General features: G+C 45.4%; 5 protein-coding genes and 2 pseudogenes across 7 annotated transcripts; 5 read left to right on the forward strand and 2 right to left on the reverse strand.

Annotated features, from left to right (window-relative positions):
- Positions 1 to 2,285: 2,285 nt before the first annotated feature.
- Positions 2,286 to 9,358, reverse strand: LOC136462547 (receptor like protein 22-like). Of its 3 annotated transcripts, none has more exons than XM_066461644.1 (3): positions 7,536 to 9,358; positions 3,020 to 4,531; positions 2,286 to 2,884 (listed from the first exon to the last, which is right to left on the reverse strand). In XM_066461644.1, the coding sequence occupies exons 1-3, from the start codon at positions 9,235 to 9,237 to the stop codon at positions 2,679 to 2,681; spliced, it is 3,420 nt and encodes a 1,139-aa protein (XP_066317741.1). In that variant the 5' UTR covers positions 9,238 to 9,358; the 3' UTR covers positions 2,286 to 2,678. The 3 variants fall into 3 exon arrangements, with proteins under 3 accessions (XP_066317741.1, XP_066317742.1, XP_066317740.1); XM_066461645.1 differs by having other exon boundaries at positions 2,286 to 4,531; positions 7,536 to 8,495; positions 8,594 to 8,689; XM_066461643.1 differs by having other exon boundaries at positions 2,286 to 4,531.
- A 2,059-nt stretch (positions 9,359 to 11,417) lies between these two features.
- Positions 11,418 to 12,011, forward strand: LOC136465038 (putative disease resistance protein RGA4). The gene has a single exon (XM_066463937.1). The coding sequence runs from the start codon at positions 11,487 to 11,489 to the stop codon at positions 12,009 to 12,011; it is 525 nt and encodes a 174-aa protein (XP_066320034.1). The 5' UTR covers positions 11,418 to 11,486.
- Positions 12,012 to 28,443: 16,432 nt separating this feature from the next.
- Positions 28,444 to 29,310, forward strand: LOC136462548 (putative disease resistance protein RGA4). Its single transcript, XM_066461646.1, has one exon. It carries the CDS (start codon positions 28,589 to 28,591, stop codon positions 29,105 to 29,107), a length of 519 nt encoding a protein of 172 aa, XP_066317743.1. The 5' UTR covers positions 28,444 to 28,588; the 3' UTR covers positions 29,108 to 29,310.
- A 3,934-nt stretch (positions 29,311 to 33,244) lies between these two features.
- Positions 33,245 to 37,821, forward strand: LOC136466514 (3-isopropylmalate dehydratase large subunit, chloroplastic-like). Its single transcript, XM_066464947.1, has 14 exons — positions 33,245 to 33,397; positions 33,483 to 33,608; positions 33,726 to 34,049; positions 34,189 to 34,257; positions 34,349 to 34,465; positions 34,889 to 34,963; positions 35,052 to 35,129; positions 35,211 to 35,306; positions 35,481 to 35,530; positions 36,203 to 36,257; positions 36,344 to 36,475; positions 36,578 to 36,625; positions 36,717 to 36,875; positions 37,496 to 37,821. Exons 1-14 carry the CDS (start codon positions 33,344 to 33,346, stop codon positions 37,634 to 37,636), a joined length of 1,524 nt encoding a protein of 507 aa, XP_066321044.1. The 5' UTR covers positions 33,245 to 33,343; the 3' UTR covers positions 37,637 to 37,821.
- A 735-nt stretch (positions 37,822 to 38,556) lies between these two features.
- On the reverse strand, positions 38,557 to 45,500 carry LOC136462551 (receptor like protein 22-like; annotated as a pseudogene).
- Positions 45,501 to 47,565: 2,065 nt separating this feature from the next.
- On the forward strand, positions 47,566 to 48,139 carry LOC136465039 (putative disease resistance protein RGA4; annotated as a pseudogene).
- A 16,408-nt stretch (positions 48,140 to 64,547) lies between these two features.
- On the forward strand, positions 64,548 to 65,491 carry LOC136466515 (putative disease resistance protein RGA4). The gene has a single exon (XM_066464948.1). The coding sequence runs from the start codon at positions 64,769 to 64,771 to the stop codon at positions 65,285 to 65,287; it is 519 nt and encodes a 172-aa protein (XP_066321045.1). The 5' UTR covers positions 64,548 to 64,768; the 3' UTR covers positions 65,288 to 65,491.
- The last annotated feature ends 4,776 nt before the right edge of the window (positions 65,492 to 70,267 follow it).

Below are 70,267 nucleotides of genomic sequence, written 5' to 3' on the forward strand. Positions count from 1 at the left end.
GTACATTATGTACTCAGGGTTTATTTACCCCTGTTGCAGGTGTAGCTTAAGGATGGCTTTTGAGTGAAGGATTCTTCTGGTGGGCACAGATGGATCCTTGTATCTTATCGATAGATGTTTATTTTAATTCCACTGTTTAATTTCCGTACTCTGAACTCTGGTATTGTAATAATTTATTTTCAAGAACTCTTGTTGTATGAAATGGACTAAGTATTGTAAGCTCGTTCTCATTATTGGATTCTGGATGAAAAATGTGGATTATTCGGGTTCTCCCTTGGGGTGTGCCCGATGGAACTATCGATGTAGCTCCCTTCCGGGGTGCTTAGTGTCTAGCGGAAGACGAGTGCCTCCGTGAGTGTGTTACTTCAGGCGGTTCTGCCACAGCTGACACTATATGGGAATTAGCATTCTGCACCTACCCCGAGGGGGGGGGGGAACCCACGTCCTGTAGGTAATGGTGGCTCGGCCCACCGATCGAGGACGGGGGGGTGGCCATGGGTTGTTTTCGTGGAGACCGAGCCGATGGTGAAGACGGGAGCGTCTACGGTCCTGAACATAGGGGCGCTTGCCGAAGGCATGGCGAAGGAGGGGATCGGTGATGGAGAATGTGGCATGCGGATTTGGTGGATGGGCAGTGGGGCGATTGTGGGTGAAAGGGTGGTGTGCGGCGGGATGGTAGGGGGAATAGCCGGCATCGACAGGGCCGTTGTGCTATAGCCCTGCAACCCATAGGGGAAAACTAGCGGGAAGGTGGCGGCGGACGATGGTGGCGGCGGTGGGTGGGATTCGATGTGGGAGAGGCGCGCGGAGATGTCGGCGATGGGGCGTTCTAGGTACACGATTGCCATGGCCACGGGATCGGACGCGGGTGCGGAGGACGCAGCCGGTGGCGCAGAGATGGTGGGCGGCGCCTTGGGCTGGATCATGCATGGTCGTGTCATCACCTGACATAGCTGATACCAGATTCATAGGATCCGAGATCCTGCCAGGGTTGTTGCGGAGATTGTAGGGATGGAAGAGGAGAGGGAGAGGCTTAGGCAAGCGGCAGCGAGAAGGCGCCCTGGTGACCACGGCGCAGCGAGTGAGAGAGAGAACACTGGGGCTTCAGGCGAAGCCTAGCAACAAAAAATGTTGCTCTGCTTGATTCATTCAATCACTGTTGCAGGATATTTATCCTTCCTCCTGAATTCAAGGTCTAAACACTCTATTTTAAGGAAATATCAAATGCAAGGCTAATCTGGGCTATGAGCCCCCTAATGACCGGCGCCATCCTAGCCACTCGTGGCTATGTGCCTGGAGTGCCCCTCCTGTCGGGGGATGCATATTCTTTTTTCCTTTCTTTTTTTACATATACATGCTATCAATGGCGAGAAAATTGCATTTTTAGTAGCCCATACAATACCCTTCGCAAAACTAGCATCCGAAACATTGTTTTCGTAAAAATAGCAGCCAACACATTTCTTCTTGTTTTCTTTACCATTTTTGCTTTTTTCTTCTTTCTCTTTATTTCTCCTAAAATCTGGACGAATCTGCCCCTGTACTAATTTTCGTGTTGAACCTTAGTTTAGGCATTTTTCGTGTTGACCCTTAGTTTAGGCGTGTCTTTCGCTGAGGAATAAACTGCATGTCGGGAGGATGGCATGTATGGTTTTGCATTAGTACAGTGTAGTACCAAGAACATACTTGAGTGTTACAAGGAAAATACATTCTTCTGAGTGTCAATGGCAGTTCCTGGACTCCCTACTTCATACAAAGGCCTGTTGAGAGATCTTGTGGTTCATACACTGAATGCTTTTCTTACACTGAATATGAGAAAGAAACTCCGTTGAACTTTCATATTCTGAGTACTCTACTGCACGCCAATGCTCTGTACTAGGAGCAAATGTCATATTGTGAGTATTCACAATCAACCCATATAAATGACAGACTCTATAGCCGTGTCGGAAAGGCTAATATACACTTCATACATCATGTTACATTGTTACTCGAGAAGAAAGGAAAACATGTGCCATCCAGGAGCAGGATCCCCGTGGGAATCCTGCTGGGGTTTTGCAGTATGTACTGTTTCCCACCGAACCCACTTCTATCTTGCAAGCCATTACTGCACGCCAATGCTCTTGTTTTTTTGAAAAGTACTAGTAGCATAATCTTGACTGACATTCACGGATGATATAGCATACTCTCTTCTGGGTGTTGCCACAAGCCTAATGACACACCCGGGATACTTTTTCTCTCACCAATCCTAGTTATATATACATCTTTTACAGTATTTGGTGAGTGGTATGCAGGCCCAATCTGCCGTCATTGTAAAGGAATATGGAAAAGGAAACACATGCACTTAGTTCATAATAGGTATTTGGAGCAAAAGTCACTGACGAAGTAGCAGTTTCTTGTGGACATTGACAAAATGTGTACATGTTATCTGTGCGACACCACTTTTATGAGCAATGATCACTGATAACATATAGTAACAAGACCAGCAAGTACTAGTAAGCCAAGGTGCCAAACAAACCTAGGTTCCACAAGATTACATACACAAAACAACTAACACTTACCTTGATGTGCTAAGGATAGCCTAAACCATACTGTATAATTAGGTACCGTAGAATATGCAGTACCACCAAGTTGTTTGTGCATGACATATTGCACCTCCTTTATAGCAATCAGGCACCTTCAAGTCAACATAGAATCCTGAAAATATGGAACCACCTGCTGATCCAATAATCCAGTTTCAATAGAATAGCTGCTGCAAATCCCACTCCAAAGCCCACACCAACAAAGAGAAACAAAACAACATCGACACCATGAGAGGAGTTTTTCAGATGTGTTTCACTTGGAATATCCGAAGGGCCACATTTTTTGGATAGAGGGGGTCCACAGAGTCCTGCATTGCCATCAAATGAACTCTCTTGGAACGTGTCGAATTGATGTGATTGTGGTATTCTTCCATCCAATTGGTTATTGCTCAAATTCAAGGTGCTAAGGAAAGTGAGATCAGTTAACTCTTGCGGAATCTCACCTGATAGCATGTTGGAAGACAGGTCCAGGGACTCCAGAGCAGTTATGCTACCAAGTTGGGGTGGAATTTGTCCAGTGAAGGCATTATGAGACATGTTTAGTACATGCAGTGAAAGCAGATTTCCAATCAAAGTAGGAATATTTCCTTCCAGTGCATTGTCTGATATGTCTATTGCAGTTAAGGTAGTTAAGATCCTTTCAAAGGTCATGGTGAACCCTTTGTATGATATTGTGATAGAGTCTTGGTAAAGTTCCGATGATATGTTTGGATGATATATGATATCTCCACTATTGTTATCCTGCCTCATTGATTTCAAATTTTCAAACCATTGTGGATGCAATTTTCCAGAGAAATTGTTTGAGGCCAGATCAATGATTTGCAAGCTTGAGAAGTGTTCTCTATATTTTTCATCTTCAAGATGACCTATTGAACCATGGAACTTGTTGGATCTCAAGACAAGTACACGAAGATTCAAAAGCCCCCCTAGCCAGGATGGAAAAGTATCTGCTATTTCATTCCTTCCGAGGTCAAGGACCTCTAAGTCAGTGCAATTATTGAGTGTCCTTGGAAGCTGACCTTCAATCTTATTGCCATTCAAATCTATTGTCTGGACAGGACATCCATTTGGAATATTGGAAGGTAGCATCCCTTTGAATTGATTCTCCCTCAAATTTATTATGCTCAGACTATTTTCCATCAAGCATCGTGGTAATAGTCCGCTAAAGTTGTTATACGACAAGTCGAGGAGTCCCAAAGGTGAATGACAAATTGAATCTGGTAAATAACCATTTATATTATTGTGTGACAACTTAAGATACACAGTGGAGCTAAGGTATAATGTGAAGTTTGGAAGAAGGGAGGAGAAACTATTATTTGAATAATCCAATATTTCAGCTGATGAACTTGGCAAAGGAATCAGTCCTTGAAGTCTGTTGGAGCTAAGATTGAAATAGCCCAAGGTATTACTGAATGGGATAACATATGAATTGAGTTTCATGCCAGTGAACATGTTGTGTGAAAGCTTTATCACCATGAGGTCATAATTCCATATCCAACTTGGTATATCCCCGCTGATTTTATTACTTGAAAGGTCTAGAAGAATCATGTGCTTGGCATGCATTATTAACTTTGGTATTTTTATCATATTGCAACTAGCAAGACCTAGCTTCACAAGCTGATAGGGATAGGTGGATAAAGAATTATTAATACCTTCCCCTTCTATTACAGTCAGCTTATTGTATGATAGAAATAAAGAAGTGAGGTTCTTCCCCCATAGTGACGCAAGATCCACTGAGCCCATTAAGTTGTTGCCATCAATTTCGAGATCCTTCAAATTTGGGAGTACCAACAATGACCGGGGGATTTGCCCTGTCAGATTATTCATTTTCAAGTATACATTCTTCAAGCATGAAGATGCAGCATCGAATTCATTTATGGGACCAGAAAGTTGGTTTGCTGAAAGATCTAAGTAGCCTAGAGCTGGAAGAGTGAAAAGAGATGTTGGGATTTCTCCTGCACAAAGAAAATAAATTTAGTTACACTGTGGATTTCTAAATACTTTTTACAAGTATACACCTAAATAAATCTATAACTAAGTTATACATGATCCAATGAGTATGAAATTTTTACTACAATTCAAACATATAATAATTAGCCCAACATAAAAATTTCACCACAATTGGATTATAGAAACTGCAGCTATGAATTAATTATAGAAAAGCATAGATCCAAAGCTATAACAAAAAAATTTGTACTAAAGCATATCATATTATATGTTCACTGTGTGTAGATCTACTCATGTGGAGTCCAACAAAATTGGAATTTTTTTATTTTATGATTTTTCTGTAATTTACTATGATTTTTTCAAAGATTCGGCCAAAATAAATAAAAAAGATAAAGATAAAACCGTCTTTGAAAACCACTTATAACAGGTCAAGGTAAAACGAACGGTTTTAAAAGTTCAGCGAGGTGGTTTACCCGGTTTTAGAGCATCTCCAAGAGTTGCCTAATCCATTCCTAATCCTTGGTTTTTACCAAGATGAGAAAAAATCTTTCTCCAACAACTCCTAATACATCCTCCTAATCTTTTAGAACTTGAGAAAAGTCACTCTGTTCCGCATAAAGTTACGCGCTTCCGGGTCACGCGTATCTTCTCTCACCCAACGTGTTTGTCGGTCAATCTGAAGGTGGAAGGGCGTGGAAAGAATAAAGAGTAGGAAAGGGTTCCAGATGCAAATGTACAATAGAGAAAGAATATATAAAAGTGGTTATGATAATTTAGAAATAGTATAGGATTCCTGATGTAAAATTGTCTTCTATATTTTAGGAGTGGATTATTAGAAACCCTTGGAGATGGCCTTCTTTATTATTTTTAATACTTTTTTAGGAGTTGTAAAACTTTATGTTTTTAGGAAGAAAATATTAGGTACTCTTGGAGAATGTGGAATTTTTCCCTTCGAAAAAAACATGAGGATAATGAAGGAGACCAACACTGAACTATGGGCCGAGATTTCCCGCCTTTAATTTTCCTTTTTTTCTTCCTCTAATATTTCAATTAATTATTAATCATTTAAATGTTTTATGTATTTTATAGAATAAAGGCTAAGATTTATTTAAAATATTAGCTCCTATGAGGTATTGGGAATATATTCAGTATATTTTTTATTTGATTTTCAAAATGATACTGACCGTTGTTTCTGATTCGGGTTTTTAAAGATCTGAAACCATTCGACGCATATATTAGTAAAAAGAGGAGAATTGATCCTGTTTATAAAAGAAACCGGGCCTGGAAATCGTCCCACAAAGGACCTCAGCCTTATCTCGAAAGCTTAGATCAACCATGAGACAAAAACCTCGTCAAAGCACCAAACAGCTACCACGCACGGTCAAATACGAAGTGTACTAAGATCCTTGTTCTATCCGCTGTCCACGACTAATCACAACTACGAGTCATCGTTGTTGAGGTCGTTGACACCTTAACACAGTAGCTCCAACTTCTCAACAAGATGTAATTAGGTGCCGCCACCAGCCGAGGAACTAAGCACGATGCAAGATGTACAAGACGATGCCTCAGGAAGGTTACGGCGCTAACGACACCACCATCGCCAGCCCACAAATAGGTTAGGTTTTCACCTATTGAAACTCAGCAGGGTTGGGCAGGGTGGATGCCTCCAAGGAGGAAGCGGCGCCCAAAGGCGTCGCCGTCCGAGCTTTCAACCTGACCTCAACCCACCAACCCCCGTAGAACGCAGCTGAGGCACAGTCACGCCAGCAGCGAGGCTGCGCACCATCAGCTGGGAGCACCCTCAACGGAAGACTGAGGGCACAAGACAGAGCAGGGGCACGAAGAACTTAATGGAGACCACGAAATTGACGCGCAGCTGCTCGGAAACAGCACCACCTGCAGGAGTAAGCAGCACCACCTGAAGGTTGCAGCATCACCATGCTTCTCCAGCTTCTTATAAGATTCGGCCACCAACACGCAGATCTGGCCTCCAACGCCACACCATCCAGATCCACGTCACCATGCCAAGCCTCATCGGTTGGCCGAGTCATCGACCACCGCGCACACCATGTGTGACCGTGTGTTGCAGGCCAACTCGCGCACAACCCGCTTGCTGCTGCGCTGCCGCGTCTAGAGCTCGCAAGCAAGGCACGGGCACGCCACCCGCGCGGCCTCCGTGCCAATGAGCCAGGCGCCGCCGGCCGCCACTTGGGGCAACTTCCACGCCACCCATGCGGGTTCTGTGGCTCGAGCTCCAACCCACCGGATATGGCCGCCCCTCGCAGATCCGGCCGGGGGAAAAGTGGATCCACCCGCCGGAGCCAAAAGAGCCGCCACCACTGTCACTGGAGCTTGCTTGGACCTCAACTTTGCGGGAGAAAAAAACTGCCACTGCCATCCTCGCGGGCGCACGAGCCTCTGGCGACCCAACCCGCTTGGGCGGCAGCGAGGCAGGGGAGGGAGGTGATGTGGGCACCAGCGCTGGGGATTGAGGTTTCCGCCCCAAGGAGGAGCGATGCGGGGGCCAGTTTGTCCCAATTCGGTTTCCAGGTTGAAAAATTGAATTGGCCTAATAAATTAACTGCATGGTTATTTGCATCACAGAAGGAATCATTTTGGACCAACCCCCCAAAAATTATGCAATAGCTATACCCCTTGAATCCCTTCCACTTTGCAATCACCGTAGCACATAATGCATTGCCCCTCCAAGGAGATACTATGCTTGCATAAGGAATTAGTACATTCTACGCAAAACAATGAATGATGCACATTGAAATTTAGTCCTAGTTTATCCTTTCACACTCAAACCTATTCAATATAAATTTCATAAGGTTTTAAACAACCAAATTTCTACATCAATGCACTGGCTCTATTACTGTAGTTCATTACAAGATCAGAAGAATCAGTATAAGAAACACAAACAAAAAGAGCAATTTAGGAGTTCCAAATAGTACGGAGTGAGCTTTTATTTACAAAAAACTAGGTGTAAATGAGCGAGTGAGCTAACCGTACCGCTGAGATAATTTCCTCCAAGCTGCAGCTCAGTCAGTTGAGTCAAATTAGCAATTGTACTTGGTATTCTGCCAGAAAGACCCATAGAACGTAGTACAAGTGATTCCAGCTTCTTCAGTGCGCCAACTTCATGTGGTATTGGGCCTATTGGCCGAGAACTCCAACAACTCAGGATGTGCAATCTTTCCAAGTTAGTCATATTCCCAATAGCAGATGGAATAGCAAAGAAGCCATCATAGCACTCGATTTTGAGAAATTTTAGGTTCATAATATTGGTAATTGATGATAATGTTTGTGTTGTGAGGTTGCTCTCAGAAATGACTAAACGTGTTAAGTTTTTGAGATTTCCAATGGATGAAGGTATTGTCATGGAGAAGTCGCAGGAGTTGAACTCCAAGCTTCTCAGGTTCTTGATGCCTCCAAACCAAGAAAAGAGTGATTCAAATTGTCTTGGTGAATCTAGTTGTGTCACGAATAATCTGCGCAAGGATGCAAGCATACCAAATGAATAGAGGAAATCCGTGGAAATAATTTTTCCATCAATAGACAATTCTGTTAATGCTTTGAAACCACTACAATAGCTTGATTTAACATAGGTAATGTTGGTCCAGTCTATCCATAGTGTTTCTAAAGAAGCGGCATTAGAAAAGCTTGGCAGGTGGCCAGACAGATTTGAATTCCCGGACAAGTCGAGCACCCTTAGATTTTCTGATCGAAACATTCCTCGAGGAAACCACCCTTGAAGATTAATACCAGATAGTTGGAGCACTCTTAAGTTGGGAAAATTCATGAGAAACTCAGGAAATGGACCGGGGGTGATATCAGAATTGCCGCTGAGGTTGATCACGGCTAGAGACTTCAACCTTGAGAGAGAGCTGATATCACCTTGGAGGTCACAGTACCCCAAGCTAAGAACCCGCAGATGTGGCACAGATTTAGCTAGAGCTTTGAAGCAACCTTCTGCAGACGAATTTATACTCACATAATCAAGGTAAAGCTCTCTCAAATTGCTTAGATTTGCCACTATGTTGTGGAAATAGGGTACTGAGAGGCCATACCCATCATCTGCGACGGAGATGGCATCGATATCGTAGTCATCATCTTCCGCGTCTTCAATATCAATAGAACGATCGGAAATATCCAAGGAGACAAGGTTTGTGAGTTTGCTAATGCCAATAGGTACCTGACCGCTGATTGCTGAAGTGGAGAGGTTGAGGTGGGTAAGCGAACTGAGTCTCTCGAAACCAACTGATGGGATGTCGTATCCCCTAAAATTGTTCATGCTCAGGTCGAGCATCCTGAGGGAGGTGAGATTAAACAGCACGGGGTGAATTCCATCACTGTTCAATCGAAACCCACTGAGGTCGAGAGCTGTGACGACATGATGGCCTGAGGAGGAGTTGCTGCAGCCAACGCCCTCCCAGAGACAGCAGTCCGTGCCAGGTTTCCACGACGGAAGAGTGGTGGTGGACTCCAAGTCGCGTGGGAACCTTCCGTTTGGGTGGAAGCTGAAAGACTGCTTGAGTGTAAGCAGAGTGTTTGCCTGATCTGGACGGCATAGCCAAGGAGCAGAGTGGTGGCGAGTGAGGTTGGCATGCCCGTGAGGATGGACACCGGAGGCGGAGGCGGCATGTGTGTGGAAGTGGAGGAGCTGTACGAGACAGAGCAGCAATGGCGTCCAACCAATGCAACTGGAAGCCATTTTTGCATGCTAGGCTACTGTCTGGCTGGTAACACAAGGATGGCATATTTGCATTTGTAATTGAAGTTGATAGTCTTGTTCAAGTTTCCAAGTCATCGTCGGTCATCGCACGCGCATTACACCCACAATGGCATGCTGCACATTCATGTGCGTGGTGGATCGTGAGCTGAAAGCACTCCACTAGTGTATTACTTTCTCTTTGTTTAATTTCACTCAGTGGAAACATTAATCATCACTCCATGCATGGCCCCTTTCCTTTTCTTCATAAGGTCCTAATCGGCGGCTGTTCGCTCAATATTTAGGTACACTTAATTTGGTGATAGAAAATAGAATCACTATATCCGAATTTGAATGTGATTTTCAATTGTTGTGTTTTTGGCTGTGAGTATTACAATTTTTAAAAGAAATCACTTCAATCGTCAAGGTTTAGTTTCAGGCACCGAGGCAAAGTCTTGTTTTCTCTTTTCATACACAGAGGAACTATCATATCTGTTGCCTTTTCCCGCTTCTAAATTCACAATAATACTCCGTAGTTGTCTCAACGCCTCTGATGTTTTTTTTTCAAAAAGCTTATGGCGTTTGAGACGGGCTTACACCTAATAATGGTGCTAGACCTAATTTTGACCGACTATTCCCTAACTTGACATACTTAGCTCAGAAGCTGCAAATCTATATCTGTATGTATACATATACACGTATATCTATACTTTCTATGTTTAAGTCTTTATTTAAGAGCAAACTTTTTTTTATTCCCTCTCACTCTCTCCCTCTGTCCGTTGACAACTCTTCGTCACCGCATACTCTTACCTTTCTTGTTTTGAGTTTGGAGCTACAAAACCTACATCGATGCCACACCACTCATGCCATGACCTGGCTACTCGAGCCTGTTCGTGTAACCGTGTTGCGGCACACATGCCAAACTAGACCAGAGCACCTCTCTTCTAATCATCAAGGTCACATAAGCCAACTAGTGACAGATTAACCCTAGTTTCTTAAAACCACACTGTAGAAGCAAAATAAGCAAGGTCTGAAACAAAAGACAAGCACACTGTAGAAGCTAACCACAAGCTGAAAATAAAAACAAAAAAACTTTTGTGTACTAAAAACAAGCTGCAAACAAAGAGGAACCAAATGCGCTACTACTGGCTGACGACGTACTACAGAGCAAAAACTCTGAAAGACATTCAGACAGACATACTGCTACAGCAAAAACAAGAACAAACTGAGGTGAGCTAAGTACGTGGCTTCGTGCTCGAATGGGCTTACAGACAGATATATTATGAGGAGCTGTACAGGATGGTCATAGACACTGACTGTACAGTAGCTGATTGTTGGGAAGAAGGGGAGTGGCAGATAGAATTTAGAAAAGCCCTCTCCCTGAGAGAGTTTGAGTTGTGGAAGGAGCTGTTGGAGGACTTGGATGAGGTTAACTTGAAAGGCATTCTACTGATAGTTGTTATGTAATTTGCTGCTCCCCTGTGTGAACACATGGTAGGAGGCAGGTGTCAAAAAGAGCTCCCTGCTGCTTCACTGTAGCCGCTGCAGAGGCAGACGCCGAAAGACTCCCCTGCCGCACTGTAGCCACAGCAGGGGAAGACGCCAAAGTTAGCCCTGCTGTCACATCTAGTCACTGTAGCAGCATGACAGCCTGATATGTCTGTGTACTAGGATTAGATGAGTAGAGTTGTATATATAGTTTCCCACTGCAACTCAGTAAGTTTTGCCATCTCATCTACAGAGCTCCGGCCAACGCTGGTGCTTATACTGTGTGTGTGCTCTGTTCTCCCTCCCTTCTTCTACCTCTAGCCATAGTGTGTGGTCAGCAACGCTGGTGAGTGGTCGGCTCACCCGTACCGGAGATCCAAGGGGCCAACTAGTGGTATCAGAGCCGTACAAGCGTCGTCGCCGGACTAACCGCTGGTGATGACGGACGGTTTAGAGATGGGCGACAGCAGCGGCGCTGCTGTGGCTGCCCAGCCACGACAGGAGGTCGTTGTGCGCACGGTGCAGGAGATCAGCGGCACCAGTTGGCCAACGCTGACTCGCACCAACTATGGCGAGTGGGCGGTGACAATGAAGGTCAAGCTCAGAGCCCGACGGCTCTGGAATGCTGTTGACAAAGGCACCATTGAAGTTTCTTCTACCTTTAGTGTCCTCCTTTCCCACCATATTATCTCCTCTTCAGCCTCTCTCCGTCCTCACCTTGCCTCCTCGACTCCGGCACTCGTGTGCTGTGTGCTCTGGGTGCAATGGCGGAGGTGGCAGTCAGCATGGTGGTCGGGCCACTGCTGTCCCTAGTGAAGGAGAAGGCGTCCAGCTACCTCCTGGAGCAGTACAAGGTGATGGAGGGCATGGAGGAGCAGCACAAGATCCTCATGCGCAAGCTGCCTACCATCCTCGACGTCATCACCGATGCCGAGGAGAAGGCGAGGCGCCGAGAAGGAGTGAAGGCGTGGCTCAAGGAGGTCAAGACGGTGGCGTATGAGGCGAATGAAGCCTTTGATGCGTTCAACTACGAGGCGCTCCGTCGTGAAGCCAAGGAGAAGGGGCACATCCGCAGGCTTGGTTTCGAGGGAGTGAAGCTCTTTCCTACTCACAACCGCGTTGCATTCAGTAATAAAATGGGCAACAAGCTTCGCAGGATTGTGCAGACCATTGAGGTCCTTGTGACTGAAATGAATACATTTGGATTCAACTATCAAAACCAAGCACCAGCACCCAAGCAGTGGCATGAGACTGATTCCATCCTTATTGACTCCGGTAATTTCGCTTAGGCGAATGGGGCAGTGTCGATGTTTGACCACCGATAGCCTGCCACGGGGGTCCCCAGGGCAGTTTGTTCGGGCTTCAGCGTATGTAGAACTCGACGGTTAATGCAAGAGACAGTCGATTTATCCTAGTTCGGACCCTCGATCTTTGATCGAGTAATAGCCCTACGTCCAGTCAGCGTTAGCCTTTGCGTTGGATTGATTGTAAAGTGTTGTGTTGTACAATTGTTCTCTGAACTCCCGATCCAAGGAGCCCTGCCCTCCTTTATATAGTCAGGAGGCCAGAGTCCTAGTCGGTTTACAATGAGAGTTCCTAGTAGGATTACAGAATAATACTACTACTAAGATTACATGGGAAGAATCCTAGTTAGACTAGTTCTTCTCCCTTCCTTGCGGGGTATCCCATGGGTCCCGCACCAACAAGCCCCCGAGCACTTCATGGTTGAGTTCTGGAAGCCTCGTCTTGTTCCTTCAAGTCTTGTCGAGCAGGAACAAGTGTCGTCCGAGTGCTTTCTTGAGCGAAACCGCATAGCGCTTCGTGAGATCTTCGTGTGGTATGTACCTTTTTGAAGAAAAAAGTACTCCCATTTGGATGTAGCCCCCGAGCCTCTTGCTGTTTGGCACAAGGAGCTTGAGGGTCTTTTCTTGAAATCGCCCTGATTCTTTGTTGAAGGGCTATCGAGCATATACCCGGGTTCTTTGTCGAAAAGAGCTCAGATTTAGCTATGTCCGAGTTCTTTTTGTCGAAAAGAGCTCAGATATAGCTATGTCCAGGTTCTTTTTATCGTGTGGCCTTGAAGTCGTCTGTCCTGAAGAAGTCTTCTGAGTGACGTGCGCTTTTTTGAAGGAAAAAGTGCACTCGCTGAGTGTAGCCCCCGAGCCTCTTGCTATTTGGAACAAAAAGTTGGAGGGTCTTGAATCTGAGTTGTTCGAAAGAACTGTATACCTCTCCTGTTGCAGCCCCCGAACATATATTCGGGTTGTTTTGTTCAGGAAGAACTCGGATGCAGGGTCTTGGCATATTCTCTGGTAGTCTGCTGTTGTCAGATGTAGTTGTATGGTGGTGGTTGAGTGTGAATGCTGTTTGTTCACAAGTTGTACAGTGTTGGTATATCCTTTCGAATATGCTTGTCCTTGGGTACTGTTCCTTCACGCCTGAGTCCTCTTTCATTGAATTCTGTCTTTTCACTGTGTCCTTTGTTAGGCTTATTTCGTTGGTGCTCCTGGTCCATGTGCACCGCTCCTTCGGTCTATAAATACCCTCCTAGAGTGCTGTTTTGATTCATTGAGCGTTTTGTTGCTTGTTCTGAAGTCTCTGTAGTCATGAATATGGTAGTTTGTGAAGTAGAGCATCCCCCGGGCGTATTTTGCAGTTCTTGTGTGTCTTGCTGTAGCTGGAGGGAGTCTTGTGATAGGGATTAGAGGTAGGCTAATCCCACAGCAGCATCGTACTTGGAAGTACATGGCGGTAGTTAGAGGGAGTCTTGTGATGTGGGATGCGATCCTTCATCTGGCAGTTCTGGGTTGATCCTCGTCGCCTGCCCTGAGACTGTCCGGTGCAGATCAGCATCATATCTAGCATCACATCGGACTTGGGTAGACAGATGCCTGTCGGCCTTCTCTGCTCCATGTTGTCCCGCCGTGCTATTGATTTCCGCCTTGGATGCGCTGCACCCGTCCTTTGAAGAAAATAGTGTAGCCGAGGGCGGTTTGTCCTACCGAGTAGCAATTTGGAACACGTAGTCGTTCTAGAGCCTAGCCGTGTCCGGGTTCCTCTTTGCTACTTTGCTTTTCATGGTACCGAGTTCGTTGGGTCTTGTAAGATGTGTAATCTTCTATTTTTGAAACTAGTTATAATGGAAAGAATCTTGTCTTCTGAGTTGCAATTCTTTATTTTCCTGGTGTCTCGGTTGTTGATGAGATTTCTGAGTTCTTTCTGTAAGGACCGGGTTGTTGCGCTCCTTGTGAGATAACCCTTCTTTGCTTTATTGTTGATGAGTTATTTTTGTGGTGATATGATAATTCTGCCGTGGTGCTGGATGGATAAGTCTGAAATCTACCCATTGAACTGTACCATTGTGTGGATTTGAGCCGTCCGTCATTTTCGCTGCGTCGGTAAATGGACCATTGCGTCCTCATGCCGTGTTAAAACGGGCCTTGTGGGCCGCGTTTTTACCGATGTAAAATCTATTTAAAGGCCTTTCTCCTCCTTTTCTTTGGTACCCTGCCTTTGCCTTGAAAACCCTAGCCTTCGCAACTCCGCCGTCGCCATTGCCACCGCCATCTGAGCACCGCCTTCCGAGCCTTCTCTTTCCCTAGTGCCTTTTTGCCTCCATTAGTACATGGGTAGGAAGAAAGCCATGAGCAAGTTTTAGGCAGCCTTTGTGGACAAGGAATCATCACTTTCCGTGATCGAGAACCAAGAGTTCATGGCCATGAGGGCTGCCCAGAAGGTTTGGCTAGCTCCGACAATGACTGAAGACCAGCTTCGTGAGCTTGTTGGCGATGGCCTGATCCAGAGCAAGGACATTGTTGAATGGAGGGCTCCGGGCGAGCATCGGGTCCCTGCTCCAGGTCCTGGTGAGATCATTCTCTTCGTTTCCTTTGTCCGTGCTGGACTTTGCCTCCTGGCTTCTGCTTTTCTTCATCGGTTTCTCGGCTATTTTGGGATTAGCCTGAATCATCTTGCTCCCAATGCTGTTCTCCATCTTTCTGTCTTTGTTCATCTCTGTGAAACCTTCCTTGGAATTCCTCCTGCTCTTTCCCTCTTTCATTACTTCTTTCATCTAAAGCCCCAACCTCGCCGCGATGACACCAGCGTTCTTGGTGGCTACGGGATTCAGTTTCGCTAGGGTTTTAGAAGTAAATTCTTTGACTATGACCTAGTTGATTCTGTAAGAGATTAGCATGCTGACTGGTTTTATGCTGCCAACTTGATTCCTCCTCTTTCTGTTCACTCCGGGTCTGGTCCTTTGGTTAATGACCGATGGGAAAAGAACCCGGTGATAACTGCTGAGCTCTAGACGATCAAGCCCTTTCTCGAGAAGATTTGCACTCTGAAGCAGCAAGGTTTGACCGGCTTTGGTATTATTTCAAGTTTTCTTCGCCACCGAGTTCAACCTTTGAAGGAGCATGAACATTATGGTTTCGAGTACTCTGGGGCAGAGGACCCTTCTCGTATGGTCCCTGCCCTTGAGTTGACCGACGAGGAAGTGCTCGAGCGTCTCCAGAAGATGCTGAAAGGAGTAAGCGTTGTTCCACTTGCTGTCCTTGAGTACAGTGCAAAGAACCTACCCCCTGCTGTGAGTTGTTCTTTTCTTTATTTGGGTACTTTTGATTTCCTTTTGTTGTATCCACTTTTGCTTAATCTTCCTTGTCTCGTTGTTTTATAGGAATTGGGGCGTAATTTCGCTGATCCAATTCCCCTTGAAGATCTCCCTGCAAATGTGGATGCTGGGGGTAGTCTTGCTGGGGTGTCCTTGACCAGTAAGTTTCAAACTGCTATTATGCTTCCTGGTATTTCTTCCGCATTTTCTGACGTATATGAAGAGTATGTTCCTCGTCTAGTTCCTCGAGGCCCTCGCAGTGTCGGAAAGAGGGGTCGAGCTAAAAGTTCTTCTGGTTTGTCTTCTGCCAAGAAGTCTCGCTAGTCAAGTACTCTTCCAGGTACTCCAGTTGTAGCTAGCATGCTCTTAGGTGAGCATATTAATATGCTCTGTCCCTTTGTTTTTTTTGTTTTTGTCTTGAATCGAGTACTTTTGTCCTTTTTCAGCTGGTGCTTTGGCAACCTTGGTTGAGAGTGAGGAGGAAGAGGATGATGATGCTGCCCTTGTTACTTGTTGGTGAGTTGTTTTCTTGCTTTCCTGTAGTTGAAACCTTCTTTTTGTTCTGACTTTGGTCTTGATCTCTTTGTAGTAAGCGGTCGTCGGGTACAAGTTCTTCTGGGGCACCGGCTCCGAGTTCCTCTGGGATTCCGGTACCGAGTTCCTTTGGGGCTCTGGTGTTGAGTTCTCCTGGGGTTCCGGTACCGGCTACGCCACTCCTGCCGTAGAGTGGCGGTGACGTCTTTGCTGCCATAGTCCCACCTTTAAAGTCTTCTTTTGGTTTTATGAAGAAGAAGATAGCTGAGTAAGTGATTTCTTGTTATGCTTCTTTGTTTCTCTCTCTGTTTTTCCCTGACTCATATTCTTATCATCGATTTTTCTTATGATTTTGCAGACCCTCGCCTTCTCTTAACCCTCTGCCGACTTCTTCTCAGTCCTCTGACCCGCCTCTGTGCGCTGAGTCTCGGGGCTTGGAATGTTCAGTCGGCGAGGTAGCTATGGGGGAAGCCGAGTCCCCTACCGCTACTGATCCTGTTGCTTCGGAGGTGACCGTGGCCATGGCGGTGAGTACTTCTGGGGAGGTAGCCAGGGCTTCCTAGGATACAGCCCTGGTTTTGCCTTCTTTGCCTGCGTCGGCTTCTCCCTCTGCTCCCCTTGGAGCCAGCAGTCGGCGTTTGGATGACGATGTGTTGCTGCAGTTCGACGCCACCCATCGTCTATCAGAGTTGACTGCTGCCTGGGGGCCCTTTCGACTTCCTTTGGTGAAAAGCTTCAGGTGAGTTTTTCTGGAGTTCTTTCTTTGGATGTTCGATCTTTGTTTTCTTCTTATGCCTTTTCTCTCTCTCTTTTTGTTCAGTCTTTCTCTTGAGATCATACTGACTTCTTTTTCTTGTCCAAAAACAAGAAGAAGTTGTCTTCTGAGGTAAGCGCCCTGAAGGCCAAGCTTGACCTCCTCCGGGCCAAGTTGGAGACCGAGCGTCAGACGCACCAAAAGGAGGAGAAAACTCTTCGTGCCCGGGTGGTAGAGGTAGAGAAGCAGAAGGATGCTGCGAAGAATGAGTGCAAAGGTATTGCGGGTTCTTTTTGTTTCCTTTTGTATTCTAGCTTCCCTTTCTGCTGACTTTTTGTTTTTTTCTTTTGTACTCTGATTTTCCTTTCTGCTGACTTGTTTCTGTTGCCTGGTCTAGCTCTCCGAGTTGAAAAGTAGAAGCTCTCAGAGGGTCTTGAGGAAATGAAGACCACTGCCCGCAATAGTCACAACAGGGCTGAGGAGGTAATTACTCGTGCTGAGGAAGAACTCACGCTTGCCAAACTGATTAGGCGTGGGGCTGACAAAGATCTTGTGCAGGCTCAAAAGACTATTCAAGACTTGTCTGGTAAGTTGCCGACGGCTACTGAAAACTAGAATGCTTTGTGGAAATCATTTCGGTCAGTAGCCGGTCTCCTCCGAACTTCAGCGGATGATGGTCATTCTTGGGCTCAATTCATTCCCCAAGTGCCAACCCGTTTCTAGGAGTTTGTGAAGAGGTGTGCCCATCTTTGCACCAGGAATGTTCTTGCCCAGGTCTGGGTTCTTTCTCTGGATTTTCCTTTGTCCAAGGTTGCCGATGAAGCCGAGAGCCAAGAGTGCCTCGATGCTGTTGAGAGGTTAGAGCCTGAGGTCGATGACTTGGCCAGGAAGATTGTAGATAATCTTAATACTGATGTTTCTACTACTGATGACAATGCTTGAATGTAATCGACCTTTGCACTCTAGCTTTTGTAACAGAATACTTATACTCTTTCTTGAATGAAGATCCTTTATCTTTGTTGACGTCTTCTTTGTCTAGATGTCTAATCCTTGCTTACTCTTTAAATGTGTTGTCCAAGTGATCAGAATTTTCTCTGAGTAGCTATCTGTTCTGACTTTCATCTACGTTGTATAAACCACTCGGTGTATGTAGATCGTTGTATTTGACAAATTTTCTTGATTTGCCGAGTACCTGTCTAGCTTTCGTCTGTGCCGTGTGAAACAACTCGGTGTAGATCATTGTCTTGACAAACTTTGTGTTCTTGTTAGTACTGAAAAGACTTAGGACCGGCGATCTTAGCTTTTTTGCTTAACTCGAGATGTGATCAGCATCTGGTGTAGCCCCCGAGCACTTCATGGTTGAGCTCTGGAAGCCTCGCCTTGTTCCTTCAGGTCTTGCCGAGCAGGTACAGGCATTGTTCGAGTGCTTTTCTGAGCAAAACCGTATAGCGCTTCTTGGGGTCTTCTGAGTGTAGCCCCCGAGCCTCTTGCTATTTGGCACAAGGAGCTGGAGGGTCTTGTCTTGAAGTCGCTTTGATTTATGTTCAGGCTTAGTTTCTATCATTTTGCTTTTTTGGTTCGGGTGTTAGCTTATTAGCTACCCTCATCGGTGGGCTCAAGCATCTTTCCAGCTCTTTTGCTCTTGGCCAGTATGCTCAGGCGTCTTTTCAGCCATTTTGCTTTTTGGTTCGGGTGTCAGCTTATTAGCTACCCTCATCGGCGGGCTCAAGCATGTTTTCAGCTCTTTTGCTCTCGGTCGGTATACTCAGGCGTCTTTTCAGCCATTTTGCTTTTTGGTTTGGGTGTTAGCTTATTAGCTACCCTCATCGACGGGCTCAAGCAAGTTTTCAGCTCTTTTGCTCTCGGTCGGAATGCTCAGGCGTCTTTTCAGCCATTTTGCTTTTTGGTTCGGGTGTTAGCTTATTAGCTACCCTCATCGGCGGGCTCAAGCATGTTTTCAGCTCTTTTGCTCTCGGTCGGTATGCTCAGGCGTCTTTTCAACCATTTTGCTTTTTGGTTTGGGTGTTAGCTTATTAGCTACCCTCATCGGCGGGCTCAAGCATGTTTTTAGCTCTTTTGCTCTCGGCCGGTATGCTCAGGCGTCTTTTCAGCCATTTTGCTTTTTGGATCGGGTGTTAGCTTATTAGCTACCCTCATCGGCGGGCTCAAGCATGTTTTTAGCTCTTTTGCTCTCGGCCGGTAAGCTCAGGCGTCTTTTTAGCCATTTTGCTTTTTTGTTCTTATTGGAAACGACTCGGGGAAGGCCATAATGAGACATATGTTTGTCAAGAAAGAACCATCTTTATTGATCATGAATATTGATAGGTCACAATAGTACATATGTTGTTGATGAGCGCTATCTTTGTTGATCATGAACGTTGATCTCTTGTGTCTTGTATACATATTTTCCCTTGAGTTGTTTTCATGCGTAGAATCTTTGTAGCTGACTGATGTGCCATGTATTGTTGACTTCTTTTCCGTCTTCGGTTATCAACTTGTATGTGCCCGGTCCGATGACTTTTGTGATGATAAAAGGACATTCCCATGGACTGAGTAGTTTATGGCGTCCGTCGATTTTTTGTATTCTTCTTAGTACTAAGTCTCCGACTTGTAATGATCGAGACTGGGTATTCTTGTTGTAGTGGCGTCTTAGTCCTTGTAGATATCTTGCTGATTGAAGGGTAGCGTTTACTCTGACTTCTTCTATACTGTTGAGTTCTAATCTTCGGGTGTGTTCTGCTTCTCCTTTGTCGTATTGTTCTATCCTTGGTGATGTCCAGATCAAGTCTACAGGTAGTACGACTTCTGATCCGTAAACCAGGAAGAAAGGTGAGTATCCGGTGGCTCTGCTTATTTGAGTTCGTAGCCCCCACACGACCTTGGGTAATTCTTCAATCCATTTTGATCCATAGTCTACTAGTTCTTCATACAATCTTAGTTTTAATCTAGCTAGTATGAGTCCGTTTGCCCTTTTGACCTATCCGTTGGCCTCTGGATGTGTGACTGATGCGTAATCTATTCTAAAGCCGCAGTCCTGTGCCCAACTTTGGAATTCTGTGGCTGTGAAGGGAGAACCCAAATCCATGATGATTCGATTGGGCATGCCGAAGCGGTGCATAATGTCTTGGATGAACTTGACTGCTTTGGCTGCGCTGTATTTTGTGAGTGGTTTGAATTCAATCCACTTGGTGAACTTGTCAATTGCTATGAAGATGTACTCAAAGCCGCCTTTTGCTTTCTTGAGAGGTCCTACTTGATCCAGCCCCCAGCAGGAGAAAGGCCAAGCAGGTGGGATGCAGATGAGGTTGTGAGCTGGCACATGAGTTTGTCTTGCGAACATTTGGCAACCTTTGCATCTTTTGACGAGTTCTTCTGCGTCTTTCAAAGCGGTTGGCCAGTAGAAACCAGTGCGGAATGCTTTACCGACTAGTGTTCTTGAAGCGACATGATTTCCATAGCAACCTAAGTGTATTTCATCTAGGATCTCTTTGCCTTCTTCAAATGAGACGCATTTTAGGAGTACTCCTGATCATGCGGCTCTTCTGTAGAGCTTGTCTCCCACTAGGATGTAATTCTTGCTTCTGTGAACAACTCTGGTGGCTTCCTCCTTTTCCGCTGGCAACTTATTCTCTTTTATGTAATCAATAAAAACCTAGGTCCATGAAGTGGTGATTACCAAAATATGGACGCCTTTAGCTGAGATTTCAGGGGTTATCTCACCGGGTTGTTTGATAGAGGGAGCTGATAATTCCTCTATGAATACACCGGGTGGGACCTTCGCCCTGTCTGATCCAAGCTTGGCAAGGACGTCTGCTGCTATATTAGAATCGCGCAGGACATGTAGAATTTCTAATCCTTGAAAATGTTTTTCGAGCTTTCGTATTTCTACACAGTAAGCACCCATGTTTTCTTTGGTGCAATCCCAATCTTTGTTGACTTGATTGATGACTACTGCTGAATCGTCGTATACGAGTAAACGCTTGATTCTGAGGGTAATTAACACTCGTAGCCCGTGGATAAGGGTTTCGTATTCTGCTTCATTGTTTGTAGCTTGCCATAATATCTGAAGGACGTACTTGAGTTGCTTTCCGTCTAGAGAAATGAGGAGGACGCCTGCACCGGCTCCGCCTAGCTTGAGTGATCCATTAAAGTACATCTTCCAATGATCAAGGATGGTACTCGATATAGGTTGTTGAATTTCTGTCCATTCGACAACGAAATTAGCCAGGGCTTGAGATTTAATTGCCTTTCGTGGGGTGAAATCGATATTGAGATCATCAAGTTCAACTGCCCACTTAGATATGTGCCCTGTTGCATCTCTGTTGTGTAGGATGTCTCCTAGTGGGAAATCTGTTACTATGGTAATCTTATGGCTTTCAAAATAGTGGCGAAGCTTACGTGAAGTGATCAGAAGGGCGTAGAGTAGTTTTTGCACATGCAGGTACCTAATTTTTTATTCTGATAGTACTTTGCTGATGTAGTATATGGGGTGTTGTACTTTATATACACGCCCTTCTTCTTCTCTTTCTACGACAATTGCAGTGCTGATCACAGTAGAAGTTGCCGCAATGTACATCATCATGTCTTCGTATTTCTTTGGAGGTGTGAGAACGAGTGAGGATGTGAGATATGCCTTGAGTTTCTTGAAAGCTTCATTGGCTTCTTCTGTCCACTCGAACTTGTCTGTCTTCTTTAGCAATTTAAAGAAAGGTAACCCTTTTTCGCCTAGTCTTGATATGAAACGATTTAGTGCCGCCATGCAGCCTGTTAGCTTCTGCACATCTTTGACACTTCGAGGAGGGCCCATCTCTGTTATGGCTCAAATTTGCTTGGCGCTTGCTTTGATTCCACGATGACTGACCAGGAATCCGAGTAGTTGTCCTAAAGGAACTCCGAATACACATTTGTTTGGATTCAATTTCCACCTCCATCTTTTTAGGTTTTTGAAGGTTTGCTTTAGGTCTTCAATTAGTGTATCCGGGTTCTTTGTCTTTACCACTACGTCATCCACGTATGCTTCTACGTTTTTGCCGATCTGATCACCGAGGCATGTTTGGATAGCTCTTTGGTAAGTTGCACCAGCATTTTTGAGTCCAAATGACATAGTTTTGTAGCAGTAGGCACCGAATGGAGTGATGAAAGATGTCTTGCTCTGGTCTTTTCCCTTTAACGCAATCTGGTGATATCCTGAATAGCAATCAAGGAAGGATAGTAGGGCAGATCCTGCTGTTGAATCTACTATCTGATCAATGCATGGTAGTCCGAACGGATCTTTCGGGCAGTGTTTGTTGAGATCTGTGTAGTCGACACACATGTGCCACTCGTCCGTATTCTTTTTCTGTACCAGAACTGGGTTTGCTAGCCAATCTGGATGGAGGATTTCTCTTATGAATCCGGCTACCATTAGTTTTGTAATTTCCTTTTTAATCATTGCCTTCTTGTCTGGTGAGAATCGTCGTAGTTGTTGCTTCACAGGCTTGGAGCCTTCATTGATATCAATTATGTGCTCAGCCAACTCTCTTGGGACCCCTGGCATGTCGGTCGGTTTCCAAGCGAAGATATCTTTGTTGTCCCAAAGAAAATTGGTGAGCGCGAGTTCCTATTTTGCCGATAGGTGGGCGCTGATGGTTGCCGTTTTTGAGGGATCACCGATGCCCAGGTCGATTTGCTTGACGTCGACTTCTTTTGGTGGTGCTAGGATGCTGGGTTTTTTAGCCAGTATCTCTAGCTCTTCTGGGCTCATTTCTGCCGCAACAGTGGTTATTTCTTTTCTTTCATCGTTGGCCTATGCTTTTGCTGCAATTTGGATTGCCTGAACATCACAGTCAAATGCGCGCTTCAAATCACTCCGAAGAGAGTGGACACCGTTAGGCCCTGGCATCTTAAGCAACAGGTATGGATAATGCGGTATTGCCATGAATTTTGCTAGTGCTGGGCGCCCGAGGATTGCGTGATATGATGAATCAAAGTCCGCGACTTCAAACTTGATGAACTCTGTATGATAGTTCGAGGGAGTCCCAAAAGTAACCGGTAGAGTGATTTGTCCAAGTGGCATTGCTGCCTTGCCGGGTACTATGCCATAAAAAGGTGTGCTTGTTGGTGTGATCATCCCGGTGAGTTGTAGTCCCATCTTCCTTAGAGTTTCTAAAAAAATGATGTTGAGTCCAGCTCCTCCATCGATTAGTACTTTCGTAACAGTCATTCTAGCAATGGTTGGATCTAGAACCAGTGGGTAATGGCCTACATTTCCTACGCTGGTCTATTGGTCTTCTCTTGAAAATTGGATTGGATACTCTGACCAATTGAGATATCTTGGTGTAGCAGGTTCTGCTGCCATGATGGTTCATAACGCTAGCTTTTCTTGATGTTTGCTTCTAGAATCTGGAACCCCGGCAAAGATTACTGCCACTGTCCCCTTGGATTTTTGGAATCCCTTGTCTTCATGGTTGTCATCTTCTTTTTTTCTGATTGCCTTCTTTGGTATTCTCCTTACTATCTTTCCTTGTGTATCGATCTTTGAAGGTGTAGCAATTTCTGATGGTGTGATTTCCTTTGGGTGCAAGGGGCAACGTATGTTCTCAATGTCGCCATATCTTCTGGGCTTGGAAAATTTCCTTGATTTGTCGATCACTGCTACGGTGTTGTCTGGACCACGCTTTCTTTCCTGATGTCTGTTGTTTCGAGGATTTTGCCTGTCCGGGTTGTCTCTGTTATTTCTATCCAGGAATCTTTCTCGTGTCTTTTCCTCTGCGGTAATCATCTTTTCTATTGTTCGTCTGAATTCTTCATTGTTTCTTGGATTTTCTTTGCAGAAGTCTTGAAATTGCCACCTAGCCATGATTCCGTGAGAGAAAGCTTTGATTACTTCTCATTGTGTGATGTCATGTACTTGAGCTCATAGTTCGCCAAATCATCGATAGTAATTTCTGAGACTTTCACCTCCTTTCTGCTTGAGTCCTTTTAACTCTGCGTGTGTGATTGGATGTGTAATAATACCCACAAAATTTTCACAGAAAGCTCTTTGTATGTCCTCCCAATTTTTGATTAATCCTGGATTCAATTTGTCAAACCATTGAAGTGGCATGGTTTCTAGGGCCATGGGAAAGAACAAGGTCTTGATATCATCGTCTCCTCTAGCCAATTCAATCGATTGCGAGTAAATCCTGAGCCACTGCCTTGGTTCGGTCTTGCCATCATACTTGGAGTGGTTGGACGGCTTGAACTTGCGAGGCAGTCGCATTGAAGCAAGTCTGTTTGCAAAACAGGGGAATCTATCGTGTGTTCTGGCTTCTGTGTATTCTGATTCCATGCCCCCTTCTTGCCAACTGTTGTCTTGGTGAGAGTAGTTCTACATGGCTGTCCGAGTAGGTGCTTTGCTTCTGGCCTTTCTTGGTTGTTCGCCCCGGTCGTTTTGACTATGGTTTCTTGTACTTTCTCTATTGTGACTTCCACTTGGTCTAAGTCTCTCAAAGGCGAACTTCCTTTGATTTTGATCTTCCTATTCATGAGATGTTGCCCTTCCATCGTGCGTCCTAAGGACTGTTGATCGGAGGAAGTCCCGGAGCTGTTCTTGTTTTTCATTGGGATATGAAGTCGCCCTGAGTTCTTCTAGTGCTTCTTGGATTTTATCGTAGGGTGTATTCGCTGCTCGCCCTTCTTCGACCTCTCGCTCTGATCTTCTCCTACTGTACTCGGCTAGGTCTGACTCATATTTGATCCAAGTTTCCTTTCATCGCTTAGCACGGCGTTGACATCCTTGCTTCAATTTGTTATTTCTCTCTCTAGCCTGCCTCTGACTCTCAGTTTCACCATCGTGCTCTTGGATAAATGGTGATATGTTGGTTTCGGATTCATTTGAAGACCTGACATCGGGTGCTTCTAGGAGGACCAAAGGTGATCGAGGACGGTGAATCATGAATACTTCTCTAGCGTGAGTTGTTCTATCATCGTCGTTGATTTCCGTACTGCCAGAGCTATTGATAACTTCAGTAGAGGTTTCATGGTCACAGATCGAGTCTCCTTGGTAGGGTAGAGTTGTTGTCATCGTATCGTCGACTAGTTGGGTGCCGTCATCTTCAGGAACGGAACCTGGCCAATGGACGATACAGTCTTAAGATGTTATAGTTAAGATGAGACCTTCTTGGGCTCCTTTCAGCGGCATTCTAAGCACGGGATAGGTGGATCCTTCGGGCCATGTCTGATAAGATGTTGCCATGTTGTGGAGTCCAAACAGAAGAGGACCTGACTTCTTTGAAGTACTCTGAGTGTACTCCGAGTAGTATTCTTGATAGGTTGACATCGTGTTCCGGAGCTTTGTTGGAAAAGAACTCAGTTTTCCAAAAGAACTCGGATAAGACTTCGTCTTGGAAGCGGAACCTGAGTTTGAATCAGATGCGTGAAGTCACGAAATCCGAGTTGGATTGGACATCATGAGCTGTGCGAATCTTCTAGCAAGCTGATCTGTCGTTGTCGCCGAAATGGAAAAGTCCTGATGATGATCTGAATCTTCGAGGAGACGGCCTTGGAGCTTGCCATCATCGCCTGCCTCGCAGATCCACGAACCGAAGATGAAGGTTGATCCCTTTGAGAAGATCATGTTGTCTAGGTCCATCGAGCTCTCGGATGTAAAGTTGCCGAAAGCCCCTACCTGGCGCGCCAGCTGTCGATGTTTGACCACCGATAGCCTGCCACGGGGGTCCCTGGGGCAGTTTGTTTGGGCTTCAGCATATGCAGAACTCAACGGTTAACGCAAGAGATAGTCGATTTATCCTGGTTCAGACCCTCGATCTTCGATCGAGTAATAGCCCTACGTCCAGTCGGCGTTAGCCTTTGCGTTGGATTGATTGTAAAGTGTTGTGTTGTATAATTGTTCTCTGAACTCCCAATCCAAGGAGCCCTGCCCTCCTTTATATAGTCAGGAGGCCAGAGTCCTAGTCGGTTTACAATGAGAGTTCCTAGTAGGATTATAGAATAATACTACTACTAAGATTACAGGAGAAGAATCCTAGTTAGACTAGTTCTTCTCCCTTCCTGGCGAGGTATCCCGTGGGTCCCGCACCGACAGGCGGTGACGCCGTCAGGCGGGGAACGGTCTTCTCGCCATGACGAAAGGAATAGCTCAGCCCAGAAAAGCTCGGCCGGTGGTGTTGCATCGACTTGGGCTATTCGCCTGGGTGAATAATCCTTGGTGACCCATTTAATTGTTTTTCAAGTTTCGCTGGGGAAGTAGCCAGCCGTCTTCATGGTGCCGGCGGCTTCAGTTCACTGGGGCTTGCACGGTTGGCCAGGAAGCGACATGAAGCAGGGCCGGTCAGGACCCCCGGTAATGGAGACGGGAATCCTGATCTTTCGCCAGGTAGAGGTAACTATCGTTGTGGCGGAGAATGACACACCGATCCGGCTTTAGATCGAAAGATCAAACCCTGCAATCTTAGCACCACAACTCCTCTGGTTATCAACCAAGGCACAGATCCGGTTGACCTCGCCAAGAAGGCTAATCCCTGCCTGTGTAACGAAGAACACAAGCAAGAACAAGAAAGAAAGCAATCAAATTGCAGATGAATGATTAATCTCACGAGTTGGGGTCTCACAAACCGATAAACGGCGAAATTGTTCTTGACAGAACAATCTAAGTAAAACCCGAACCCTAATGGAGGGGCGGCGGCTGTTTATGAAGACTCTAGGGTCGTGCAAGACCCCTGGACGCGCCCCTAATAGGCCCAAACTCGATACATGGTCCAACGGACCAAAAGACAGTGTCGCAGCACCCTGGCAGATTCTAGACGCTGACTTGTTTCGACGATTACCGTTTATTCTGAACAGATTTTGACGTGAAACCACTTGGATTGGCTTCCTTATCAAATTAGCTTTCCATCCATATGTGGATCATCGAAAACAGAGTCTGGATGCGTCCTGGGTGACCAGTTTAAAGCAGACTGATCCTGTAGGCCGAGGCAGACTCGAATTCTTGTTGGACTGGGCCTCCGGCTTATGTTGGACGTCCTTGCTGGTCATCATCACCTCCACCACTTCCTCTAAGTCCTTCATGACCCTCTCCAATGTTCCTAAGCAAGATAACATAATTAGGTAGTAGTCTATTCTCAAAAGTATGAAAAGTATCGCTTAAGAACGAGCTCACCTCTAAATTGAGTTGTCGCTTTCGAGCCCGGGTCATTGGACCTTGCATGACGGTTGGAGGATCAGCGGGTACCTCTGAAGAAGTGATGTCCTCATCACCCGGGGCCGGCGTTACCTGAGGCGGGCGGCAACTCCGAATGGCGGGCAAGCCTATGGCGTCGGGGAATATTCCCCGAATGTGTAGTAGTTGAAAGGGCATTCTTATCTGGAGAAAAGCCTACGGGCGTGTATAAATAACCCCCGTCGGGGGAGTGTAAAGAGGAGGAAAATAAGATCAATAAAATTGTCCATTTTTTCGCATACGTTTTCCCTTCACTTCATTTCGCATCTGACTTCGCTCGCGCGACAACCTGGTGTTCGAGGTCTGGATACTCTATCGATCACTCGAAGGTCTGCACACCCATTCTACATGCTCTTTTCTCAGTGAAGTATAATTGATGTATAACCATGCATAATTATGCCACTTGAGTATAGTGACATCGAAGATTCCGTTATCAATATTGAAGGTGTCTGACAAAATGAAATAGAGAGACAAAAGAGAAGCTACTAGACAAAAAAAGTAGAATGACTTCTTTATGGAGAAGCATGTGAACCTGGACGCCATGAGCAGTAACCCGCCATGGTCATGAGCAGTAACCATCAACCTTTAGAGACTTGTCCACACATGCACGATCTCATTGGAATCTACAGCTGGCAGCAAACATAATTGTCCTTGCACACAGACGTCTCAACAGTGTTTCTACGAGTGATGGCCCGCCACCTTATACTGGTTTATCTGTTTCAAGCAACTAAATCAAGCATGTATCCTAAGACTGTCTTCAACAACCGCGATCCAAAATACAAGACCAATTCATCCTTTGGGTAGCGCTACAGGGAAATGGTTCAATACTTATTTTTTTGTCTTCTCCAACAACAAGACCAAAAACACAACCATTTCTGTAAATGGGTCTCCAGGAGAGAAGATACTTAAATTTGGGTTTGTCTCTCTTGGCACCTAAAATGGGTCTTCCATATAGGTACTCTGTTGGAGGCTATAAGTATTATGTTAGAGATCCATTTTAGGTTTATGTTCCGCAATAGGTCTCCTGTTGAAGACAGCCTAAACGTACTTTTGCCTCCGCCTAACCATGCATCCTAACAAAGGTCCCCCCCTCCTCCTAACAAAGGCCCCCCCAAAAAATAAAGAAATCAAAGACTCAGATGGTTCAGTGACTCCGCTTCATTTTGAATATTCCGTACGCCTCTGCTTTCCGGATTCATTCATGAACGGTTTACATTGTTGCTTGCAAATACAGTAGACCAAAATTGATAAATTACCAAGAGAAATAGTTGTAGCCTGGTAGGACTGAACTTTAGCTACTTCGCAATCTGTTGATTCATCTTCGTCATTGGATGGAAACCGTATCCTCAACTCACAATGTTTTCAAACAAAGTGGGAGCCAATTGAAATCAAGAAATACAATGTACATGCTCTCCTCCATAATAAACAACTAATAATGTCTCCATTTTATCATGGTGCCTCAGTTGCAGATTAGAAAAGTACACTCTGGCGTGCTTTCGTAGCGAATGGCTGGGCTTATCAGCAAGTGGTGGCGAAATTTCTTCCACACACTGAAAGAGTGAAAGTTACGTATGAACGATAGGCACAGCTACCTACTATCCTTCAGTGTGAGGGACCAATCGAATCGATGCTCCCGTGTTGAAGGCACCATTGAAGTTTCATCTACCTTCAGTGTCCTTCTTTCCCACCATATTATCTCCTCTTCAGCCTCTCTCCGTCCTCTCCTTGCCTCCTCGACTCCGGCGCTCATGTGCTGTGTGCTCTGGGTGCAATGGCGGAGGTGGCGGTCAGCATGGTGGTCGGGCCACTACTGTCCCCAGTGAAGGAGAAGGCATCCAGCTACCTCCTGGAGCAGTACAAGGTGATGGAGGGCATGGAGGAGCAGCACAAGATCCTCATGCGCAAGCTGCCTGCCATCCTCGACGTCATCACCGATGCCGAGGAGAAGGCGAGGCGCCGAGAAGGAGTGAAGGCGTGGCTCAAGGAGGTCAAGACGGTGGCGTATGAGGCGAATGAAGCCTTTGACGAGTTCAACTACAAGGCGCTCTGTCGTGAAGCCAAGGAGAAGGGGCACATCCGCAAGCTTGGCTTTGAGGGAGTGGAGCTCTTTCCTACTCACAACCGTGTTGCATTCCGTAATAGAATGGGCAACAAGCTTCGTAGGATCGTGCAGACCATTGATTTGTTGCTTGTGAAGGTTTCTAAGGCTTATTTTGCAGGTGAATACTCGGTCAATGATGCTTGGAACTTCAATGAGCTTGAGAAACAAATCACCAAGGGATATTTATGATCATTAATTAAACCTTCCTTCTGGACTCTGGAGGATGCGAGCTAGGTAGCATGCGGCTTGCAACCAGTGGCCATGTCATTTGCCACCAATTATATAGAAACTAGCGGGTAACCCCGCGCTTCGCGCGGGCAGGAAACTAACAATGTAGACAATGTATAACAGTTTTAGATCAGTCAATTATGATTTAAACACTCCATTTTAACATGTTGCACGGGCTAGAAATGCAGAAGCAATAAGTCGTCCTTTTATTGCCTAATAGCATATAAGCACGGACAAATGTGTGTGTATTTCCTCTTGCATACCAAGCCGCAAATAAAGTCCGCGTACAAAGGTACTTGAGCAAACATACTGCTGTTACATATGAATAGCATAACCAAAATAGGTAAACTCGCTAAGCTGCTAAAAATTCGCTACCCTTGTCAAATTGGAGAAGTGTGAAGCACACATGGTGGAAGGATGTCCTGACGATGATGCCAAGAGGTTGGAGCTATGAGCACTGTAAGCCTGGCATCTTGACCTGGAAAACACTATGAAAAACAAATACATGGGCAGTGGTTAATACCCAATGAATTGGATATATATGTGCAGAGGTAATTTACAAATATATGATGATGCCAAACATTCGAAGCAATGAAGGTAGATGAAGAAATCTGACCTCGGAGAGGAGTAGGCTCGCCGTGCACACGGTTGGAGTAGAATGGGCAGATGAAAGTACCAGATAAGCATGGAGCTGCCTTTCTCTCACTGACACTTGGTGCATTAAGTCTGAAGCTGATCATCCTGTCGAGCCTGTTGCAAGCCGAGCCAGGGCATATGTAGCTGAATCATGGAGGGGCGAGCAGCATTAGTGATTAGCTACAAGGGATGAAAACGGTACGGATATTTTCCGACCGTATTCGAAACCGAATCCGTTTAGAGGGGTTGAGATCTGTCCGTATCCGAGTCCGGATATCCAACATCTGATACCGTATCCGTATCCGAATACTCAAATCGCATATTTATGATGTCGATATCCAATCGTATCCTATCCGACATAGTTGACACTATCCGTATTCGAATCCGAATCCGGACAGAAATATGAAAACAAATGTAATATCGGTGATATCCGTCCGTATCCGATCCGTTTTCATCCCTAAACAAAGAATAATTGGAACAACACGCATAAGGGGAGGGGTGAGCACTGAAATCTACGAAGTGGACACCTGGGAAAAAAGAAATCATTCTGTAGTAAGCATCAAAACCAAGATGAGGGGCAACAGGTTACTCTTGTGATCATAGCCCAGCATGACTTTGTCGCAAATAAGAAGTTATGTAGTGTATGAGAAGGATCATCACAATTTTTTCTGTGCAGAGAAAATACATTGTCAAATTCAGTTCAGCAACTGAACAAAACATGTTTTTTCGGTGAAGAAACATTGCGTTAGATTATCCGGAGAAGATGAAATGGCACTGCAGCAATGAACAAAACTAATGGATATGACAGCTAGCTGAAAGGAGAAAGTAATTTATTGGCTAATGGACAACTAACATCTATGTGTTTGAATGACATACACAAAGATTCGTTTTTCTGAACGCTCAGAGATGTAAATGAGCTTGCAGAACCAAAATGAAACGTGATTTTCCTCGTGCCTGTCACATGATGCAGGAGGAGGTGGTAGACACTATCAGCGAGAGGTAGTGGCCCTGCAAATGAATTTTCATGTTCATATCAATATATCATATGGGAAATTTGAGGAAATAAAAAGAGAGAAAAAGGAGAGCCTACCTGCTGCTCGCATCTCCCTGGGCGACGGCGGAGGACGTTTGGTGCCTCCCTGCGCCTGCGGGCGGTGGGCGCGGCCGTCGCTGCTGCAGGAGTACGCGAGGACGAAGCTCCGCGAGGGAGATGGCCGGAGGCGGGCCGGCGCTGTTGTGGGGCCGCGGCGTGCCCCGGCCGCGTTGGTGCAGCGTGGCGCCGCGGCGCCCTGCATGCCGCGCCGCGCGGCCGGGGGAGGGCGTAGGCGGGAGGGGAGGGGGGGGGCGCTCCGGCGTGGTGTCGTCGCAGCTGGCCGGAGGTGGGCTGGAGCGCCGCCACGCCCTGCGGGCCGCGCAGCGTTCGGCGGAGGGCACAGGCAGCGGAGGTCGCAGACGGGGGAGAGGAAGAGCAGGCGGAGGCTGCGAGGTCGCGGTGCGCAGATGACGGATGCGACGGCGAGGCGAGGGAGGAGAAAGAAGAGAAACGGGCTGGGGTGGGGTTAAAACACCACCTCGGCGTCAGTAACCACGGCGCCGAGCTGCCTGTAAACTCAGCGTCAACAACGATGGCGTCGAGTTAATAGTCCAGATTTTAAAATCTTACCTCTAGAGTGAAATTTTTTCAAAAAAAACTAAAAAATAAAAAATTCGGGCGGCCTCGCTGCTGTCACCGCGGCGTCGGCCGAGGCGCGTGCGCAGTTCACCTAGGCGGTGTTTAGTTGGGCAAACTTTGCATAGTGAAGATTCCCTACTGTAGCATTTCGTTTGTATTTGTGAATTATTGTCCAAACATTGACTAATTAGACTCAAAAGATTCGTCTCGCAAAGTTAAAGCAAACTGTGCAATTAGTTTTTGATTTCGTCTACATTTAGTACTCCATGCATGTACCGTAAGTTTGATATGACGGAGAATCTTCTTTTTGCATAGTGCACTTTTCTGGAGTTTAGAGGAACTAGACCAGGCCTACATCATTCACCTGTGACCTGGCCATCCGGCGCTGTCCGTCGCGCGCCAACGGTGACGGCGAGGCGGTCCTCCGCCGCCTCCTTCCGCGCCGCCTACGTGCGCCGAGGCCGTGCGTGCTCTACTCCTACCAGCACGTTGCCACGGGCATCGCCGTGGGGCTCACGCCCGAGCATGCCTTTCACGCCGCGGCCGGGGAGGGCGTCCTGGCCATATGTACCTCGACCAGGCGCGGCAGCTGCACATCACCCGCGCTGGCTGCCGAGCTGCCGGACGCCCTCCGCGGATCCGTGCATGAGAGCGTGCAGGCGCAGCCACGCAGCGCAGGCCACCGCGCAGTCCAAATGGCTTCACCTTGGGCTCCGGTGTCCTAAAGAGAAACATGGCTGTTAGCAATAGCTGAGTATATTTGTTCTTTTTTTTTGTTAAGGTAGTTCTGATGAAATTTGGAACCGGTTGACAAAATTATTACTCTATATATAATAAGTCGTAAATTATAGGTCACTTTGGCTTTGTACTAAACCAACCTTCTCCAACTTTAGCCACGTCTTTAAAGAATATATATTGACACCTGTAAGTTCGAATAAATGCAGTACTAGAACATATATATGTAATGAAATGAGAAAACAATCAATAAGAGTAATTTGATGTTAAATATGTTTCTATATCTTTTCTATAAACTTTCAAAATTAAAGAAATTTGATTTAGGACAACAACCTATAATTTTGGATGGAGAGGGTAAAAACCATAACTGATCATCGGCTGTAAATATTTAGTCCTCCATAACTACATGAATAAATAGCTTTGTTAGGCTCCACTTCTTGTGGCTAACAATTGTAGCAGCGACAAGAAGTGCAGCCAAGCACTCCTGGTATCGCTATAATATTCTCACCTACTCTATATGTTTGTCGAGATGCATTTTTATATAGACAGATTATACTACTCCCTTCATTTCAAATTATATGTTGTTTTGGTTTTTCTAGATGTATAGCTTTTGTTATACACTTATATATATATATATATATATATTAAAATTCAATTTTTTAAATAATTTGAATAGGAGAGAATACTATGTAAGTTTATGCTCGACAATTAGTAAAATCATACACATGTTTCTAGTACAAAGTCCATGACCGGATTATGCTGTTTTGTAACAATTGGTAAATATTGGAATATAAACAGTGAAGCTCAACGATTTTGAAGACCTTTTTTATTTATACTCAAATGTGCTTTTCGAGGGAGGAAACACTCAGTAAATGCCATTTTTTTCCATGTCATGTCAAAGCTAGCCTAAACAGCTCATAGCTCAATGGGGTCATATACCGACATCAAAGCCGTGCTCATTTTGCAGACCCATCCACCTCAGCCCTTTCCCCACCGTTATATATTGGTCCCACTCGCAGTCGCAGCTACCACCGCCTCGTGCTCGCCCACTTCCCACCTCACCCGGTGACCCTCACGGGCCCACACGCCGCACCACCCCGCCCCAATCCCTCCCTCTCTCTCACTTGACCCGGCCGACCGCGCGCCGCCACGCCATGGCTTCCTCCATCTCCACCGCCGCCAAGGCCTCCGCGGCCTTCGCTCACAAGGTCCGTCCTCTCCCCCCTTCCCTCTCTCCCTCCTCGCCCGCTCGCGCCCCGTTACTGACCGGCCCCCTTCCCTTTCCCGTCCCAGAAGGAGCTGGCCGCGCCGGCGCCGTCGCAGCACTGCGCGGGCTCGAGCCGCCGGACCAAGCCGTGCCGCGTGCGCGCCGTCGCCTCGCCCGCGCGCGCCCCCCGCGCCCCGTCGTCCACCGGCTCGGTACGCCCCCCTCTCCTCCCTGAATCCCGAACTGCTGTCGCTGTTGCTCTGCGCGCCGCGTTCGATTCACACACACACGAACTCGCGCGGCCGCCCCGCCCGCCTGCCCCTCTCCAGGTGAAGAGCGCGATGACGATGACGGAGAAGATCCTGGCGCGGGCGTCGGAGCGCGCGGCGCTGGAGCCCGGGGAGAACGTGTGGGTGGACGTCGACGTGCTCATGACGCACGACGTCTGCGGGCCCGGCACCATCGGCATCTTCAAGAAGGAGTTCGGGGAGGACGCCAAGGTCTGGGACCGCGAGAAGGTCGTCATCATCCCGGACCACTACATCTTCACCAGCGACGAGCGCGCCAACCGCAATGTCGATATCATCAGGGACTTCTGTGTGGAGCAGAACATCAAGTACTTCTATGACATCAAGGACCTCAGCAATTTCAAGGTATGCCTCCCACTCCTTTGCTTCTCGGTTCATTTCAATTCATACATATCTTAGCTTCTCTGCCTCATAGTACTAAAGTTTAGGTTCCTTCTAGTTTTTCGCCCTTCCGGAACAGTTTACATTTCAGAGTTGTTTGCAGGCTAATCCAGACTACAAAGGCGTCTGCCACGTCGCACTTGCTCAGGAAGGCCACTGCCGACCAGGCGAGGTACCTTGCTGTTTTTCATGTATACAGGTCACCTGTGATTGTACAACATCAGCATGTTGGGGAGCGCTAACCTGCTCCAATTGCTGTCTAGGTTCTCCTGGGTACTGATTCTCATACATGCAATGCTGGAGCCTTCGGTCAATTTGCAACCGGAATTGGAAACACCGATGCAGGTTTTGTGTTGGGCACTGGAAAAGCTCTTCTCAAGGTATGCCCATGGTTCTTGTTACTCTCCGAAGGTAAAATTTTGAAATCAGTCTTACAGAACCAAAATCATAAAAGAAAAGAAAATAAAGAAAAAAAGACAGGGTATACGCAAACTGAACTGTACCTCTATTTCTTCTATCGGTCAGGAGAGTGACAATTTTTTTTTATATTACAAATCAAAGTTCAAGATAGATGAGAATCAATAAAATATTATTGTTGTTACACTGACTCGCATTTCATCAAAGGATAACAATAATAGAAATATTGCGTATTGTATCCAATATTTCAGTTAGCACTACTTATACATCAGTTATATTTATCTTATCGCATTGTCATATATTGTGGATACTGGATACGCTTCACGGCTTCAGTCAACTCCAGAAAAAGAATACAGTGTTTTGATCTGTTTTAATGTTCATTTCAGGTGCCCCCTACTATCAGGTTTGTATTAGACGGAGAAATGCCGCCTTATTTACTTGCGAAGGATCTGATTTTGCAAGTAAGCTTACAAGCTGTGCTAAATTTGTTCCTTTCTTAGGATCTACCTGTAATCAGGACTTCTTATTTTTGTTAATTGCTACTTACAGATTATTGGTGAGATTTCAGTATCTGGTGCAACCTACAAATCAATGGAGTTTGTTGGATCAACTGTAGAAAGTCTAACTGTGCGTTTCCTGCTCAAGATTATCTTAATTAATTGCCACACTTCGTAACATTGAACTTAGTCCTTTTCACACACTTGCTAGATGGAAGAGCGTATGACACTATGCAACATGGTTATTGAAGCTGGTGGAAAGAACGGTGTTGTGCCTGCAGATGAAACTACATTTAAATACCTTGAGGTACAAAACTAGTCCCCTTGAAATGCTCATAATAAAGCTGGACCAATATGCTTTTCTTTCATAACATTCCAATAACTTTTAGAGAGGGCTCAGAACAATTTGCAAAAATGAGCTTCTACTGTTTAGTTTGTAGAATAGTTCTGACATCATTGTTGTTATGCTGGTATACTGCAGGGTAAGACATCAATTGATTATGAACCTGTCTACAGTGATGCTCAGGCCAGGTGACTATAGGCTGTCCCTGCTTTTCTTGACCTTTAGCTCATGTTATGTATGCATCTATGTGCATGTTTTCAGTTTTATAGTTATTTGCCTTACAGATCACGAGTCCTTGTTAGACAACATCGAACTTCGAAAGTAAATGGATAAAAGATACACCACTAGTTTTCCAATATTCTCTTATCTCTTGTCTTTAAAAGTTGATTTATGTTATGCACATACAAGAAGTATAATTTGTTGTCTAGTTCTTTCCTTCCAGACATTTGGCTCTGTAGTCTCTGTGTGATCATCTTTTTTTTGAGCGAGAATACAGCAGGGGAAGCCCCCACTGTAAGATTTTTTTTTTTATTAAATAAAAAAGGGGAAAAAGGAACAAGCCTGTACAACTATACAACAGACACCAAAACAGAAAGAGCAACAGGTCTAAGGATGACGGAAGAAGAAGAAACTAAGCTAGGGAGTCTATACAAAGAGAGAGCCGGTCGTTTAGCATCACTGAATCTCAAAGCTTGCAGTTTAGCTTCCTCCATGAATAGCCTCTTCCAAGAACTAAAGGAGGGACGTCCTCTATCAAAGATGAAGTCATTTCTTTGCTTCCAAATTTGCCTCTGTGTGATCATCTGATACGGCATGCGCATGATTTATTGCTTATTTTATTTGATTGCCTTTGTTCCCAGATTTTTTAGTGACTACCGTTTCGATGTATCAAAACTGGAGCCAGTAGTTGCCAAGGTTTGTTGATGTAGTATTTTGCAATCTTCATCTTTTGTTGATTTTCCTATAAAAACGAAGCAATAATAACTGTCTTGAATCTGCAGCCACATTCGCCCGACAACCGTGCTCTAGCAAGAGAATGCAAGGATGTCAAGATCGACCGAGTCTATATTGGTTCTTGCACTGGTGGTAAGACTGAGGACTTCCTTGCTGCTGCAAAGGTGTTCTTAGCCTCGGTAAGAAGCTTGAATCCTATCATGGTGTACGTACTTGTTGTCTTTCAGACCTCCTATCCCATGGCTACTTGACTTACTGGAAACTTTTTCTTTTTAATCCAGGGAAAGAAGGTTAAAGTTCCCACATTTCTTGTCCCTGCTACACAAAAGGTGACATTTAGAATAAAAATATTCCAATGTGATCACCATTTAGAGTGTAGACTTGTTCATAATTTGGAAATATTGTGATAAATCTCTGCAGGTGTGGATGGACGTATATAGCCTCCCTGTACCAGGATCTGGTGGCAAAACTTGCTCCCAGATATTTGAGGAGGCTGGTTGTGATACACCAGCAAGTCCTAGCTGTGGTGCTTGTTTGGGTGGCCCTCGTGATACATATGCACGGATGAATGAACCTATGGTAAGTATCACATGCAAATCTAGAAGCATTTCTATATAATAGGCATGGTACTTAGTATATACCTAGGGTGGGGAACTATGGTTCTAGTGCACAAATTAGTATGCTGCTATGTTATCTTAACTATTGAATGATAAAGCTCTGCCTGTTACCTTAAAAAGCAAAGAACTATCAAATGATAAAATATATCTTGTGCACATACAAATTTCACACTTTGACTGGCTAACTGATGCGCAAATTATGCTTACTTGGGTACATAACTGTACCTCCATCTCAGTTATGTGCTAGGTTGCTGTTCTAATGTTGTTACTGAATAGTTATGGCTGGAATCACTAAACAATAATGCACCCTGTGCAAATTTAGCACTAGCACCTTCTTATTACTACTAGACCCCTCCCCCCTCCTGTTGGGGGATGCATATTCTTTTTCCTTTCTTTTTTTTCTCTCTACGTGTATAGATGCTATCAATGCCAGTTGAAACTACAAGTATTGTAGAACTTTTTGTCATTGATTGAAGTCCTTCAGTCTGTGAAGGAAAACAAGTACTCTGAAATTCTAGTATGTTGACGTGTGCGGCTTTGATGAGATGAATTTAACATATGGATCTGGTAACCTGGATGCAGGTCTGCGTGTCCACTACGAACAGGAACTTCCCAGGCAGGATGGGGCACAAGGAAGGGCAGATCTACCTGGCGTCCCCCTACACCGCCGCCGCCTCGGCCCTGACGGGGTATGTCACGGACCCCAGGGACTTCCTCATGTAACCATCTTGAAACAACAGAGTTCATGATGTAACACAGTTACACAGTGCCTGTAGGCTGTACTGCTGTTTTTTTTTTTTTATATATATAATGTACTGCTGTTTTTCGTGTTGAACCTTAGTTTAGGCAAGTCTTTCGTTGAGGAATAAACTGCATGTCGGGAGGTTCGCATGTACGGTTTTTCATTATTACAGTGTACTACCAAGAATATACTTGACTGTTTCAAGGAAAATAAATTCTTGTGGTTCATACAAAAGGTAGTTCCTAGACTCCATACTTCTTACAAAAGGCCTGTTGAGAGATCTTGTAGTTCACACTGGATGCTTTTCTTACAATGAATATGAGAAAGAAGCTCAACTGATCTTTCATATTCTGCATGTCAATGCTCTGTACTAGGTGCGAATGTCATATTGTGAGTATTAATAATCAACCCATATAAATGACAGAATCTATAGCCTAGTTGGAAGGCTAATATATACACTCCATACATCATGTTACTCATGAGAAGAAAGGAAAACATGCGCCTTCATCCAGGAGCAGGATCCCCTGGGGAATCCTGCTGGGGTTTTGCAGTATGTCATGCTTCCCACGGAACCCACTTCTATTTTGCAAGCCATTGCAATTCTACTAGTAGCATACTTTTTTTTTTGGAAAGTACTAGCTAGTAGCATAATCTTGACTGACATTCACAGATGATACAGCGTACTCTCTTCTGGGTGTCACCACAAGCCTAATGACACACCCGGGATACTTCCTCATCAATCCTAATTATATATACCTCTTCTTACCGTATTTGGTGAGTGGTATGCAGGCGCAATCTGCCATCAATGTAAAGGAACATGGGAAAGGAAACACATGCATTTAGTTTATAATAGGTTTGATTTAGAGCAAAAGTCACTGGCAAAGTAGCAATTTCTTGGACATTGACAAAATGTGTACTTGTCATCTACATGACACCACTTTGATGAGCAATGATCACTGATAACATATAGTAACAAGACCAGCAAGTACTAGTAAGCCAAGGTGCCAAACAAACCTAGGTTCCACAAGATTACATACACAAAACAACTAACACTTATCTTGATGTGCTAAGGATAGCCTAAACCATACTGTATAATTAGGTACCGTAGAATATGCAGTACCACCAAGTTGTTTGTGCATGACATATTGCACCTCCTTTATAGCAATCAGGCACCTTCAAGTCAACATAGAATCCTGAAAATATGGAACCACCTGCTGATCCAATAATCCAGTTTCAATAGAATAGCTGCTGCAAATCCCACTCCAAAGCCCACACCAACAAAGAGAAACAAAACAACATCGACACCATGAGAAGAGCTTTTCAGATGTGTTTCACTTGGAATATCCGAAGGGCCACATTTTTTGGATAAAGGGGGTCCACAGAGTCCTGCATTGCCATCAAATGAGCTCTCCTGGAACGTCTCGAATTGACGTGATTGTGGTATCCTTCCATCCAATTGGTTATTGCTCAAATTCAAGATGCTAAGGAAGGTGAGATCAGTTAGCTCTTGTGGAATCTCACCTGATAACATGTTTGAAGACAAGTCCAGGGATTCCAAAGCAATTATGCTGCCAAGTTGGGGTGGAATTTCTCCCGTGAAGGCATTGTGAGACATGTTAAGTACATGTAGTGAAACTAGATTTCCAATCGACATAGGAACACTACCTTCTAGTGCATTATCTGATAGGTCTATTGATGTTAAGGTAGTTAAGATCCTTTCAAAGGTCATGGTCAACCCTTTGTATGATATTGTGATAGAGTCTTGGTAAAGTACTCCTATGTTTGGATGATATATGATATCTCCACTATTGTTATCCTGCCTCATTGATTTCAAATTTTCAAACCATTGTGGATGCAATTTTCCAGAGAAATTGTTTGAGGCCAGATCAATGATTTGCAAGCTTGAGAAGTGTCGTCCTCTGTATTTTTCATCTTCAAGATGACCTATTGAACCATGGAACTTGTTGGATCTCAAGATAAGGACACGAAGATTCAAAAGGCCCCCTAGCCAGGATGGAAAAGTGTCTGTAATTTGATTCCTTCCGAGGTCAAGAACCTCTAAGTCAGTGCATTTAGAGAGTGTCCTTGGAAGCTGACCTTCAATCTTATTGCCATTCAAATTTATTGTCTGGATAGGACATCCAATTGAAATATTGGAAGGAAGCATCCCTTTGAATTGATTCTCCCTCAAATTTATTATTCTCAGACTATTTTCCATCAAGCATCGTGGTAATAGTCCACTAAAGTTGTTATATGATAAGTCAAGGACTTCCAAAACTGGATGGCAAATTGAACGTGGCAAATAACCACTTATATTATTGTGTGACAACATAAGATACTGAGTGAAGCTAAGGTATAACGTGAAGTTTGGAAGAAGGGAAGAGAAACTATTATTTGAATAATCCAATATTTGAGCTGTTGAGTATGGCATAGGAATCAACCCCTGAAGCCTGTTGGAGCTAAGATTGAAACTATAATACAAGGTGTTACTGAATGGGATAACATATGAATTGAGTTCCATACCAGTGAACATGTTGTCTGCAAGACTTATCCACATGGGGCCATAATTCCATCTCTCTCTCTCTCCCATATCCAACTTGGTATATCCCCGCTGATTTTATTACTTGAAAGGTCTAAATGAGTCATGTGCTTGGCATGCATTATTAACTTTGGTATTTTTATCATATTGCAACTAGCAAGATCTAGCTCCACAAGCTGATAGGGATAGGTGGATAAAGAATTATTAATACCTTCCCCTTCTATTACAGTCAGCTTATTGTATGATAGAAATAAAGAAGTGAGGTTCTCCCCCCATAGTGACCAAAGATCCACTGAGCCCATTAAGTTGTTGCCCTCAATATTGAGATCCTTCAAATTTGGGAGTACCAACAATGACTGGGGGATTTGCCCTGTCAGATTATTCATTTCCAAGTATACACTCTTCAAGCATGAAGATGCAGCATCGAATTCATTTATGGGACCAGAAAGTTGGTTTTCTGAAAGATCTAAGTAGCCTAGAGCTGGAAGAGTGAAAAGAGATGTTGGGATTTCTCCTGCACAAAGAAAATAAATTTAGTTACACTGTGGATTTCTAAATACTTTTTACAAGTATACACCTAAATAAATCTATAACTAAGTTATACATGATTTAATGAGTATGAAATTTTTACTACAGTTCAAGCATACAATAATTAGCCCAACATAAAAATTTCACCATAATTGGATTATAGAAACTGCAGCTATGAATTAATTATAGAAAAACATAGATCCAAAGCTATAACAAAAAAAATTGTACTAAAGCATATCATATTATATGTTCACTGTGTAGATCTACTCATGTGGAGTCCAATAAAATTAGAATTTTTTCATTTATAAATTTTCTATAATTTACTATGATTTTTTTCAAAGATTCAGTCAAAATAAATAAAAGAGAAAAAGACAAAACCGTGTTTGAAAACCGCTTATAACGGGTCGGGGAGGTAAAACGAACGATTTTAAAAGTTCAGAGAGGTGGTTTATCTGGTTTTAGAGCATCTCTAAGAGTTGCCTAAATCCATTCCTAATCCTTGGTTTTTAGCAAGATGAGAAAAAACCTGTCTCCAACAACTCCTAATCCGTCCTCCTAATCTTTTAGAACTTGGGAAAAGTCACCCTGTTCCGCTTAAAGTTACGCGTTTCCGAGTCACGAGTATCTTCTCTCACCCAACGTGTTTGTTGGCCAATCTAAAGGTGGAAGGTCGTGGAAAGAATAAATAGTAGGAAAGGGTTCCATATGCAAATGTATAAGAGAGAAAGAATATATAAAAAAATGGTTATGATAATTTAGAAATAGTATAGGATTCCTGATGTAAAATTGTCTTCTATATTTTAGGAGTGGATTATTAGAAACTCTTGGAGATGGTCTTCTTTATTCTTTTTAATACTTCTTTAGGAGTTGTAAAATTCCATGTTTTTAGGAAGAAAATATTAGGTACTCTTGGAGAATGTGGAATTTTTCCCATCGAAAAAAACATGAGGATAATGAAGGATACCAACACTGAACTATGGGTTGAGATTTCCCGCCTTTAATTTTCCTTTTTTCTTCTTTTAATATTTCAATTAATTATTAATCATTTAAATGTTTTATGTATTTTATAGACCAAAGGCTAAGATTTATTTAAAATATTAGCTCCTATGAGGTATTGGGAATATATTCGGTATATTTTTTATTTGATTTTCAAAATGATACTGACCGATGTTTCTGATTCGGGTTTTTAAGGATCTGGAACCATTCGACGTATATATTAGTAAAAAGAGGAGAATTAATCCTATTTATAAAAGAAACCGGGCCTGGAAATCGTCCAACAAAGGACCCCAGCCTTATCTCGAAAGCTTAGATCAATCACGAGACAAAAATCTCGTCAAAGCACCAAACAGCTACCACGCACGGTCAAATACGAAGTCTACCACTAAGATCCTTGTTCTATCCACTGTCCATGACTAATCACAACTATGAGTCATTGTTGTTGAGCTCGTTGACACCTTAACACAGTAGCTCCAACTTCTCAACAAGATGTAATTAGGTGCCACCACCAGCCGAGGAACTAAGCACCATGCAAGATGTACAAGACGATGGCTCCAGGAAGGTTACGACGCTAACGACACTGCCATCGCCAGCCCACAAATAGGTTAGGTTTTCACCTATTGAAACTCAGCAGGGTTGGGCAGGGTGGATGCCTCCAAGGAGGAAGCGGCTTTCAACCTGTCCTCAACCTACCAACCCCCGTAGAACGCAGCTGAGGCACAGTCACGCCAGCAGCGAGGCTGCGCACCATCAGCTGGGAGCACCCTCAACGGAAGTCTGAGTGCAAGACAGAGCAGGGGCACGAAGAACTTAATGGAGACCAAGAAATTGACGCGCAGCTGCTCGGATAAACAGCACCACCTGCAGGAGTAAGCAGCACCACCGACCGACATTGCCACCCCTGAAGGTTGCAGCATCACCATGCTTCTCCGGCTTCTTATAAGATCCGGCCACCAACACGCAGATCTGGCCTCCAACGCCGCACCATCCAGATCCACGTCACCATGCCAAGCCTCATCGGTTGGCCGAGTCATCGACCACCGCGCTCACCATGTATTGCTGGCCAACTCGCGCGCAACCCGCTTGCTGCTGCGCTGCCGCGTCTAGAGCTCGCAAGCAAGGCACGGGCACGCCGCCCGCGCGGCCTCCGTGCCAATGAGCCAGGCGCCTCTGCGTCGCCACCCATGCGGGTTCTGTGGCTCGAGCTCCACCGCTGCTGCCCAGGCCGATATTGCCGGAATCAAGCTCCAACCCTACCGGATATGGCCGCCCCTCGCAGATCCGGCCGGGGGAAAAGTGGATCCACCCGCCGGAGCCAAAAGAGCCGCCACCACTGTCACTGGAGCTTGCTTGGACCTCAAAAAAAACTGCCACTGCCATCCTCGCGGGCGGCAGCGAGGCAGGGGAGGGAGGTGATGTGGGCACCAGCGCTGGGGATTGAGTTTTCCGCCCCAAGGAGGAGCGATGCGGGGGGCAGTTTGTCCTAATTCGGTTTCCAGGTTGAAAAATGGAACTGGCCTAATAAATTAACTGCATGGTTATTTGCATCACAGAAGGAATCATTTTGGACCAACCCCCCAAAAATTATGCAATAGCTATACCATAACCCCTTGAATCCCTTCCACTTTGCAATCACCGTAGCACATAATGCATTGCCCCTCCAAGGAGATACTATGCTTGCATAAGGAATTACATTCTACGTACGCAAAACAATGAATGATGCACATTGAAATTTAGTCCTAGTTTATCCTTTCACACTCAAACTATTCAATATAAATTTCATAAGGTTTTAAACAACCAAATTTCTACATCAATGCACTGGCTCTATTACTGTAGTTCATTACAAGATCAGAAGAATCAGTATAGGAAACACAAACAAAAAGAGCAATTTAGGAGTTCCAAATAGTACGGAATGAGCTTTTATTTACAAAAACTAGGTGTAAATGAGCGAGTGAGCTAACCGTACCGCTGAGATGATTTCTTTCAAGCCGCAGCTCAGTCAACTGAGTCAAATTAGCAATTGTACTTGGTATTCTGCCAGAAAGACCCATATAATGTAGTACAAGTGATTCCAGCTTCTTCAGTGCGCCAACTTCATGTGGTATTGGGCCTATTGGCCGAGAACTCCAAAAATTCAGGATGTGCAATCTTTCCAAGTTAGTCATATTCCCAATAGCAGATGGAATAGCAAAGAAGCTATCATCGCACTCGATTTTGAGAAATTTTAGGTTTATAATATTGGTAATTGATGATAATGTTTGTGTTGTGAGGTTGCTCTCAAAAATGACTAAACTTGTTAAGTTTTTGAGATTTCCAATGGATGAAGGTATTGTCATGGAGAAGTCGCAGGAGTAGAACTCCAAGCTTCTCAGGTTCTTGATGCCTCCAAACCAAGAAAAGAGTGACTCCAATTGTCTTGGTGAATCTAGGTGTGTCACGAACAATCTGCGCAAGGATGCAAGCATACCAAATGAATAGAGGTAATCCGTGGAAATAATTTTTCCATCAATAGACAATTCTGTTAATGCCTTGAAACCACTACAATAGCTTGATTTAACATAGGTAAAGTTGGTCCAGTCTATCCATAGTGTTTCTAAAGAAGCGGCATTAGAAAAGCTTGGCAGGTGGCCAGAGAGATTTGAATTCCCGGACAAGTCGAGCACCCTTAGATTTTCTGATCGAAACATTCCTCGAGGAAACCACCCTTGAAGATTAATACCAGATAGTTGGAGCACTCTTAAATTGGGAAAATTCATGAGAAACTCAGGAAATGGACCGGGGGTGATATCAGAATTGCCGCTGAGGTTGATCACGGCTAGAGACTTCAACCTTGAGAGAGAGCTGATATCACCTTGGAGGTCACAGTACCCCAAGCTAAGAACCCGCAGATGTGGCACAGATTTAGCTAGAGCTTTGAAGCAACCTTCTGCAGACGAATTATACTCACAAGATCAAGGTAAAGCTCTGTCAAATTGCTCAGATTCGCCACTATGTTGTGGAAATAGGGTACCGAGAGGCCATGATTAGGTGCAACGGAGATGGCATCGATATCATAGTCGTCTTCTACGTCTTCAATATCATTAGAACGATCCGAAATATCCAAGGAGATAAGGTTTGTGAGTTTGCTAATGCCAATAGGTACCTGACCGCTAATTCCTGAACTGGAGAGGTTGAGGTGCCTGAGCAAAACGAGCCTCTCCAAACCAACTGATGGGATGTCGTATCCCCTAAAATTGTTCATGCTCAGGTCGAGCATCCTGAGGGAGGTGAGATTAAACAGCACGGGGTGAATTCCATCACTGTTCAATCGAAACCCACTGAGGTCGAAAGCTGTGACAACATGATGGCCTGAGGAGGAGTTGCTGCAGCCGACGCCCTCCCAGAGACAGCAGTCCGTGCCAGGTTTCCACGACGGAAGAGTGGTGGTGGACTCCAAGTCATATGGGAACCTTCCGTTTGGGTGGAAGCTGAAAGACTGCTTGAGTGTAAGCAGAGTGTTTGCCTGATCTGGACGGCATAGCCAAGGAGCAGAGTGGTGGCGAGTGAGGTTGGCATGCCCGTGAGGATGGACACCGGAGGCGGAGGCGGCATGTGTGTGGAAGTGGAGGAGCTGTACGAGACAGAGCAGCAATGGCGTCCAACCAATGCAACTGGAAGCCATTTTTGCATGCTAGGCTACTGTCTGGCTGGTAACACAAGGATGGCATATTTGCATTTGTAATTGAAGTTGATAGTCTTGTTCAAGTTTCCAAGTCATCGTCGGTCATCGCACGCGCATTACACCCACAATGGCATGCTGCACATTCATGTGCGTGGTGGATCGTGAGCTGAAAGCACTCCACTAGTGTATTACTTTCTCTTTGTTTAATTTCACTCAGTGGAAACATTAATCATCACTCCATGCACGGCCCCTTTCCTTTTCTTCATAAGGTCCTAATCGGCGGCTGTTCGCTCAATATTTAGGTACACTTATAGAAAATAGAATCACTATATCCGAATTTGAATGTGATTTTCAATTGTTATGTTTTTGGCTGTGAGTATTACAATTTTTAAAAGGAATCACTTCAATCGTCAAGGTTTAGTTTCAGGCACCGAGGCAAAGTCTTGTTTTCTCTTTTCATACACAAAGGAACTATCATATCTGTTGCCTTTTCCCGCTTCTAAATTCACAATAATACTCCGTAGTTGTCTCAACGCCTCTGATGTTTTTTTCAAAAAGCTTATGGCGTTTGAGACGGGCTTACACCTAATAATGGTGCCAGACCTAATTTTGACCGACTATTCCCTAACTTGACATACTTAGCTCAGGAGCTGCAAATCTATATCTATATGTATACATATACACGTATATCTATACTTTCTATGTTTAAGTCTTTATTTAAGAGAAAACTTTTTTTTATTCCCTCTCACTCTCTCCCTCCGTCCGTTCACAACTCTTCGTCGCCGCATACTCTTACCTTTCTTGTTTTGAGTTTGGAGCTACAAAACCTACATCGATGCCACACCACTCATGCCATTACCTGGCTACTCGAGCCTGTTCGTGTAACCGTGTTGCGGCACACATGCCAAACTAGACCAGAGCACCTCTCTTCTAATCATCAAGGTCACATAAGCCAACTAGTGACAGATTAACCCTAGTTTCTTAAAACCACACGGTAGAAGCAAAATAAGCAAGGTCTGAAACAAAAGACAAGCACACTGTAGAAGCTAACCACAAGCTGAAAATAAAAACAAAAAAACTTTTGTGTACTAAAAACAAGCTGCAAACAAAGAGGAACCAAATGCGCTACTACTGGCTGACGACGTACTACAGAGCTAAAACTCAAAGACATTCAGACAGACATACTGCTACAGCAAAAACAAGAACAAACTGAGGTGAGCTAAGTACGTGGCTTCGTGCTCGAATGGGCTTACAGACAGATATATTATGAGGAGCTGTACAGGATGGTCATAGACACTGACTGTACAGTAGGTGACTGTTGGGAAGAAGGGGAGTGGCAGACAGAATTTAGAAAAGCCCTCTCCCTGAGAGAGTTTGAGTTGTGGAAGGAGCTGTTGGAGGACTTGGATGAGGTTTACTTGGAAAGGCATTCTGCTGATAGCTGTTATGTAATCTGCTGCTCCCCTATGTCAACACATGGTAGGAGGCAGGCGTCGAAAAGAGCTCCCTGCTGCTGCACTATAGCCGCTGCAGGGGCAGGCGCCGAAAGGCTCCCCCCGCACTGTAGCCACAGCAGGGGCAGACGCCAAAGTTAGCCCTGCTGTCACATCTAGTCACTGTAGCAGCATGACAGCCTGATATGTCTGTGTACTAGGATTAGATGAGTAGAGTTGTATACATAGTTTCCCACTGCAACTCAGTAAGTTTTGCCATCTCATCTACAGAGCTACGGCCAATGCTAGTGCTTGTGCTGTGTGTGTGCTCTATTCTTCCTCCCTTCTTCTACCTCTAGCTATAGTGTGTGGTCAGCAATGCTAATGAGTGGTCGGCTCACCCGTGCCGGAGATGCAAGGGGCCAACTAGTGGTATCAGAGCCGTACAAGCGTCGTCGTCGGACTAACCGTTGGTGATGACGGACGGTTTGGAGATGGGCGACAGCAGCGGCGCTGCTGTGGCTGCCCAGCCACGACAGGAGGTCGTTGTGCGCACGGTGCAGGAGGTCAGTGGCACCAGTTGGCCGACGCTGACTTGCACCAACTATGGCGAGTGGGCGGTGACAATGAAGGTCACGCTCAGAGTCCGACGGCTCTGGAATGCTGTTGACAAAGGCACCATTGAAGTTTCTTCTACCTTTAGTGTCCTCCTTTCCCACCATATTATCTCCTCTTCAGCCTCTCTCCGTCCTCACCTTGCCTCCTCGACTCCGGCACTCGTGTGCTGTGTGCTCTAGGTGCAATGGCGGAGGTGGCGGTCAGCATGGTGGTCGGGCCACTGCTGTCCCTAGTGAAGGAGAAGGCGTCCAGCTACCTCCTGGAGCAGTACAAGGTGATGGAGGGCATGGAGGAGTAGCACAAGATCCTCATGCGCAAGTTGCCTGCCATCCTCGACGTCATCACCGATGCCGAGGAGAAGGCGAGGCGCCGAGAAGGAGTGAAGGCATGGCTCAAGGAGGTCAAGACGGTGGCGTACAAGGCGAATGAAGCCTTTGATGAGTTCAACTACGAGGTGCTCCATCGTGAAGACAAGGAGAAGGGGCACATCCACAGGCTTGGTTTTGAGGGAGTGAAGCTCTTTCCTACTCATAACCGCATTGCATTCAGTAATAAAATGGGCAACAAGCTTCGCAGGATTGTACAGACCATTGAGGTCCTTGTGACTAAAATGAATACATTTGGATTCAACTATCAAAACCAAGCACCAGCACCCAAGCAGTGGCGTGAGACTGATTCCATCCTTATTGACTCCGGTAATTTCACTTAGGCAAATGGGGCGGTGTCGATGTTTGACCACCGATAGCCTACCACGGGGGTCCTCGGGGCAGTTTGTTCGGGCTTCAGCGTATGCAGAACTCGACGGTTAACGCAAGAGACAGTCGATTTATCCTGGTTCGGACCCTCGATCTTCGATCGAGTAATAGCCCTACGTCCAGTCGGTGTTAGCCTTTGCGTTGGATTGATTGTAAAGTGTTGTGTTGTACAATTGTTCTCTGAACTCCCGATCCAAGGAGCCCTGCCCTCCTTTATATAGTCAGGAGGCCAGAGTCCTAGTCGATTTACAATGAGAGTTCCTAGTAGGATTACAGAATAATACTACTACTAAGATTACATGGGAAGAATCCTACTTAGACTAGTTCTCCTCCCTTCATTGCGGGGTATCCCATGGGTCCCGCACCGACAAGCCCCCGAGCATTTCATGGTTGAGTTCTAGAAGCCTCGTCTTGTTCCTTCAAGTCTTGTCAAGCAGGAACAAGCGTTGTCCGAGTGCTTTCTTGAGCGAAACCGTGTAGCGCTTCATGAGATCTTCGCGTGGTGTGTACCTTTTTGAAGAAAAAAGTACTTCCATTTGGATGTAGCCCCCGAGCCTCTTGCTGTTTGGCACAAGGAGCTTGAGGGTCTTTTCTTGAAATCGTCCTGATTCTTTGTTGAAGGGCTCCCGAGCATATACCTGGGTTCTTTGTCGAAAAGAGCTCGGATTTAGCTATGCTCGGGTTCTTTTTGTCGAAAAGAGCTCGGATATAGCTATGTCCGGGTTCTTTTTATCGTGTGGCCTTGAAGTCGTCTGTCCTGAAGAAGTATTCTAAGTGATGTGCGCTTTTTTGAAGGAAAAAGTGCAATCACTGAGTGTAGCCCCCGAGCCTCTTGCTATTTGGAACAAAAAGTTGGAGGGTCTTGAATTTGAGTTGTTCGAAAGAACTGTATACCTCTCCTATTGCAGCCCCCGAGCATATATCCGAGTTGTTTTGTTCAGGAAGAACTCGGATATAGGGTCTTGGCATATTCTCTGGTAGTCTGCTATTGTCAGATGTAGTTGTATGGTGGTGGTTGAGTGTGAATGCTATTTGTTCATGAGTTGTACAGTGTTGGTATATCCTTTCGAATATGCTTGTCCTTAGGTACTGTTCCTTCACGCCTGAGTTCTCTTTCATTGAATTATGTCTTTTCACTGTGTCCTTTATTAGACTTATTTCGTTGGTGCTCCTAGTCCATGTGCACCGCTCCTTCGGTCTATAAATACCCTCCTGGAGTGCTATTTTGATTCATTGAGTGTTTTGTTGCTTGTTCTGAAGTCTCTGTAGTCATGAATATGGTAGTTTGTGAAGTAGAGCAGCCCCTGGGCGTATTTTGCAGTTCTTGTGTGTCTTGCTATAGCTGGAGGGAGTCTTGTGATAGGGATTAGAGGTAGGCTAATCCCATAGTAGCATCGTACTTGGAAGTACATGGCGGTAGTTGGAGGGAGTCTTGTGATGTGGGATGCGATCCTTCATCTGGCAGTTCTGGGTTGATCCTCGTCGCCTGCCCTGAGACTGTCCAATGCAGATCAGCATCATATCTAGCATCACATCAGACTTGGGTAGACAGATGCCTGCCGGCCTTCTCTGCTCCATGTTGTCCCGCCATGCTGTTGATTTCTACCTTGGATGCGTTGCACCCGTCCTTTGAAGAAAATAGTGTAGCCGAGGGCAGTTTGTCCTGCCGAGTAGTAATTTGGAACACGTAGTCATTCCAGAGCCTAGCCATGTCCGGGTTCCTCTTTGCTACTTTGCTTTTCGTGGTACCAAGTTCGTTGGGTCTTGTAAGATGTGTAATCTTCTATTTTTGAAACTAGTTATAATGGAAAGAATCTTGTCTTCTGAGTTGCAATTCTTTATTTTCCTGGTGTTCCGGTTGTTGATGAGATTTCCGAGTTCTTTCTGTAAGGACCGGGTTGTTGCGCTCCTTGTGAGATAACCCTTCTTTGCTTTATTGTTGATGAGTTCTTTTTGTGGTGATATGATAATTCTGCCGTGGTGCTGGATGGATAAGTCTGAAATCTGCCCGTTGAACTGTACCATTGTGTGGATTTGAGCCGTCCGTCATTTTCGCTGTGTCGGTAAATGGACCGTTGCGTCCTCATGCCGTGTTAAAATGGGCCTTGTGGGCCATGTTTTTACTGGTGTAAAATCTATTTAAAGGCCTTTCTCCTCCTTTTCTTTGGTACCCTGCCTTTGCCTTGAAAACCCTAGCCTTCGCAACTCCATCGTCGCCATTGCCACCGCCATCTGAGCGCCGCCTTTCGAGCCTTCTCTTTCCCTAGTGCCTTTTTGCCTCCGTTAGTACATGGGTAGGAAGAAAGCCACGAGCAAGTCCCAGGTAGCCTTTGTGGACGAGGAATCATCACTTTTTGTGATCGAGAACCAAGAGTTCATGGCCATGAGGACTGCCCAGAAGGTTTGGCCAGCTCCGACAATGACTGAAGACCAGCTTCACGAGCTTGTTGGCGATGGCCTGATCCAGAGCAAGGACATTGCTGAATGGAGGGCTCCGGGCGAGCATCGGGTCCCTGCTCCATGTCCTGGTGAGATCATTCTCTTCGTTTCCTTTGTCCGTGCTGGACTTTGCCTCCCGGCTTTTGCTTTTCTTCATCGGTTTCTCGACTATTTTGGGATTAGCCTGAATCATCTTGCTCCCAATGCTGTTCTCCATCTTTCTGTCTTTGTTCATCTCTGTGAAACCTTCCTTGGAATTCCTCCTGCTCTTTCCCTCTTTCGTTACTTCTTTCGTCTGAAGCCTCAACCTCGCCGCGATGACACCAGCATTCTTGGTGGCTGCAAGATTCAGTTTCGCTAGGGTTTTAGAAGTAAATTCTTTGACTATGACCTGGTTGATTCTATAAGAGATTGGCGTGCTGACTGGTTTTATGCTGCCAACTTGATTCCTCCTCTTTATGTTCACTCTAGGTCTGGTCCTTTGGTTAATGACCGATGGGAAAAGAGCCCAGTGACAACTGCTGAGCTCTAGACGATCAAGCCCTTTCTCGAGAAGATTTGCACTCTGAAGCAGCAAGGTTTGATCGGCTTTGGTATTATTTCAAGTTTTCTTCGCCGCCGAGTTCAACCTTTGAAGGAGCGCGAACATTACGGTTTCGAGTACTCTAGGGCGGAGGACCCTTCTCGTATGGTCCCTGCCCTTGAGTTGACCGACGAGGAAGTGCTCGAGCGTCTCCAGAAGATGCTGAAAGGAGTAAGTGTTGTTCCACTTGCTGTCCTTGAGTATAGCGCAAAGAACCTGCCCCCTGCTGTGAGTTGTTCTTTTCTTTATTCGGGTACTTTTGATTTCCTTTCGTTGTATCCACTTTTGCTTAATCTTCCTTGTCTCGTTGTTTTATAGGAATTGGGGCGTAATTTCGCTGATCCAATTCCCCTTGATGATCTCCCTGCAAATGTGGATGCTTGGGGGTAGTCTTGCTGGGGCGTCCTTGACCAGTAAGTTTCAAACTGCTATTATGCTTCTTGGTGTTTCTTCCGCATTTTCTAACGTATATGAAGAGTATGTTCCTCGTCTAGTTCCTCGAGGCCCTCGCAGTGTCGGAAAGAGGGGTCGAGCTGAAAGTTCTTCTGGTTTGTCTTCTGCCAAGAAGTCTCGCCAGTCAAGTACTCGTACAGGTACTCTAGTTGTAGCTAGCATGCTCTTAGGTGAGCATATTAATACGCTCTGTCCCTTTGTTTTTTTTGTTTTTGTCTTGAACCGAGTACTTTTGTCCTTTTTCAGCTGGTGCTTTGGCAACCTTGGTCGAGAGTGAGGAGGAAGAGGACGATGATGCTGCCCTTGTTACTCGTCGGTGAGTTGTTTTCTTGCTTTCCTGTAGTTGAAACCTTCTTTTTGTTCTGACTTTGGTCTTGATCTCTTTGTAGTAAGCGGTCGTCGGGTACAAGTTCTTCTGGGCACCGGCACCGATTTCCTCTGGGATTCCGGTACCGAGTTCCTCTGGGGCTCCGGTGCTGAGTTCTTCTGGGGTTTTGGTACCGGCTACGCCACTCCTGCCGTAGAGTGGCGGTGACGTCTTTGCTGCCATAGTCCCACCTTAAAGTCTTCTTTTGGTTTTATGAAGAAGAAGATAGCTGAGTAAGTGATTTCGTGTTGTGCTTCTTTGTTTCTCTCTCTGTTTTTCCCTAACTCATATTCTTATCGTCGATTTTTCTTATGATTTTGTAGACCCTCGCCTTCTCTTAACCCTCTGCCGACTTCTTCTCAGTCCTCTGACCCGCCTCTGTGCGCTGAGTCTCGGGGCTTGGAATGTTCGGTCGGTGAGGTAGCTATGGGGGAAGCTGAGTCCCCTACCGCTGCTGATCCTGTTGCTCTGGAGGTGACCATGGCCACGGTGGTGGGTACTTCTAGGGAGGTAGCCGGGGCTTCCCAGGATACAGCCCTAGGTTTTGCCTTCTTTGCCTGCGTCAGCTTCTCCCTTGCTCCCCTTGGAGCCAGCAGTCAGCGTTTTGATGATGATGTGTTGCTGCAGTTCGATGCCACCCATCATCTGTCAGAGTTGACTGCTGCCTGGGGGCCCTTTTGACTTCCTTTGGTGAAAAGCTTCAGGTGAGTTTTTCTAGAGTTCTTTCTTTGGATGTTCAATCTTCGTTTTCTTCTTATGCCTTTTCTCTCTCTCTCTTTTTGTCCAGTCTTTCTCTCGAGATCATACTGACTTCTTTTTCTCATCCGAAAATGAGAAGAAGTTCTCTTCTGAGCTAAGCGCCCTAAAGGCCGAGCTTGACCTCCTCCAGGCCAAGTTGGAGACCGAGCGTCAGACGCACCAAAAGGAGGAGAAAACTCTTCATGCCCAGGTGGTAGAGGTAGAGAAGCAGAAGGATGCTGCGAAGAATGAGTGCAAAGGTATTGCGGGTTCTTTTTGTTTCCTTTTGTATTCTGGCTTCCCTTTCTGCTGACTTTTTGTTTTTTCTTTTGTACTCTGATTTTCCTTTCTGCTGACTTGTTTTTGTTGCCTGGTCTAGCTCTCCGAGTTGAAAAGCAGAAGCTCTCGAAGGGTCTTGAGGAAATGAAGACCACTGCCCACAATAGTCACAACAGGGCTGAGGAGATAATTACTTGTGCTGAGGAAGAACTCGCGCTTGCCAAACTGATTAGGCATGGGCTGACAAAGATCTTGTGCAGGCTCAAAAGACTATTCAAGACTTGTCTGGTAAGTTGGCGACGGCTACTGAAAACTAGAATGCTTTGTGTAAATAATTTCGGTCAGTAGCCGGTCTCCTCCGGACTTCAGCGGATGATGGTCATTCTTGGGATCAATTCATTCCCCAAGTGCCGACCCGTTTCTAGGAGTTTGTGAAGAGGTGTGCCCATCTTTGCACCAGGAACGTTCTTGCCCAGGTCCGAGTTGTTTCTCCGGATTTTCCTTTGTCCAAGGTTGCCGATGAAGCCGAGAGCCAAGAGTACCTCGATGCTATTGAGAGGTTAGAGCCCGAGGTCGATGACTTAGCCAGGAAGATTGTAGATAATCTTAATATTGATGTTTCTACTCCTGATGATAATGCTTGAATGTAATCGACCTTTGCACTCTGGCTTTTGTAATAGAATACTTATACTCTTTCTTGAATGAAGATCCTTTATCTTTGTTGACGTCTTCTTTGTCTGGATGTCTAATCCTTGCTTACTCTTTAAATGTGTTGTCCAAGTGATCAGAATTTTCTCCTAGTAGCTATCTGTTCTGACTTTCATCCTGCAGTTGTATAAACCACTCGGTGTATGTAGATCGTTGTATTTGACAAATTTTCTTGATTTGCCAAGTACTTGTCTAGCTTTCGTCTGTGCCGTGTGAAACAACTCGGTGTAGATCGTTGTCTTGACAAACTTTGTGTTCTTGTTAGTACTGAAAAGACTTAGGACCGACGATCTCAGCTTTTTTGCTTAACTCAAGATGTGATCAGCATCTGGTGTAGCCCCCGAGCACTTCATGGTTGAGCTATGGAAGCCTCGCCTTGTTCCTTCAGGTCTTGTCGAGCAGGTATAGGCATTGTTTGAGTGCTTTTCTGAGCAAAACCGTGTAGCGCTTCTTGGGGTCTTCTGAGTGTAGCCCCCGAGCCTCTTGCTATTTGGCATCAAGGAGCTGGAGGGTCTTGTCTTGAAGTCGCTTTGATTTATGTTCAGGCTTAGTTTCTGTCGTTTTGCTTTTTTGGTTCGGGTGTTAGCTTATTAGCTACCCTCATCGGTGGGCTCAAGCATCTTTCTAGCTCTTTTGCTCTTGGCCGGTATGCTCAGGCATCTTTTTAGCCATTTTGCTTTTTGGTTCGGGTGTTAGCTTATTAGCTACCCTCATTGGTGGGCTCAAGCATGTTTTCAGCTCTTTTGCTCTCGGCCGGTATGCTCAGGCATCTTTTTAGCCATTTTGCTTTTTGGTTCGGGTGTTAGCTTATTAGCTACCCTCATCGGCGGGCTCAAGCATGTTTTTAGCTCTTTTGCTCTCGGCCGGAATGCTCAGGCGTCTTTTCAGCCATTTTGCTTTTTGGTTCGGGTGTTAGCTTATTAGCTACCCTCATCAGCGGGCTCAAGCATGTTTTCAGCTCTTTTGCTCTCGGTCGGTATGCTCAGGCGTCTTTTTAGCCATTTTGCTTTTTGGTTCGGGTGTTAGCTTATTAGCTACCCTCATTGGCGGGCTCAAGCATGTTTTTAGCTCTTTTGCTCTCAGCCGATATGCTCAGGCGTCTTTTCAGCCATTTTGCTTTTTGGTTCGGGTGTTAGCTTATTAGCTACCCTCATCGGCGGGCTCAAGCATGTTTTCAGCTCTTTTGCTCTCGGCCGGTATGCTCAGGCGTCTTTTCAGCCATTTTGCTTTTTTGTTCTTATTGGAAACGACTCGGGGAAAGCCATAATGAGACATATGTTTGTCAAGAAAGAACCATCTTTATTGATCATGAATATTGATAGGTCACAATAGTACATATGTTGTTGATGAGCGCTATCTTTGTTGATCATGAACGTTGATCTCTTGTGTCTTGTATACATATTTTTCCTTGAGTTGTTTTCATGCGTAGAATCTTATAGCTGACTGATGTGCCATGTATTGTTGACTTCTTTTCCGTCTTCGGTTATCAACTTGTATGTGCCCGGTCCGATGACTTTTGTGATGATAAAAGGACCTTCCCATGGACTGAGTAGTTTATGGCATCCGTTAGTTTTTTGTATTCTTCTTAGTACTAGGTCTCCGACTTGTAATGATCGGGACTGGGTATTCTTGTTGTAGTGGCGTCTTAGTCCTTGGAGGTATCTTGCTTGATTGAAGGGTAGCGTTTACTCTGACTTCTTCTATACTGTCGAGTTCTAATCTTTGGGTGTGTTCTGCTTCTCCTTCATCGTATTGTTCTATCCTCGATGACGTCCAGATCAAGTCTACAGGTAGTACGACTTCTGATCCATAAACCAGGAAGAAAGGTGAGTATCCGGTGGCTCTGCTTATTTGAGTTCATAGCCCCACATGACCTTGGGTAAATTTTCAATCCATTTTGATCCATAGTCTACTAGTTCTTCATACAATCTTGGTTTTAATCCAGCTAGTATGAGTCTGTTTGCCCTTTTGACCTATCCGTTGGCCTTTGGATGTGCGACTGATGCGTAATCTATTCTGAAGCCGCAGTCCTGTGCCCAACTTTGGAATTCTATGGCTGTGAAGGGAGAACCCAAATCCATGATGATTTGATTGGGCATGCCGAAGCGGTGCATAATGTCTTGGATGAACTTGACTGCTTTGGTTGCGCTGTATTTTGTGAGTGGTTTGAATTCAATCCACTTGGTGAACTTGTCAATTGCTACGAAGATGTACTCGAAGCCGCCTTTTGCTTTCTTGAGAGGTACTACTTGATCCAGCCCCCTAGCAGGAGAAAGGCCAAGCAGGTGGGATGTAGATGAGGTTGTGAGCTAGCACATGAGCTTGTCTTGCGAACATTTGGCAACCTTTGCATCTTCTGATGAGTTCTTTTGCGTCTTTCAAAGCGGTTGGCCAGTAGAAACCGGTGCAGAATGCTTTGCCGACTAGTGTTCTTGAAGCGGCGTGATTTCCACAGCAACCTGAGTGTATTTCATCTAGGATCTCTTTGCCTTCTTCAAATGAGACACATTTTAGGAGTACTCCTGATGATGCGGCTCTTCTGTAGAGCTTGTCTCCCACTAGGATGTAATTCTTGCTTCTATGAACAACTCTGGTGGCTTCCTCCTTTTTCGCTGGCAACTTATTCTCTTTTATGTAATCAATAAAAAGCTGGGTCCATAAAGTGGTGATTACCAAAATCTGGATGCCTTTAACTGAGATTTCAGGGGTTATCTCACCAGGTTGTTTGATAGAGGGAGCTGATAATTCCTCTATGAATACACCGGGTGGGACCTTCGCCCTGTCTGATCCAAGCTTGGCAAGGACATCTGCTGCTATATTAGAATCGCGCAGGACGTGTAGAATTTCTAATTCTTGAAAATGTTTTTTGAGCTTTCGTATTTCTGCACAGTAAGCGCCCATGTTTTCTTTGGTGCAATCCTAATCTTTGTTGACTTGATTGATGACTACTGTTGAATCGCCGTATACGAGTAAACGCTTGATTCCTAGGGTAATTGCCACTCATAGCCCGTGGATGAGGGTTTCATATTTTGCTTCATTGTTTATAGCTTGCCATAATATCTGAAGGACATACTTGAGTTGCTTTCCATCTGGAGAAATGAGGAGGACGCCTGCACCGGCTCCACCTAGCTTGAGTGATCCATCAAAGTACATCTTCCAATGATTAAGGATGGTACTCGATATAGGTTGTTGAATTTCTGTCCATTCGGCAACAAAATCAGCCAGGGCTTGAGATTTAATTGCCTTCCGTGGGGGTGAAATCGATATTGAGAGCACCAAGTTCAACTGCCCACTTAGATATGCGTCCTGTTGCGTCTCTATTGTGTAGGATGTCTCCTAGTGGGAAATCTATTACTACGGTAATCTTATGGCTTTCAAAATAGTGGCAAAGCTTGCGTGAAGTGATTAGGAGGGCGTAGAGTAGTTTTTGCACATGCGGATACCGGATTTTTGATTTTGATAGTACTTCGCTGATGTAGTATATGGGGTATTGTACTTTATATACATGCCGTTCTTCTTCTCTTTCTACGACAATTGCAGTGCTGATCACAGTAGAAGTTACCACAATGTACAGCATCATGTCTTCGTATTTCTTTGGAGGTGTGAGAACGGGTGAGGATGTGAGATATGCCTTGAGTTTCTTGAAAGCTTCGTTGGCTTCTTCTGTCCACTCAAACTTGTCTGTCTTCTTTAGCAATTTAAAGAAAGGTAACCCTTTTTCGCCCAGTCTTGATATGAAACGATTTAGTGCCGCCATGCAGCCGGTTAGCTTCTGCACATCTTTGACACTTCGAGGAGGGCCCATCTCTGTTATGGCTCGAATTTGCTTGGCGCTTGCTTTGATTCCACGATGACTGACTGGGAATTCGAGTAGTTGTCCTGAAGGAACTTCGAATACATATTTGTTTGGATTCAATTTCCACCTCCATCTTTTTAGGTTTTCGAAGGTTTGCTTTAGGTCTTCAATTAGTGTATTCAGGTTCTTTGTCTTTACCACTACGTCATCCACGTATGCTTCTACATTTTCGCCGATCTGATCACCGAGGCATGTTTGGATAGCTCTTTGGTAAGTCGCACCGGCATTTTTGAGTCCAAATGACATAGTTTTGTAGCAGTAGGCACTGAATTGAGTGATGAAAGATGTCTTGCTCTGGTCTTTTTCCTTTAATGCAATCTGGTGATATCCTAAATAGCAATCAAGGAAGGATAGTAGGGCAGATCCTGCTGTTGAATCTACTATCTGATCAATGCGTGGTAGTCCGAACGGATCTTTCAGGCAGTGTTTGTTGAGATCTGTGTAGTCGACACACATGCACCACTCGTCCGTATTCTTTTTCTATACCAAAACTAGGTTTGCTAGCTAATCTGGATGGAGGATTTCTCTGATGAATCCGGCTGCCATTAGTTTTGTAATTTCCTTTTTAATCGTTGCCTTCTTGTCTGGTGAGAATCATCGTAGTCGTTGCTTTATAGGCTTGGAGCCTTCATTGGTATCAATTATGTGCTCAACCAACTCTCTTGAGACCCCTGGCATGTCGACCAGCTTCCAAGCGAAGATATCTTTGTTGTCCTGAAGAAAGTTGGTGAGCACGAGTTCCTATTTTGCCGATAGGTGGGCGCTGATGGTTGCCGTTTTTGAGGGATCACCGGTGCCCAGGTCGATTTGCTTGACGTCGGCTTCTTTTGGTGGTGCTAGGATGCTGGGTTTTTTAGCCGGTATCTCTAGCTCTTCTGGGCTCATTTCTGCAGCAACAGTGGTTGTTTCTTTTCTTCCATCGTTGGCCTGTGCTTTTGCTGTAATTTGGATTGCCTGAACATCACAGTTAAATGTGCACTTCAAATCACTCCAAAGAGAGAGGACACCGTTAGGCCCTGGCATCTTAAGCAACAGGTACGGATAATGCGGTATTGCCATGAATTTTGCTAGTGCTGGGCGTCCGAGAATTGCGTGATATGATGAATCGAAGTCCGCGACTTCAAACTTGATGAACTCTGTACGGTAGTTCGAGGGAGTCCCAAAAGTAACCGGTAGAGTGATCTGTCCAAGTGGCATTGCTGCCTTGGTGGGTACTATGCCATAAAAAGGCGTGCTTGTTGGTGTGATCATCCCGACGAGTTGTAGTCCCATCTTCCTTAGAGTTTCTAAAAAAATGATGTTGAGTCCAGCTCCTCCGTCGATTAGTACTTTCGTAACAGTCATTCTAGCAATGGTTGGATCTAGAACCAGTGGGTAATGGCCTATGTTTCCTACGCTGGTCCATTGGTCTTCTCTTGAAAATTGGATTGGATACTCTGACCAATTGAGATATCTTGGTGTAGCAGGTTCTGCTGCCATGATGGTTCGTAACGCTAGCTTTTCTTGATGTTTGCTTCTGGAATCTGGAACCCCGGCAAAGATTACTGCCGTTGTCCCCTAGATTTTTGGAATCCCTTGTCTTCATGGTTGTCATCTTCTTTTTTCTGATTGCCTTCTTTGGTATTCTACTTACTATCTTTCCTTGTGTATCGATCTTTGAAGGTGTAGCAATTTCTGATAGTGTGATTTCCTTTGGGGTGCAAGGGGCAACGCATGTTCTCAATGTCGTCATATCTTCTGGGCTTGGAAAATTTCCTTGATTTGTAGGTCACTGCTACGGTGTTGTCTGGACCACGCTTTCTTTCCTAATGTCTGTTGTTTTGAGGATTTTGCCTGTCCGGGTTTTCTCTGTTATTTCTATCTGGGAATCTTTCTCGTGTTTTTTCCTCTGCGGTAATCATCTTTTCTTCTGTTCATCTGAATTCTTCATTGTTTCTTGGATTTTCTTTGCAGAAGTCTTGAAATTGCCACCTAGCCATGATTCTGTGAGATAAAACTTCGATTACTTCTTGTTGTGTGATGTCATGTACTTGAGCTCGTAGTTCGCCAAATCATCGATAGTAATTTCTGAGACTTTCACCTCCTTTCTGCTTGAGTCCTTTTAACTCTGCGTGTGTGATTGGGTGTGTAATAATACTCATGAAATTTTCACAGAAAGCTCTTTGCAAGTCCTCCCAATTTCTGATTGATCCTGGATTCAATTTGTCAAACCATTGAAGTGGCATGGTTTCTAGGGCCATGGGAAAGAACAAGGTCTTGATGTCATCGTCTTCTCCGGGCAATTCAATCGATTGCGAGTAAATCCTGAGCCACTGCCTTGGTTCGGTCTTGCCATCATACTTGGAGTGGTTGGACGGCTTGAACTTGTGAGGCAGTCATATTGAAGCAAGTCTGTTTACAAAACAGGGGAATCTATCGTGTGTTCTGACTTCTATGTATTCTGATTCCGCGCCCCCTTCTTGCCAACTATTGTCTTGGTGAGAGTAGTTTTGCGTGGCTATTCGAGTAGGTGCTTTGCTTCTGGCCTTTCTTGGTTGTTCGACCCAGTCGTTTTGACTATGGTTTCTTGTACTTTCTCTGTTGTGACTTCCACTTGGTCCAAGTCTCTCAAAGGCGGACTTCCTTTGATTTTGATCTTCCTATTCATGAGATGTTGCCCTTTCGTCGTGCATCCTAAGGACTGTTGATCGGAGGAAGTCCTAGAGCTGTTCTTGTTTTTCATTAGGATATGAAGTCGCCCTGAGTTCTTCTAGTGCTTCTCGGATTTTATCGTAGGGTGTATTCGCTGCTCGCCCTTCTTCGACCTCTCGCTCTGATCTTCTCCTATTATACTCGGCTAGGTCTGACTCATATTTGATCCAAGTTTCCTTTCATTGCTTAGCACAACGTTGATGTCCTTGCTTCAATTTGTTCTTTCTCTCTCTGGCCTACCTCTGACTCTCAGTTTCACCATCGTGCCCTTGGATAAATGGTGATATGTTGGATTCAGATTCATCTGAAGACCTAACGTCGGGTGCTTCTAGGGGGACCAAAGGTGATCGAGGATGGCGAATCATGAATACTTCTCTAGCGTGAGTTGTTCTGTCATCGTCGTTGATTTTCGTACTACCAGAGCTATTGATAACTTCAGTAGAGGTTTCATGGTCATAGATCGAGTCTCCTTCTTAGTAGGGTAGAGTTGTTGTCATCGTATCATCGACTAGTTGGGTGTCGTCATCTTCAGGAACGGAACCTAGCCAATGGACGATACAGTCTTGAGATGTTATAGTTAAGACGAGACATTCCTGGGCTCCTTTCAGCGGCATTCTAAGCACGGGATAGGTGGATCCTTCGGGCCATGTCTGATAAGATGTTGCCATGTTGTGGAGTTCGAACGGAAGAGGACCGACTTCTTTGAAGCACTCTGAGTGTACTCCGAGTAGTATTCTTGATAGGTTGACGTCGTGTTCCAGAGCTTTGTTGGAAAAGAACTCGGTTTTCCAAAAGAACTCGGATAAGACTTCATCTTGGAAGTGGAACCTGAGTTTGAATCGGATGCGTGAAGTCATGAAATCTGAGTTGGATTGGACATCATGAGCTACGCGAATCTTCTATCAAGTTGATCTATCGTTGTCGCCGAAATGGAAAAGTCCTGATGATGATCTGAATTTTCGAGGAGGCGGCCTTGGAGCTTGCCATCGTCGCCTGCCACGTAGATCCATGAACCGAAGATGAAGGTTGATCCCTTTGAGAAGATCATGTTGTCTAGGTCCATCGAGCTCTCGGATGCAAAGTTGCCGAAAGCCCCTACCTGGCGTGCCAGCTGTCGATGTTTGACCACCGATAGCCTGCCACGGGGGTCCCTGGGGCAGTTTGTTTGGGCTTCAGCGTATGCAGAACTCGATGGTTAACGCAAGAGACAGTCGATTTATCCTGGTTCGGACCCTCAATCTTCGATCGAGTAATAGCCCTATGTCCAGTCGGCGTTAGCCTTTGCGTTGGATTGATTGTAAAGTGTTGTGTTGTACAATTGTTCTCTGAACTCCCAATCCAAGGAGTCCTGCCCTCCTTTATATAGTCAGGAGGCCAGAGTCCTAGTTGGTTTACAATGAGAGTTTCTAGTAGGATTACAGAATAATACTACTACTAAGATTACAGGGGAAGAATCCTAGTTAGACTAGTTCTTCTCCCTTCCTTGCGGGGTATCCCGTGGGTCCCGCACCGACAGGCAGTGACGCCGTCAGGCAGGGAACGGTCTTCTCACCACGACAAAAGGAATAGCTCGGCCCGAAAAAGCTCGGCCGGTGGTGTTGCATCGACTAGGGCTATTCGCCTGGGTGAATAATCCTTGGTGACCCATTTAATTGTTTTGCAGGTTTCGCTAGGGAAGTAGATAGCCGTCTTCACGGTGCCGGCGGCTTCCGTTCACTAGGGCTTGCACGGTTGGCCAGGAAGCGACATGAAGCAGGGCGGGTCAGGACCCCTGGTAATGGAGACGGGAATCCCGATCTTCCGCCAGGTAGAGGTAACTATCGTTGTGGCGGAGAATGACACACCAATCCGGCTTTAGATCGAAAGATCGAACCCTGCAATCTTAGCACCACAACTCCTCTGGTTATCAACCAAGATACAGATCTGGTTGACCTCGCCAAGAAGGCTAATCCCTGCCTGCGCAACGAAGAACACAAGCAAGAACAAGAAAGAAAGCAACCAAATTGCAGATGAATGATTAATCTCACGAGTTGGGGTCTCACAAACCGATGAACGACGAAACTATTCTTGATAGAATAATCTAAGTAAAACTCAAACCCTAATGGAGGGGCGGCGGCTATTTATGAAGACTCTAGGGTCGTGCAAGACCCCTGGACGCGCCCCTAATGGGCCCAAACTCGATACATGGTCCAATGGACCAAAAGACGGTGTCGCAGCACCCTGGCAGATTCTAGACGCTGACTTGTTTTGATGATTCCCGTCTATTCCGAACATCTTTTGACGTGAAACCACTTGGATTGGCTTCCTTATCAAATTAGCTTTCCATCCATATGTGGATCATCGAAAATGGAGTCCAGATGCGTCCTGGGTGGCCAGTTTAAGGCAGACTGGTCCTGGAGGCCGAGACAGACTTGAATTCTTGTTGGACTGGACCTTCGGCTTATGTTGGACGTCCTTGCTGGTCATCATCACCTCCACCACTTCTTCTAAGTCCTTCATGACCCTCTCCAATGTTCCTAAGCAAGATAACATCATTAGGTAGTAGTCTATTCTCAAAAGTATGAAAAGTATCGCTTAAGAACGAGCTCACCTCTAAATTGAGTTGTCGCTTTCGAGCCCGGGCATTGGACCTTGCATGACGGTTGGAGGATCAGTGGGTACCTCTGAAGAAGTGATGTCCTCATCACCTGGGGTCGGCGTTACCTGAGGCGGGCGGCAACTCCGAATGGCGGGCAAGCCTATGGCGTCGGGGAATATTCCCCGAATGTGTAGTAATTGAAAGGGCATTCTTATCTGGAGAAAAGCCTACGGGCTTGTATAAATAACCCCCGTCGGGGGAGTGTAAAGAGGAGGAAAATAAAATCAATAAAATTGTCCATTTTTTCGCATACGTTTTCCCTTCACTTCATTTCGCATCTGACTTCGCTCGCGCAACAACCTAGTGTTCGAAGCCTAGGGCCTTAACAACAAAAAGGAAACCACAGTACCCTACTAAAACAAAGATGAAAAGAAAATGACTGAATATCGAGGTCTGGATACTCTATCGATCACTCGAAGGTCTGCACACCCATTCTACATGCTCTTTTCTCAGTGAAGTATAATTGATGTATAACCATGCATAATTATGCCACTTGAGTATAGTGACATCGAAGATTCCGTTATCAATATTGAAGGTGTCTGACAAAATGAAATAGAGAGACAAAAGAGAAGCTACTAGACAAAAAAAAGTAGAATGACTTCTTTATGGAGAAGCATGTGAACCGGGACGCCATGAGCAGTAACCCGCCATGGTCATGAGCAGTAACCATCAACCTTTAGAGACTTGTCCACACATGCACGACCTCATTGGAATCTACAGCTGGCAGCAAACATAATTGTCCTTGCACACAGACGTCTCAACAGTGTTTCTACGAGTGATGGCCCGCCACCTTATACTGGTTTATCTGTTTAAAGCTAAATCAAGCATGTATCCTAAGACTGTCTTCAACAACCACGATCCAAAATACAAGACCAATTCGTCCTTTGGGTAGCGCTACAGGCAAATGGTTCAATACCTATTTTTTGTCTTCTCCAACAATAAGACCCAAAACACAACCATTTCTGTAAATGGGTCTCCAGGAGAGAATATACTTAAATTTGGGTTTGTCTCTCTTGGCACCTAAAATGGGTCTTCCATATAGGTACTCTGTTGGAGGCTATAGGTATTATGTTAGAGACCCATTTTAGATTTAGGTTCCGCAATAGGTCTCCTTGCCTCCGCCTAACCATGCATCCTAACAAAGGCCCCCCCTCCTCGTAACAAAGGTCCCCCCAAAAAATAAAGAAATCAAAGACTCAGATGGTTCAGTGACTCCGCTTCATTTTGAATATTCCGTACGCCTCTGCTTTCCGGATTCATTCATGAACGGTTTACATTGTTGCTTGCAAATACAGTAGACCAAAATTGATAAATTACCAAGAGAAATGGTCGTAGCCTGGTAGGACTGAACTTTAGCTACTTCGCAATCTGTTGATTCATCTTCGTCATTGGATGGAAACCGTATCCTCAACTCACATGATTTCAAACAAAGTGGGAGCCAATTGAAATCAAGAAATACAATGTACATGCTCTCCTCCATAATAAACAACTAATAATGTCTCCATTTTATCATGGTGCCTCAGTTGCTGATCAGAAAAGTACACTCTGGCGTGCTTTCGTAGCGAATGGCTGGGCTTATCAGCAAGTGGTGGCGAAATTTCTTCCACACACTGAAAGAGTGAAAGTTACGTATGAACGATAGGCACAGCTACCTACTATCCTTCGGTGTGAGGGACCAATCGAATCGATGCTCCCGTGTTGAAGGCACCATTGAAGTTTCATCTACCTTCAGTGTCCTCCTTTCCCACCATATTATCTCCTCTTCAGCCTCTCTCCGTCCTCTCCTTGCCTCCTCGACTCCGGCGCTCATGTGCTGTGTGCTCTGGGTGCAATGGCAGAGGTGGCGGTCAGCATGGTGGTCGGGCCACTGCTGTCCCCAGTGAAGGAGAAGGCGTCCAGCTACCTCCTGGAGCAGTACAAGGTGATGGAGGGCATGGAGGAGCAGCACAAGATCCTCATGCGCAAGCTGCCTGCCATCCTCGACGTCATCACCGATGCCGAGGAGAAGGCGAGGCGCCGAGAAGGAGTGAAGGCGTGGCTCAAGGAGGTCAAGACGGTGGCGTATGAGGCGAATGCAGCCTTTGACGAGTTCAACTACAAGGCGCTCCGTCGTGAAACCAAGGAGAAGGGGCACATCCGCAAGCTTGGCTTCGAGGGAGTGAAGCTCTTTCCTACTCACAACCGTGTTGCATTCCGTAATAGAATGGGCAACAAGCTTCGCAGGATCGTGCAGACCATTGATTTGTTGCTTGTGAAGGTTTCTAAGGCTTATTTTGCAGGTGAATACTCGGTCAATGATGCTTGGAACTTCAATGAGCTTGAGAAACAAATCACCAAGGGATATTTATGATCATTAATTAAACCTTCCTTCTGGACTCTGGAGGATGCGAGCTAGGTAGCATGCGGCTTGCAACCAGTGGCCATGTCATTTGCCACCAATTATATAGAAACTAGCGGGTAACCCCGCGCTTCGCGCGGGCAGGAGACTAACAATGTAGACAATGTATAACAGTTTTAGATCAGTCAATTATGATTTAAACACTCCATTTTAACACGTTGCACAGGCTAGAAATGCAGAAGCAATAAGTCGTCCTTTTATTGCCTAATAGCATATAAGCACGGACAAATGTGTGTGTATTTCCTCTTGCATACCAAGCCGCAAATAAAGTCTGCGTACAAAGGTACTTGAGCAAACATACTGCTGTTACATATGAATAGCATAACCAAAATAGGTAAACTCGCTAAGCTGCTAAAAATTCGCTACCCTTGTCAAATTGGAGAAGCGTGAAGCACACATGGTGGAAGGATGTCCTGACGATGATGCCAAGAGGTTGGAGCTATGAGCACTGTAAGCCTGGCATCTTGACCTGGAAAACACTATGAAAAACAAATACATGGGCAGTGGTTAATACCCAATGAATTGGATATATATGTGCAGAGGTAATTTACAAATATATGATGATGCCAAACATTCGAAGCAATGAAGGTAGATGAAGAAATCTGACCTCGGAGAGGAGTAGGCTCGCCGTGCACACGGTTGGAGTAGAATGGGCAGATGAAAGTACCAGATAAGCATGGAGCTGCCTTTCTCTCACTAACACTTGGTGCAATAAGTCTGAAGCTTATCATCCTGTCGAGCCTGTTGCAAGCCGAGCCAGGGCATATGTAGCTGAATCATGGAGGGGCGAGCAGCATTAGTGATTAGCTACAAGGGATGTGGTACGGATATTTTCCGACCGTATTCGAAACCGAATCCGTTTAGAGGGGTTGAGATCTGTCCGTATCCGAGTCCGGATATCCAACATCCGATACCGTATCCATATCCGAATACTCAAATCGCATATTTATGATGTCGATATCCAATCGTATCCTATCCGACATAGTTGACACTATCCGTATTCGAATCCGAATCCGGATAGAAATATGAAAACAAATGTAATATCAGCCATAACACCCGAGCAAGAACTGCAACAGCTGCAAGCACAGTTGCAAAGAGCGCAACAAGAGAGGGACAGAATGGCAGCAGCATTCGCAGCTAATCAGCAAGCTATTCAAGCGTCAGCACAAGCAGCAGAAATAAGGCAGCAGTTGGTAGTCCTACATGCTGAGATGCTAAGCATGCAGCATGCAGTACCAGCGTCAACCTCCACAATCCCAGCCTCCGCAGCAGCACCAACTGTAACCATGCTTCAAGGTCCTACGCCAGTGATCAGCCAGCCGACGATGCCATCTCAGGTGATGCGGAGGCCTATCAATCCCAAGTCCCCACTATCTGAAGGCATACAACAGTCGCCATGGCCAACAACGTACAAGCCAATCACACTACCCAAGTTCAACGGAAAGACTGACCCCCATCAGTTCATTATGAGTTATGAGGCAGCAGTAGCCTCCGTCGGCGGAGACGATGCCGTCTTGGCAAAGTCATTTGTCATTGCAGCCGAAGGCGACGTGCTGGCTTGGTATTCTATGCTCAAACCAAGTACAGTCTATTCTTGGGAGAACCTCCGGGACAAGATATTGGCAAACTTCAAAGGGCTAACAGCACAGTCGCTGACTTCCACAGATCTGTTTCAGTGCAAGCAAATGCAGGGAGAGACACTACATGACTACTTCCGGAAATTCGTGCAACTAAAGGCGAAGGCACCAGATGTCCTAGAGGAGATCACCATTGAAGCAGCGATCAAAGGCCTCCGAATCGGGCCGTTCGTAGCACACTTAGCAAGAGAGAAACAAACCTCCATTCAGCAGTTGTATGACGAGTTTGAGAAGTACTGCAGATCAGACAATGACCTCCGCAAGAGGCTGGAGGAGCAAGGTCAAAACAGACAACAAAACATCAACAAAAATTCCCAGAAAACCTATACGAACCAGAATGTATCAAATCAGAAGCCAAGCCAGGGGCAAGTGCTCAGTATCGAGGGTCAACCCCACCCCAAGCAAGGGCAATAGGCAGCGCCAACACGGCCGGAGACCCAGACAAGGAACCAAAGTCGGCAAGGTTACCAAGGCAAAAACTGGAACAGAAACCAAAGCCAGAAAAAACGCAAGCCATATTGCGTTTTTCACGGCGAAAACGCAGGGCACAGCACCAAAGATTGTCCGGAGACAAAAAAACACAGGAAAGGATGAAGAACAAGCAGACTGCCCAATCACCGACACAGCAGAGCACAAGAGAGGTCAACACCACCTACACAACTGGCCACCAGCAGTACTACCCAATGTACCCAGCGCTAAACGCAACCCAAATACATCCCTCCACACTGGCCTCTGCCTAACCCAAACTTCCTACCAGCATGGCGGTCATCACCTTCGCAGCAGCCTTCGGTGGGCAACTACAGGTCGGAGGCAAGCCTGACCTACATAAACCCAAAATCTCCCCATATAACCTACCTCGAAACAAACCCACCGGAGCAAAACCGAATAAGGTTCGAGCCTCCGCAGCCACAGCACCACATGCAGCAACTGCCTCTGCCACCACCACACAACCCACCCCCAACACCAAAAAACGAGCCAAACCCAGAAAACCAAGTCAACCCTCATGGAGCACTGCCAACAATAGGCATGATATTGCCAATCGCCGGAGGATCATCAATGGAGTTTCAAACGAAAAAGCAGAAAAAGGATCACCTCCGCCTGGTAAACAATGTAGCAGTCTAAGGCTCGGTGAAACACACAGATTGGTCCAGAGTCCCAATCACCTTCACAGAAGAAGATCTTCAGCTAGAGAGCTACCCTCATGCAGACGCAATGGTGATCAAGACCAACATAGCAGCATGGGAGATAAGCAGAATACTGGTCAACATGGGCAGTTCAGCAGATATCATCTTCGCAAATACATTCAACCAAATGAAGCTTAGCATAAATCAACTACAACCCTCTGAATCCCCTTTAATAGGATTCGGAGGCAAGCAGATACAAGCATTAGGAAAAATCTCACTCCTAGTGTCGTTCGGAACCCAAGCGAATGCCAGAACCGAGTACATAACCTTCGACGTCGTCGATCTGTATTACCCATACAATGCCTTTTTGGGCAGAAGATTCACAACCAAATTCAACGTAGCCCTACACATGGCCTACCTGTGCATGAAAATACCAGCACTTCATGGTATCATCACAGTTCAAGGTAGCCAGAAAGAAGCAAGAAACATAGAGAAAGCTATCTACAGAGCCCAAAGAAACATCAATGCAGTAGAGTCAGCAAACAAAGAACTAGAGCCTCTGGATATGCCCAAAGGACAAACAGATATGGCAAGTCAAGAAGAGACAAAGCTGATCCCTCTAGAAAATGAGTTACCAGACAGCAAAGTAAAAATCAGCTCTCAATTGAGCAAGGCAGAAGAGGAAGAGCTCATGCAAACTCTAGTAAAAAATAAGGACATCTTCGCCTGGTCAGCCTCCGACCTCTAGGGAGTCAGCAGGGACATCATATAGCATGAACTGGATATCAATGAAAACATGAGACCAAGAAAGCAGAAACAGAGAAAAATATCAGAGGATAGAATCCTGGCAGCAAAGGCGGAGGTGCAAAGACTGCTAGATGCAAAAGTCATCAGGGAAGTCAAGTATTCAGAATGGCTCGCAAACGTAGTACTGGTACCAAAGAAGAACGGCAAAATGAGAATGTGCATAGATTTCACAGATCTGAACAAAGCTTGCAAAAAAGACCCTTTCCCATTGCCAAGAATAGATGCCTCCATCGATAAGGTAGCCAGATGCCAGAGGTTCTCTCTCCTAGACTGTTTCTCTGGGTATCACCAAATCTGGATGAAAAAAGAAGACAAAGACAAGACAAGTTTCACCACTCCATTCGGGACATATTGCTACACTAGAATGCCAGAGGGCCTCAAAAATGCTGGGGCAACCTTTGCCAGAATGACAAAGGAAGTTTTGGGCTCACAACTAGATAGAAACATCATAGCCTACGTCAACGACATAGTGGTCATGAGCAAGAACAAGAATGATCATGTCTCTGACTTATAGGAGACCTTTGCCAACCTCAGGATAGCTAGCCTCCGCCTCAACCCAGAGAAATGTATATTTGGAGTCACAAAAGGGAAAATGCTAGGTTATATCATAAGCAGCGAAGGTATCAAAGCGAACCCAGACAAAACCAGAGCAATAATGACAATGGCAGAGCCCAAAAACAAGAAAGAAGTGCAAAAGCTGACGGGAAGAATAGCAGCGCTCAACAGATTCATCTCAAAATCAGCAGAACGCAGCCTACCCTTCTTCCAAGCCCTGAGGGGTGGAGGCAACTTTAAATGGGGGTCCAAGTAGTCGAAGGCATTTCATAACCTCAAAGAGTATCTAGCAAACTCACTGATGGTCTCCGTCCTAGAATCGGACAACCACCTATTGCTGTATGTGGCGGCCTCCGACCATGCAGTCAGCATAGTTTTAGTCCACGAGCTGGAAAAAGAATCAGAAAAAACTCAAAAACCAGTTTATTTCATCTCAGAAGCACTGTCCGGAGCCCAGCTAAACTATACAGAGGTAGAGAAAGTAGCCTACGCAGTGCTGATGGCATCAAGAAAACTAAATCATTACTTCCAAGCCCATGAAATCTCAATTCCAACATCGCTGCCACTACAAGACTTGCTCAGAAACAAAGAAGCCTCCGGCAGAATAGGCAAATGGGCTATAGAGCTATGACAGTTTGAAATCTCATATGTCCCTAGAACAACAATCAAATCACAAGCATTAGCTGATTTTGTAGCAGATTGGACACCTCCGACAGAGCCCAAGGTACAGCAAACAACTCAAGGCTAGATAGCATTCACAGATGAAGCCTGGGGCCATGCCGGAGCAGGAGCCTCCGCTGTCCTAACGG

This window comes from Miscanthus floridulus, chromosome 7 (genome assembly GCF_019320115.1).
Source record: "Miscanthus floridulus cultivar M001 chromosome 7, ASM1932011v1, whole genome shotgun sequence".
NCBI lineage: Eukaryota > Viridiplantae > Streptophyta > Magnoliopsida > Poales > Poaceae > Miscanthus > Miscanthus floridulus.

Coding starts and splice junctions, on each gene's coding strand:
- LOC136462547 (XM_066461643.1), bottom strand. CDS start 9,237: ATGGCTTCCAGTTGCATTGGTTGGACGCCATTGCTGCTCTGTCTCGTA. Junction 4,532..7,535: donor TGGAGGAAATTATCTCAGCG/GTACGGTTAGCT, acceptor TTCTTTGTGCAG/GAGAAATCCCAACATCTCTT.
- LOC136465038 (XM_066463937.1), top strand. CDS start 11,487: ATGGCGGAGGTGGCAGTCAGCATGGTGGTCGGGCCACTGCTGTCCCTA.
- LOC136462548 (XM_066461646.1), top strand. CDS start 28,589: ATGGCGGAGGTGGCGGTCAGCATGGTGGTCGGGCCACTACTGTCCCCA.
- LOC136466514 (XM_066464947.1), top strand. CDS start 33,344: ATGGCTTCCTCCATCTCCACCGCCGCCAAGGCCTCCGCGGCCTTCGCT. Junction 35,307..35,480: donor CTACATTTAAATACCTTGAG/GTACAAAACTAG, acceptor GGTATACTGCAG/GGTAAGACATCAATTGATTA. Junction 35,531..36,202: donor TACAGTGATGCTCAGGCCAG/GTGACTATAGGC, acceptor CTTTGTTCCCAG/ATTTTTTAGTGACTACCGTT.
- LOC136466515 (XM_066464948.1), top strand. CDS start 64,769: ATGGCAGAGGTGGCGGTCAGCATGGTGGTCGGGCCACTGCTGTCCCCA.